The sequence below is a fragment of the Cryptomeria japonica genome, chromosome 4 (genome assembly GCF_030272615.1).
Source record: "Cryptomeria japonica chromosome 4, Sugi_1.0, whole genome shotgun sequence".
Lineage (NCBI taxonomy): Eukaryota > Viridiplantae > Streptophyta > Pinopsida > Cupressales > Cupressaceae > Cryptomeria > Cryptomeria japonica.
This window is the reverse complement of record NC_081408.1, coordinates 153,828,634-153,900,722: the sequence shown is the minus strand read 5'-3', so window position 1 is coordinate 153,900,722 and position 72,089 is coordinate 153,828,634. Positions and strand designations below refer to the sequence as shown.

Genomic DNA, 72,089 nt, shown 5'->3' with positions numbered 1-72,089 from the left:
TTCAACAATATGGCATAAGGATCAAGATTGTTTTTGGAGATATCAAGAGAACTGGTGGAAAAATAGATGATGTCATCATTGTCAGTAAAGTTTTGAGATCATTGTTACCGGTCTTTGCAATCAGAGTTGCTACTATTCAGGAACTAAGGTCTATTGACAAAACCAAGGTATCCTTAGACTCTATCATTGCTAAATTGACTGCATATGAGTTGAATAGCTGTGATGGCAGTGTTCAGAAGACTGAGTCAGCTTTTAGAGCATCTGTTGCACCAACTAGAAAAGGAAAAGAAGTAAGTACTAGTTATGAATCCATGCAATGTAGAGGCATGGATCATGAAGAGATTATGATGGATTTTGAATCTCTTCTTGCCAAGAGACTTCCAAAAGGCACTGGAAAATATAGAGGTAAGATTACTTTAAAATTTTTTTCCTCCAATAAGATAGGACATATAGTTGTTAATTGTCCTAACAATGACAATAAGGATAAACCAGAGAGGTTTAGAAAGTATAAAGGAGGAACTAGAAGAAATTGTCTTGTTGTAGTGGATGAAGATTTTACTAATGAAGAATCTGAGGACATAGTATTTTTAGCTGTAAAGGAAGAAGTGTCTAACAAGAAAGAACTTGTCTCTCTCATTGACAACTCTAATGAGTCGATTATTGATAGTGGTTGTTCTCACCACATGACTAGTGATCAAGGAAATTTTTTGTCTCTAGAAGAATATGATACAGGTGTTGTCAGATTTGGAAATGATGCACCTTGCTTGGTAAAAGGAAAAGGATCCATCTCACTGAATGGAAAGAGTAGTGTGGATGATGTATACTAGGTAGAAGGTCTTAAGAATAACCTATTGAGTGTTTCTCAGCTAAATGATAAAGGACTTGTTCTGGAGTTCAAAGGTGGATTCTATAGTATAATTAGAAAGAGTGGTGAACTTATTGCCACCAGTAAGAAAACAAGAGGTAACTTGTTTCAATTGAATGCCAAAATAAGTCGATGTCTAATGGCAAAGTTTAATGATAGTTGGATATGGCATAGTAGACTTTGTCATATGAACTTTGATAATATTGTAAAGGCTAGTAAGATCAAGGCAGTAAGAGGATTGCCTTTACTGAACAAATCAAAGAATTCTTTGTGGAGAGAATGTCAACTTGGGAAGATGTCTTCCTCAACTTTCAAAAGTAAGTCCTTTTCAACAAAAAACTTACTTGATCTTGTGCATACTAGTTTATGTGGTCCTATGAAAACTAGAAGTATTAAGGGAGATAGGTATTTCATGATTCTTACTGATGACTTCTCAAGAATGATGTGGGTCACATTCTTCAAAGACAAGTCTGAGGCATTTAGAAAGGTCAGTCTTTAGAGCATTAGTAGAGAAGTAAAGTGGTCAAAAGATAAAATGCTTAAGAACTGGTCAAGGAGGTGAATTCACTTCTGATGAATTCAACAAGTACTATGAAGATAGCGGTATCAAGAGGCAGTTGTCTGCCCCAAGGACACCACAATAGAATGGCATAGTAAAAAGGAATAACAAGACTGTAGTTGAAGTGTCTAGAACAATGATGATCCAAGGAAAGATTGCTCACACTTTTTGGAGAGAAGCGGTGAGCACTATAGTCTATACTATAAACCGGGTACTTATCAAGAAAGGTAGAGTTAAAACTCCTTATGAGTATTGGACCAAGAAGACTCCCATTGTGAGTTATTTTAAAGTATTTGGTAGTAAGTGTTACATCAAGAGAGGTGAGCATCTGAGCAAGTTTGATGCTAAATGTGATGAAGGAATATTTTTGGGATATTCCACTAAGAGAAAATCTCTCAAGTGATACAACAATAGAGCACAAAAAATTGTTGAGAGTATCAATGTCATGGTTGACCCCTAAGGAACCTGAGGAAACCTGCAGCAAGGAAGTGGAAGATGAACCAGCTATAGCCTTCTGGGAACCAGTTAAGAAAGAAACAAGCAAAGATCTCAGTGTTCTTGTACTGATAGACGCTACAGTAGGTGAAGAAGAAGAAGTAAGTGAAGAAGAAGAGGAAAAGCTATTAAAACTAGCTAGAGTCATTCCTAGATATGTGAAACTACATCATGATCTGAAGTAGATCATAGAGATAAAGATGTGGGGATACTCACAAAAAGAAAGGTGGAAGAAAACTCTTGCATGATTTCTTCATTGGAACCCAAGACTTCCAGAGCATCACTTACAAATGAAGATTGGATTAAGGGAATGGAAAAGGAGCTAGACTAGATAGAAAAGAATGCAACATGGTCCTTGGTATCCAGACTAGAACATAAGAATGTCATACATACCAAATGGGTCTTCAGGAATAAGCTAAATGAAGAAGGAATAGTTCTGAGGAATAAGGTAAGACTTGTATACAAAGGATATGCTTAGAAAGAGGGAGAAGACTATGGAGAAACCTTTGCTCATGTGGCTAGACTGGAAGGTATCTAAATGCTACTTGCATTTGCAGCATTCAAGGGATTTAAGGTTTATTAGATGGATGTAAAGTTTACATTCTTGAATGGAATCCTAGAAGAGGAAGTGTATATTGAGCAACCAGATGGGTTTGCCTTATCAAAAGATAGTAACATGGTGTGTAGGTTACACAAAGCTCTGTATGGATTGAAACAAGCACCTAGGGCATGGTATGAATGGTTACACTCTCATCTTGTGAAGATAGGATTTCAAAGAACAAGTGAGGATAGAAAAATCTACCTAAAATCTGAAGGTGATCATATTCTGATCTGTGAAGTATTTGTAGATGACAAAATCTTTGGAGGAGATGATGAAATGAGCCATGCTTTTGCAAATGAAATGAAGAAAGAGTTTGAGATGTCTCTGATTGGAGAGATAAAGTTCTTCATTGGTTTACAGATTCAACAAATGAAAGAGGGTATCTTTATTACCCTGTCCAAGTATGTCAAAGAGGTATTTAAGACCTTTAGCATGGAGGAGAGAAAACTGGTTGGTACACCGATGGTGACCAGCTATAAACTGACTAAGGAAGATGATTCAACATTGGTGAATGAGAAGGAGTAGCAGTCAATGATCGGTAAGTTGCACTATGTGGTGCACAACAAACCAGATATTGCTCATGTAGTGGGCATAGTAGCTCATTTTTAGAAAAGTCCAAGAGGATCCCACTTGGTAGCAGTCAAGAGGATTCTTAGATACCTGAAAGGGACTATTAATTATGGATTGTGGTATCCATACAATGGTGATTTTAATCTCAAGGTATTTATTGATGCAGATTGGGTAGGTAATGTGGACGATCGAAAGAGCACAACCAGTGGAGCGTTCTTTCTTGGTGGAAGATTAGTCTCCTAGACAAGCAAGAAGCAAAGCTCTATTTCTCAGTCTACAGCTAAAGCGAAGTATGTGGCTACATTTATGAACTGCACTTAGGCAATCTGGATGAAACATATATTGGATGGTTTCAAAGTACCTATATTTGAACTGGTGAGTATATTTTGTGACAATGCTAGTGCAATTAATATTTCCAAGAATCTGGTATTGCATGCTAGACCTAAGCACATTGAGCTCAAGTATCATTTCTTGAGAGAGAAGGTTCAAAATAGAGAGTTTGTATTACAACATGTTTCCAGTAAGGAGCAGCTAGCAGACATATTCACTAAGCCTTTACCGAAGACTACATTTACCTATTTGAGAGGTGAATTAGGGGTTTTTCCCCTTCATGAAGTAAACTAAAGATGTGTTCTCCACATCAGTTAGGTATTGTAGTGTCAAATCTTTTAGGATTGATGTTGTTGAAGGATGCTACTCCATAGGGGGAGAAACACAGTGGAGTATGGAAGCTTATGCCTCCACTTTAGCATTGTTGTCAAAGAGGGAGAAGATATAAGATGAAGATATTTTAGATGCATTGGTCTATGATGTTTTTAGTTGCAATGCTACACTAGGTATTGCCATCAATGCCAAATAGGGAGATTGTTGGCATTTGATGAACCGGTACGATGATATAATGATAATGTATGTTGTCATTGATGTCAATAAGTGCAAGTGAATTGATATGAATATTGGAAGAAATTGGTGAACCGATATGAAGAGATGTAGTGAACCAATGTCAGGGTTTCACTAAGTGTGACTACCGGTTGGTAGTCTTAGATCTAGGGTTTTCGGTTTGGCAATACAACTTGTACGATGCAACTGGTGACATTATGTGATGAGTTAGATAAGAGATGAGGAAGAGATCGAGATGCCACATCATTTTTCTGTACATGAAGGATTTCCTTGAGGATCTTGCATATGAAGATTGACTGCATTAAATGTCTACCTCAAGAATGAACATTCTTCTTAGTGGTATGAGAAGAAAGTGTGATGGGTTACTGATTTCTATGTGTGGTGAAGAATGGATGATGCAGAATGACTTGTGATCTTTTTAAGATTGTTTCATTCTATGAAAAGTGTTTGGATGGTCAGGATTGGACCTCTTGTAATAGTAAACCTAAAATGCTTAGGGTTTAGGGTTTATGTTACTGACCTAATTGTTGTCTATAAGGTCAATGAGTTCTAATATTGTTGTTGTTGGTAAAAGTTGTGTGTGTATCTGAGTGATGAGATACTTGCTAGACTAGTGAGTGAAAACTGCAGAGTGTGACTATAGAGTAGAGGAACTGAAAAGGATCTGCCTTAACATATAGTGTTGTTATCAGATCAGAGTTTTACATGTTGTCTTCTAACCATTTCAACAAAAGGAAAATCCCTTTGTCGGGTAACTTTAACAGGCTTACTGTAAATCCTCTAACCAAGTGACTCAAGTTCATTGAGTTCTTTAAATCCTCTGGCAATGTAACCTTTAACAAGGTATATAGCCATCCCTTAACCGGGTGAACTTTAACAAGATCAGTTCCTAGCAGAACCCTATTGTAAAGTCTTTAACCAGACTAGGCTCCTAATAGAGTGAGCTTCAAAAGAGTTCAAAACAAGCTTGTGGGTATTCATCCCCACCATGTTTTTTCCCATTTGGGTTTCTATGTGAAAAATATGTGTGTCATGAGTTGTGCATTTTTCATGTGATGGTTAAGTATTCTTTGTTTGAGTGATTGTGCATGTAGAGCTAATGGTTATGGGATTGATGATATACCACATGCATATGTTTATGGGTGAAGTAGTTATCAAGTATTGAATGCATTTGAAGTACTCAGTTTTACTGGTTTATGTTGTCTGAAGTCTTATTGTGTTTAACCAGTATTGCCATGGTTAAGTTCAGTAATGAAGATAACTGGTTATCATCATTTTAACTTGATAAGTTGTAGAGAAGTTTTTGTATGTACTAATTCACACCCCCTCTCCGTAATAGTTAGGGTATTTTTTGTTCATCATTACTCATCAATGTTTAAACTATTGTTCATAGATTCATTTAACCTCACAAATTACTCTAGAAGCTCTCAAGCTCAAATTTGTTGTTCTCTATATGAATTATGGGGTTTAAAATCTATTTAGTATGATTGTGTAATATCCCTTGTCCAATGATGACTAAAAAACAAGGAATATTTGCTGTCAAATCTGTGTGTTATCTTGTTCGCTATTGTTGTGTGTTATGTGGACTACTGTCTCAGAAGTTTTCATTTTGGTATAGAGGTGAACCATCACATATTTCTCATAAACGTACAAGTACAATTGACTGCAAGTGAAAGAATGATAGCCAAGAATGCATATACATTCAAATTATGATGATCTAACACCAAATTAGACTCAAAATCAAAATTTTTAGCTTGCTGACATTATGTCAAATAATTGGCAAGAGTCCTCAGAAAATGGGCATATGATGATGATGCAACCTCAAATTCCTCATATTTCATATCTAAAAATGATGAAAATCGTTTGTATCTTAAATAATGAGATCAACAACTAATAATGGAAAAAAAATATCCTCATTACGACTACCTAATTAGTATAAGATACTATTTCCAATATTATACTAAGGATAAATATTGAAAAAGTATAATAATTACACTAAAACATATATCACTCTCATGCCTTCCTTAATTTTAAATAAGGTCCCTCTATCCAAATATGAAGTCTCAAGAGAGTTGTATATGTCAATTATTCAAGCTTCTTCTAAATCTATTCCAACCACTTCTTCCAACACATGTCTTGATGATGGTTGAGGATCTTTAAACTTTGAAAATATGAATGAACACACTACTCTAGACATGATTTAAATACCACATTTAATTATAAACATGGATGCAATGGACATGATTTAGGATGTGTGCAATCAAGTGTGGAGGTTCATGAGAAATGTACATTACATTTTTCTGAGGAAGATTTAGGTTTCTATTCTACTCCTTTGTTGACATCCCCTCCCCCATTGTCTAATATATCTATGATTTTTCCAACAACTTTTAATCACAATAAGAGATAATTTTGTATGAGTTTCTTAAACCCAACTTTATTACTCTCCCCTTGAAAAATTGAATAAGAAACCACAAACAAAATTAGGACAATCCTTTTTCCAAGCATCATCAACTATTTCACTAATGAATGTCATATTTTGGAGATTAAAATTCAACAACTTATTGTAGTTATAGTATCATTTAAATAATAGGTGACAATGAGTTATACACTCATCATATCCCTTCTAAATGACATTTATAACCTATTATGTTTTTATCTTTCTATATGACATCGGTAGCCTAATTACCTATCAGGGGCTCATTGTCATTCATTGTACTATGTACGATTTCACATGCAATCATACTTGGGAGGCAATGTAATAGCCTAGTTCTTCTTATCTCTACATTGTGGAGCAAGAATAATAGTTCTCAATTGTTCCTCTTTTTTAAGGATCTGTAGCGTCCTAAAATTGCGACACTTGCAATTTCGACCGCATTTGGGTCTTCACGATGGCGACGCAACGTTGAACCTGAATGGAGACCCTGAAACTTGTTTACGACATCAAAAACTGCATATTTTTGTACCTTGGCCTGATCCTTCCTTGCACCCTGCTGTCCCGGGAGGTGGGACCATGGCGCCCAGCGCCCTGGTCCCTGGCCCTATTTTGGGCCCGGTCTCTTTTTGGGCATCGGGTCTTCAAGTTTGCAATTTGAAAAATAATGTCTCTAGGTCAGCCCAAGGTCGGAAAAATTAGTCTTTTAACCCTAATTGACAAGTATATAAACTACATTTCCTCTCCCATTTTGAGGAGGAAGGACATATGTGTACAAGAGGCGGAAGCGCTAGGCAAACATTCAAACATTCAAGCATTCAAGCATCCCATCAAGCAATTGAGCATTCTAAGTCTCCATTCAAGGCTAAGTGTTGAATTAAAGACAAGGATTCAACCATTGAAGAGGAGATCACTTACAACATACAACATTATTACACCTTCGCATGTAAGAATACAAACATTCTTACAACAAGGTATCAGTACTTGTTTACATTACAAACATTTACATTTACAGCATTCTCATTTCTTGGTTAATTCCAAAACTGGGGTTTGACCTAAAGGCAAACCCCTAATCCCTAACCCCCCAATCATCCTCTCTTTTCTATGTGTAGGTTGCAGGTACACGGCTGTAATTGAAGATCTGGAATCCTTGTGCAGAGACGAACAGATCCCCCTTCGTTTCGCTGATTTTTTGGAGGACCGTGTGCACATCGAGCACCATCGTCCCGTCAACTTTCGCTCAAACTTGTAGGACAGCATCATCTCGACATTTTACTGCTAATTCCAGGTCTGCAGCTTCATCCCATGTTTCTATTTTTGTCTGCAAGCGAATCTCTCTTACTTTCACCTACACTCCTAATTCAATCCTTCTATCTACATTCTTTACAAAAGAGGGTATCCTTGGTATCTCAACCCTTGAAACTCATTTAGAATTCAATCTTGCATTGTGTGGGATTGGATCTTGTGAGCTTCAACCCCTCTTTTGAATGTAAAGTCTCTCCTAAGTGAAAACTATCAATCCTAGTGACCTCCTTTCTCCTTGGAGTGGGGGGGGAACACCTAGGGTTCGATTTTCCACTTTACATTTTGGTGAACCTGATGTGAACATCCTAATTCTGATTATTCATGGTTAGATCTGAAAACTTTTCTTCCTTAATTACATTTCCATGTTTGATCTTTTGCAAATTTTAGAGGTTAATTGCATAAAAACCCTAAATTTTCTTTTTAGTAATTGAGATTGTGAAATGTTAATGGTTAATGCTTGTTTCAGATCTACCCTTCTATTGCAAATTGTCAATTCATATTTGTGTTTTAATTCTGAAAATTAAGTGGTTAAGTGTCAAAACCCTAATTTTTAAAACCCTCTTGATTCAACCTTTGACTAATGATTTCACTGATCAAAACACCTCCAAATAGGCTGTAACTTTCGATTCCGCAACAAAATCATAATATCTTTCATCTCTAAAAATTTGGAAAAAAGTTGCGAGGACCGTGTGCACCCCGAGCGCCATTGTCCTCGACATTTTTTTCGAAATTTCGGGAGCCAGATCTTACTGTATTTTTCTACTAAAATCCAGAATCTTGGCTAATTTCATTAATTCTAACACTTTCAAAATTAAAGTCAAAGTTGGTCTAGTGATTGCTTGGATTAAGGCTTCTAATCATTCAAAAATTGTTGAAATTGAAATTTTGTGTCAAAATTATGTTTCTTACTATCCTAAATCTGAAAAGTGTGTTGGCATTCATTTAAAGTTTCAGTGGTTTATTCAAATTTTTGCAATTTGTGACTTTTGAAATTAAGTGTTTGATTGCAACAACTTTGATTTCCGCTTTCAAAATTGAATTTTGCACGAAATTGAGTCAACTTTTAAATTTCAAAGCTTGCATTTCTCTTAGTATTCCCTCTAAAATCATAAAATTCAAAATTTCAGTTTCCCTCTCTTTTTCAAAATTCAAATTTTGCATTTTTCAACAATCTTGGTAGGGTTCAATTTTGAGATTGCAACTTCAATTTGGCCTATCTACAGATCGTAAAATCGCTCAATTTTTTCAGATTAGCTTTAAAATCATCATAAATTTCATCCCTGAAAATTTCAAAAAAAGTTGTGAGGACTGTGTGCACTCCGTTCGCCACGGTCCCTAACATCTTTTCCGAAATTTCAGGAGATTGTCGTAATTGCATTTAACAGCTTAAATCTAGGAGATTGGCTGATTTTATTGAAATTTTCTACCTCTAAATTCAAAAATAAACTCAAACTCTTCTCTCTCTCTCTAGTGCATGAGTTTTACAACAATAAGCCCTACTTGCACTATTCCCGTTAGATGAAGCCTTAGAATTAAGTCTTTCCAAGGTTTAATTACCGAGGAGATGGAACCTAATTTGAATGGCCTTTTTAACGAGGACACAGGTAATTCCTCTAATCCTTCTAATGATGAAGAAGCTCTCCATGAGGTCTTTGTAGAACAACTTTTGAAATTGGATAACCAATTTGATGATTTTCAGCAATGGATGTCTCAAGAATACCCTGATAGTCAAGCTCTTTCATTAATTGAGGGTCTAAAACATATGGTTCAAAGTGATAAGAATGGAATTGATATTTTGTGTAGTATTGCACACATCGTGGATTCGAATGTGATGCCTATGAAGAGTTGTGCCGAAACTTTAGGTTATACACAACCTCCTACTCAAGTCAATCATTCTATTCCTTTGACAACTTCTATTGCTAGTATACCTACTTTTACATCAAACATAATGACTACTTCAATACAAGACATTCCGCCTATGATCACCAGTCATGGGGGAAATCCTTCCTCTTCAATCAACCCTCTTCCTTCATTCAATCTGACTTCTTCATTCATTCCTTCAATGAGTGTCCCTATCACATCTCCACAAATGAACATGACGCAAGGGGGTAATTCATTCAACCATTCCATTCCTCCTTGTAGTGCTCCTCTTTTCCAATCATCTCCTATGACTAACCATCATAGTGTCCTACCACCTTACTCTCAACTCTTTGACTGAAGTGACCATGAACTCTTTGACTGAAGTGACCATTAACAATCTTGCATAAACTGTCTCTTCTTTACATCAACAAATTGCCTCTATGAATCAATCTAAGTTTAGTGTGCCCACATTTGATGTTGCGAGCCCACTTTCTCTTGACATTGTTCGAGCTATCCCTCCTAAGCATGTTGAAATCCCACAGTTGGAGCTTTATAATGGTAAAGGTGATCCTCTAACACATGTTAAGACCTTTCAAACAATATGTACCAATTTTTCTCATGACCAAAAGTTGCTTGCAAAACTATTTACTAGAACATTAAGAGATAAGGCTCTGCAATGGTATTGCTTGTTGCCTTCCTATTCTATTACTTCTTTCCAACAACTTGCAAATGCTTTTATTCAACAATTTCAAAACAATATAGGTCCTAAAGTTACTTTGATTGATTTAATGCATTGTAAACAAGGTATTAAAGAAAAAGTGACTGATTTCATTGGTAGATATAAGCATTTGTATGCTCAAATTTCTTTTCCAGTGCCTGACAATGATATTCAAAGAATCTTTATTTCTAATTTACAAAAAGATATTAGAGAAAAACTTTTGTTTCCTGAGTTTACTTCTTTCCAACAGTTGTGTGCAACTCTTCACAATTATCAACTGACTGTGAGTCAAATGGAACAAGCAAATCCTATGGCTTCGAGTGATAAGGGTGATAGTAGTCAAAAACCATTTGGGAAGTTTAAACCAAATAGAGAGTCCATTAAGTTCAATGAAAACATCATCAACAACAATGTGAATGCAGCATCAGGTGTGCCTCCTATTTCTAAGTTTTTCAAGAAAGAAAGAAAGTTTACTCCTTTGAATGAATCATTGCATAGTATTATGAATAAGTTATTGGAACAAAATGTGCTTACCCTCCCTCCTATAAAGCAAATAGATCCTGCAAAGATTAATTCACCCTATTTTGATAACAAATCTTTTTGTCAATTTCATAATCAACCTGGGCATGATACTGAAAAATGTTTTTCTTTAAAGGGTAAAATTCGTGTTTCAGGTGTGAATGATAAAGGCAACACATCTGTAGCTCCTCCTAACCAAAATCTTAAGATTTTTACTGATCCATTACCTTCTCATACCTCTAATGTGATTGAGACTAATGATTCCTCTTTCTCACCTGATGGTCTTGTGTCTATGACTCCGAATGGATTAACTTTATAGAGCAGCAGAAAATCCCTAAAGAACCTTCCATCACATTTGATTCTAGTCAAACTATCAAGGCACCTGATGGTCCTTTATATATAGTTGCAAAAGTCAAGAATACACCTTGCCGTGGAGTGCTTATTGACCCTTCTTAAATGGTTAATGTTATTACTGAAGAATTTCTTTTTACTTTGGAATTGAATCAAGTGATCTATGACAAAACAAATGTGGTTGTGAAACTATTTGATGCATTTTCTTCTCCTACAATTGGTTCTATTACATTACCTATTGAGGTCCATAACAAATCCCTTGATTTGAGCTTTGCTATTATTCCATCATCCGAACAATTTCGTGTGAAGCTAGGCTATCCTTGGCTATCTTCCATGAAAGCTATTACTTCTCCTATTCACCAGTGTTTGAAATTTCCCCATAATGGTGAAGTTGTTACTGTAAATCATAGTCTCTTTAAACCAGCTGAAAGAACTTCTAGTGTTCCTATTGATTATTTTTGGCCTAAACAATTCCAATCTCTTCCACCGCGAAGTGATCATCTTTTCAAATCTTATCAAAAGTGGAAAAAAGATATGATCCTATCTCTAAGTGAACCTAGAACACCCAAACTTGATATTCCTATCATTCTTGAGAAGGAAGTTCTTCCTTTGAAAGATAAAACTAATGTCTTTCCTCAAGAAGATTCCCAACCCATTCCTATGGATGTGACTACGTCTATCTCTAATAAACTTTTTAAAAGTAGGCCTATACCTCCTCGTCATGATGGACTTGGTCTCCATCCTAAACCAAATTTTCCTCCTTTATATGGAGCAATTCCTCCTCCTTCCTTTTATAGAGAGAAGAGACCTTCCTCTTCTCCTATCATCCAACCTAAGAAACCACAACCTAAACACCCAAGTGATAAGGATGAGAACATTCCTCCTCCTCAATCTTCTCAACTTCCTACTAAGACTAGATGAAATCTTTATGTGCGTGAACGCTGACGAAAGCGTCGTCTTAGAGCTTGTGCAGCTACTTCTCAAACTTTGCAATCTCCAAAAACACCTTCAGCTAGTATTATTCCATTTTCTCCTTAGCCGAAAATTGAGCCAAAATCTCCTAAACATAAGATGCATGATGGTCTTGATCCTGTGCAGGTTAAAGATCCTATTTTTATAAATCTTGATGATGATATAGATGAAAATGTTACTCCTCTTTCTTCTGATAGTGAATATGAATTTGTTGATATTGATAACCATTTATCTAACGAATTTTCTAAAGCACTTATTCTAGCTCCTAGACAAGAACAACGTGGCTTGGAACATGAACATAGCCCTTGTTTGGATCTTGTGATAGCTCCATCTGCTGTGTTGGATTTTCCTCCTCTAGTGTCTTTCCTGCCTTCCCGAAATATTGATCAGCAAGATCGAGGGGTGGATGACGTGCTAGACTAGTTTCATTAGCATAGAAGACTCTCTCCTCCTCTCTTGATATCTTTTGTTACTTCTTCTATGTGTTATTCTCATTCTTCTATTTGTTGTCCTTAATGTTGTCTACTTGAGGACGATGCAAAGCATTGAGATCTCTTTTAGTCTCTCTCATGTTGACTCAAAAGACACATGTGTTCCCTTCTTCTAGGTGACCTTCCTTGATTGGGGAATGAAGAACAATTATGCATACATACATATGATATACATGAATTATCATACAGCATACTGACCCCAAGGAAAGTGAAGTCACTTCGTGTTTTGTGTTTTGTGTCTATTATTCTTGGGTTTATCTCACACTTGGGGGATAAATCTTTGTGATAACGTGCTCCTTTCCCTTCTCATTTCTTATGTGTATCACTACCTTAAAGCAATCACCCCCATTGAGGTGTGTGCGATCACTTTAACGTAGGGGGGCATACACCCCGTCCATATCTCTTCAGGATACTTGAAAATTTCTTGACAAACTTAGCTTTGCCTTGAAAATTTTTGGTATTTACTTGCATGACTCATAGTGAGGGAACCTTACTACTAATAGTCATGGTTCTCCCTCATGATTTTCCCTTTTACTTTGTCAATCGAAGTCATAAGATCCTTAGTCCACTGGGGGCTTGGTGTATCTTGCCTCCTTGATGTGGTGAAAGTCTTTCAATGTTGTTTCCTTGTACTTTACCAGAAGTATGGGCGTACGCTTATACTCCCGCTAAAGTGGGGGCTAAATGTAGCATCCTAAAATTGTGACACTTGCAATTTCGACTACATTTGGGTCTTCATGATGGCGGCACAACGTTGAACCTGAATGGAGACCCCAAAACTTGTTTACGACATCAAAAACTGCATATTTCTGCACCTTGGCCTGATCCTTCCTTGCACCCTGCTATCCCGGGAGGTGGGACCATGGCGTCCAGCGCCCTAGTCCCTGGCCCTATTTTGGGCCCGGTCTCTTTTTGGGCATCGAGTCTTCAAGTTTGCAATTTGAAAAATAATGTCTCTAGGTCGGCCCAAGGTCAAAAAAATCAGTCTTTTAACCCTAATTGACAAGTATATAAACTACATTTCCTCTCCCATTTTGAGGAGGAAGGACATATGTGTACAAGAGGTGGAAGCGCTAGGCAAACATTCAAACATTCAAGCATTCAAGCATCCCATCAAGCAATTGAGCATTCTAAGTCTCCATTCAAGGATAAGTGTTGCATTGAAGACAAGGATTCAACCATTGAAGAGGAGATCACTTACAACATACAACATTATTACACCTTCGCATGTAAGAATACAAACATTCTTACAACAAGGTATCAGTACTTGTTTACATTACAAACATTTACATTTACAACATTCTCATTTCTTGGTTAATTCCAAAACTGGGGTTTGACCTAAAGGCAACCCCTAATCCCTAACCCCCCAATCGTCCTCTCTTTTTTGTGTGTAGGTTACAGGTACGTGGCTGTAATTGAAGATCTGGAATCCTTGTGTAGAGACAAACAGATCCCCCTTCATTTTGTGGATTTTTTGGAGGACCGTGTGCACGTCGGGCACCATCGTCCTGTCAACTTTCACTCAAAATTGCAGGACAGCATCGTCTTGACATTTTACTGCTAATTCCAGGTCTGCAGCTTCATCCCATGTTTCTATTTTTGTCTACAAGCGAATCTCTCTTACTTTCACCTACACTCCTAATTTAATCCTTCTATCTACATTCTTTACAAAAGAGGGTAGCCTTGCTGTCTCAACCCTTGAAACTCATTTAGAATTCAATCTTGCATTGTGTGGGATTGGATCTTGTGAGCTTCAACCCCTCTTTTGAATGTAAAGTCTCTCCTAAGTGAAAACCGTCAATCCTAGTGACCTCCTTTCTCCTTGGAGTTGGGGGGGAACACCTAGGGTTCGATTTTCCGCTTTACAGGATCCACTTTACCTTTGTTGATTTTTATCTTTTATAACTTGATATCCTTCCTTGCATAGAATTTTCCTCAATCAAAATTCTCTCCTTGCTTGGACATGTGTGTTCCTTGATTAGGACCTCTTTCTTTCTTGAAACGGTATGTATTTTATGAATGATCTCTCCTTAGTGATAGAAAGTGTGCAATCCTTCATCAAGGATACCATTTCCTGGAAATATAGAAGGTTTATATTCTTAATCTCCTACCCATTTCTTAATTTAAAAGATGATATCTTTATTAAATATCTCCTCTATTTTTGGAGGTAGACATCTTTAGGAAAAGATCTCTTCCTCCCTCTTTAAAATTACCCCTTTACACTTGTTGAAAAATATCTCTTTTACAACTATCTCTTCCTTTCTTATAGCAATGAGGCATGTACAAGGATCTTTATTCCTAGCTTGGAATGAATGTATGTTTATTAAGGATATCTTCTTGGTGTTGAAGGTGCTTATCCTTGATCGCTATCTACCTTAAGATATAAACCTAGATGTATGTTGACATATTAAGGGGAGGCATATGAGCTTTGCTTTTTTTCTCGTGTTAATTCATTTATGTTATATCCTCAAACTAGAAGTGTTGTTTTACATAGTGCGCCCTAGGGCATGGTTATCATTTTTTTGAGATTCGTTAAAGGTTACTTGGAATAGAGTGGATTGCTAGTGTGATCATTGTTGTTGTTTAAACCTTTGCAAGTGTTGGTTATTATTGTTGTTTGTGTTTTGTGTCACTATAACAACCATTTTGTAGTATAGTTTCTGGATTGCCTTGCAAACAAATGGTTTTGTTTGTTAATATTCTCTATCATGGATCACCTAGCATAACACAACTTGCTAGCCAATGAAATCCATGATGTAGCATGAATCACCCAACATTACACAAATTGTTAGCTAGTAGTATTCATGTTTCTTCTCTTTTCTCTTATCATATGACTAATAATAAGCATCTCCTTAGTAGACCTAGAAGTCATATCTCTTGTCCTATGATAGAGTGTTCAAGTAGAATTGTTAGGACTAGGAGGTGCGGATCGACCAGATCATCCACCTATCAGATGTAGACAAAATGAATGCTTTTTGGATTAGGATGGTACATAGAATCTACTATCAAAAGGTTGTCAAAAATTCTTGGGACTAGGAGGTGTGAACTGACCTAGTCTTTTTCTTTTCATGCCATCAAAATTTTAGTTTGATTGTCATCATTTACTTTGCCAAATTCTTCACACGTAACTCTCGAATCAATTTCCTACACAAAAAATGATGAAAAATAGGTTTTTTGATGGGGGCTTTCCTAGGTCAAACCTCAGGTTTTGAATTAACCTTGAAGTATAATGTTTTCCATTTGAGGCAAAGGATAGATATAATCTAAAAATAATTGAAATTGAACATGATACCTTGATGAATCTTTCTTGAATCCTCACACAAGGTTTTAGGATGTCATGCAGAATGTTGATCATGAATGTTGTGCTTTAACTTGAATTCTCCTTCAATGCTTGATGAATGCTTGATTTCTTGTTCACTTGTAATTGAATTGATTTTATAATTAAGAGACCACTTGAATTGTAGGTAGACCCCTTCAAATGTTTTAATTTTTGGAGCCGACTGACATGAAGCTAAAAAAAAATTCGCACACATGAGGTGAGAAATGAGGGGTCCTATTTTGGGTCCCAATCATGAGTACTAGGGCACCTAAGGCATCATAATCTTGTCAATGAGGACTTAAAATTGAACAAAGGTTGAGGAAGGAGTTGAAAATATAGATTTCAAGGCGATGTGAGTAGAATCAAAGTGGGCACGAAGAAAAACATGCCTAAGGGATATTTAGGATGGGACATGCTAAAGTGGGCATCAATGTCTCAAGATCAGATGGACCTTAAGTGATTGTCTCCCTTGCATATGATTTGTTTAGGTGATATACATTACCATTCTACTCACAAGAATTTTATTAAGTCTCAAATATAGGACTCATAATTTAGTAATGATGCAGTGAAAGTCCTTCATGAAGGACTTCTAGAAGTATTTTTGGATGAGTTTTTGTCAAGTGAAAATAAAATACAATTAATGCTTAATGGATTTAACAAACGTGCTTTCAAATTGGAAGCCAAAGTTTTGAAGGATGTAGAGAAAAAGGTGAAAGAGAAAACACTAGAAGTTTTGGTGATTAGATGTGCATGGTGAGACTGTTTGAAGACTCTTAGAAGCTTGATTTGGTGGTTAAGGTTTCAGATAACTGTAGGGAGGCAAAGGATATTATTTTGAATATTTAAAGTCAATATAATATTTTGGCCTCTACGTAAGAAGATTGGAAGATCTCTTGGTATCAACTCAAGTTCGTTCACAAGGGCATCATGCCTCCTGCCATGCAAGCTACTTAGTTTTTCTAGGTAAGAATTTTTTTGTTTTTGTACAAATAGATGTAGATGAGTAGAAGATTTTTGGAGCACAATTTTGGTTCTCAATTTTGTTCATACACTAAGGGGGAGATGATGAAGATAGGGGAAGAATTTTTTTAGAGATTGATGGAGTTTGTACAATGATGAAGAGACATCCTTATCTTTGATGTCAAAGGGGGAGAGATATATTGGTGTGTTGGTGCTTTCATAAGTGTTTCCATCAATGACAAAGGGGGAGATATTTTAAATATGATTTTGTGTTATGATTTTTTCATACTCATCGAGATAACATAAGTCTATGACCTCTCTTCTTGTTAATCGATGCGAGTAATCCCACTAGTCTCATTGAGCATCGAGATATCTTAAAATGTCTTCAGATGATGGACATAGAGGTTGAATACCTAGTGGATTGTAATGTGGTATAGTCAATTCAAGGTTTTGAAATTATTGAGTTTTTATTTATCCCTTTCTATTTATGATTTTTTGGTTATGGTTGTGGTGTTTGTAGGGAGAAATTTACAAATTTATATCTATTTTCACTATTTTATGGTTTATGCATTTGTAATGGTAATTTTATGTTCTTTCATATTTTTGTATAGATACTTTATAATAGCCTATTATGGTGATTTGTTCTATTATGGATAATGTTGTGGGTTAGATGGCTTGGTCATCGGTGCATGAAAGCATTGCATGAGTTCTACGTTTAAAAATTACATGAAACATTTTTAATTTATTTGATTCGGTGTTATTTGAAAAAAATATTATCAATGATGTTTCCTTTCTCCAAGAATTGGATCTAGGATCTTTCCGTCAGATAATATGTAACATCCAATGACTAAATCTTTTCTTTACAAATGCTTATTTTATTTAATTATCATCTAAGCGTGAATTATAATTTATATCTATGCAGCAGAAGAAGATACAAGCTGAAGACTCATGTGCAATTAAATTTCATAAAAGAAAGCAAGCAAGCATTATCTTGAATGACATGGAAACAAGCTCATCAGCTGCCTAGAAGAGAGAAATTGGAGAAAAGTAGAGGAAAGTGTTAAAGGGTGATAAATACATAGAGAGTATGCAATACAAACAAACAATGTCTGGAGTGTGTGATGTGACATCTCTAATTTATGTTCGAAGGGACTAACTGGTTTTCAAATTCCTGGGAAACCTATTGGGCCACACTTGGAGGAAATCAATGTGTTCATGCAAGGGCCACCTTTTTTTTATTAGGAGAATGATGCTTTTGCACCAAAGGATATTTGGAAGACAATATCCAAAAATTTCTATAGTGTGGAATGAGAGTTGGTGGACTCGAAGTAATTTTCGGCTTCCAGAAGACCAAGAGGTTATGTACACAATCTCCCAATAGAAGAGCGATTTCAAGTATTACCTCTCGCCCCCATGACTATTCAGGAAGAACTTCCTCAAATGAAGGACTATTGGCCTCCATGGGATCAAATAAAACAAATGAATTACATAGACTCTAGACGATGTGGTGGTGTCCTTCGTGAAGAACTCTGCACTATAATTGAAAATTCACGAGGGAAACTGCAAAATAATGAACAAAAATACATTCTTGAAAAGCGCAAAGAATGGAACTTGGTTTGGGTGGGGCCAGGTCAGGTGGCTCCTCTAGAGGTTGACAAGATATAAATTATATTAGGATTTGAAAAATATCACACTCGTGGAACTTTGTGTGTGATTGATTGACTACACTGTTTGGGTAATGCATTCCAAATAGATACAGTTGCATACCATTTATCTGTCTTGAAAGCATTTTATCCTGATGGCATTAAATTAAAGTACTTTCTCTATTTTTTGGTATTGGTGGAGTAGAGGTTGCAATTCATCAACCTGGGATACATATTTCCGTAGATACAACACAACTTAAATGTATCCCAAGTTGATGCAAAGCAACCTCTTCTCCAGACATCACTAGAAAATAGAGAAAGAACTTTAATTTAATGCCATCAAGATAAAATGCTTTCAAGACAGATAAATGGTATGCAACTGTATCTATTTGGAATGCATTGCCCAAAAAGTGCAATCAATCAGTCGCACACAAGCTTCCACAAGTGTGATCTTTTTCAAATCCTAATATAATTTCTATCTTGTCAAACTCTAGAGGAGCCACCTGACCTGGCCCCACCCACACTAAGTTCCATTCTTCGCACTTTTCAAGAATGTATTTTTGCTCACTATCTTGCAGTTTCCCTCATGAATTTTCAATTAAGTACAGAGTTCTTCATGAAGGTCACCACCACATCATCTAGAGTCTATGCTTCAATTTTTTTCTTTGATCCCATGGAGGCCAATAGTCATTTATCTAAGGAAGTGCTTCCATTATACTCATGGGGGGAGAGGTAATGATTGAAATCCCCCTTCTATTGGGAGATTGTGTAGATAACCTCTTGGTCTTCTAGAAGCTGAAAAGTACTTCAAGTCCACCAACTCTGGTTCCACACTATACAAATTTTTGGATATGGCCTTCCAAATATCTTTTGGTGCAAAAGAATCATTCCCATTATAGAAAAAAGGTGGTCCTTGCATGAACACATTGATTTCCTCCAAGTGTGGCCCAATAGGTTTCCTAGGAACTCCAAAATCAGTTAGTCCCTCCGGACATAAATTAGAGATGTCCCATCACACACTCCAGACATTGTTTGTTTGTATTGCATACTCTCTATGTATTTATCACCCTTTAACACTTTCCTCTACTTTTCTCCAATTTCTCTCTTCTAGGCAGCTGATGAGCTTGTTTCCATGTCATTCAATATAATGACTACTTGCTTTCTTTTACGAAATTTACTCGCATATGAGTCTTCATCTTGTATCTTCTGATTCCGCACAGATATAAATTATAATTCACACTCAGATGATAATTAAATAAAATAAGTATTTGTAAAGAAAATATTTAGTCATTGGATGTTACATATTATCTGACGGAAAGATCCTAGACAATTCTTGGAGAAAGGAAACATCATTGATAATCTTTTTTTGCAAATAGCACTGAATCAAATAAATTTAAAATATTCTATGCAATTTTTAAAACTAGAACTCGTTTAATGCTTTCATGCACCGACGACCAAGCCGGAACATCTAATATCATCGAAATTTTGACAACAACTAAAGAAACATCTGAAAAGGATGATGTATGTCCGACGTCACTTCCTTGTCAGATAGTCGTCGATTCATGGTAGTGGGGGAGCACCGAAATTCCAACTGTAATCCGATGATATTTTGGTCGATGGAGCAAACATAGCAACCGTTAGAAGAGTTCATAACATCGTCGTACTACTGAAACAAATGGCATCATTGGTAAGATCAATAATGAGTTTTCGACGGTTACATTTGTTGGAATTCTAACAATGAGCCATCGCAAATTAGGCCTGAATGTACTAGTGTGAGATTATTTAGGATCAGCTTGAAATCTAGCAACAAGACCAACATCATTCATAATATCATGTCTAGTTTGATTCAAATACAGTAGTCCACCAATCATAGATTTGTATCTAGTCTGATTTACTTTCAAAGAATCATCATCTTATTTTACATCTGGTTACCATAGGAGTACCAATAGGCTTAGCATCATCAAGACAAAACTTTTTCAACAATTCCTTCACATACTTAGACTGAGATATAAAAATACCTTTACTTGACTATGAAATTTGCAATCCCAAGAAAAAATCCATCTCACCAATCATTGATATTTAAAATTCATTGTACTATCATCAACAAACTTCTTGCACAAACCATCATTTCCACCAAAAAAAATATCATCAACAAATGCTTCAATAATTAAGATGTTATCATTATCAGTCTTGAAATATAGATTACTGTAAGTAGTACCTTTATTGAATTCAAGCTTCATCAAATAATTGTCCAATCTTGCAAGGTAGGCTCTGTGGGCTTTCTTTAATCTATGCATTTCTTTATTCAATCTGCAAACCATGTCCTTTTCCTCTATCAACTAAAATCCATCTGGTTTCTCAATGTAAACTTCTTCTTCCAACTCGCCATTAAGAAAGGATGACTTGACATCCATCTAATACACTTTAAAATCTTTATAAGAAGCATAAGTAAGAAATAATAGCTTTCATTCTAGCTATCGGAGCAAAATTCTCCTCAAAATCAACACCTTCCATGTGTGAATAACCCTTACAAATAAGTCTAACTTTATTCCTAACAACCTCACCTTGTTTATTCAATTTATTCTAAAATACCCACTTAGTTCCAATTACAATTTTATCTTTAGGTCTAGGAACTAAAATCCATGTATTCTTCTTTTCAATCTAATTTAGCTCTTCTTCCAATGCTTTGACCCAATTTTCATCTTTACATGCTTCATCAACATCCTCAGGTTCAATCCTAGAAATCTAATTCTTCAACAATTCTTTTCCTAGTCATTACACCTCTGTTCTTATCTCCTATGATCTGATTTTTTGAATGATTTAACTTTACACACTTGGGATTCTTAATATTATCTCTATTTTTAGACTCTTAAACTCTCTCTTCTGCATAGCTTCTACACCTTCATTCTTAACCTTTTCTAGAATATTATGAATTTGATTCTAGATTTGTACTTGCTTTCCTTTATCTATACCGACGTCCTGATCATCTGAATCATATATGCAAGGTCTAGGCTGATAAAGCTTTCCTTCATCAACTTTCACATTAACACTTTCAACTATCTTCCTTAATATTTTTCTATAAGTAGGCCTTAATCTTAGTAGAATAACCAAGAAAAAATCCTTTGTCACATCTAGCATCAAATTTTTCCAAGTCTTCATCTCTTTTGATACAAGATTTACTACCAAAAATTCTGAAGTATCTAATAGTAGGAGCATGACCAAACCATAATCGATAAGGAGTCTTACCAATATAACCCTTGATATGAACTCAGTTCAAGGTATATACTATAGTACTCACAAATTCTCTCCAATAGATTTGTGGTACATTTTCTTCAATCATCATCGTTCTAGCAGCTTCCTGAATTATTCTATTCTTTCTCTCCACAATGCCATTTTGTTGGGGAGTCCATAGAGAAGATAATTGTCTCTTCACCCCATGCTCTTCACAAAAGGAATTGAACTCACCGGAGGTAAACTCTCCACCTCTGCTAGATATCAAACACTTTAGCTTCAATCTAGTCTTTTTCTCTACCATATCCTTGAAAATCTTGAACTTCCCCAACACTTTAGATTTCTCCCTTAATAAGGTAACCGACATCATCCTTGAATGGTCATCACTCAACAACATGAAGCACCTATCACCTTGTAAGTTTCTCACTCTAAAAGGATCACACAGATTAGTATGCACAAGATCCAATATTCCATTAGAATTATATTGTTTTCTTTTGAAAGAAACTCTTATCTAATTCCCTAACTGACATTCTTCACATAACGGATTATAAGGATTTACTATCTTTGGCAAATCTCTCACAACTTGAGTGAAACTTATCTTAACCATGCAATCAAAATTAACATGACACATCCTTCTATGCCGCAAGCAATTTTAATCAATTTGAGAAATTAAGAAACTTTTACCAACAAAATTCAAATGAAAGATGTTACCTTTAGTCGGTGTACCTGATGCAATCTCAATTCCTGGGCTACTCAAGATCTTACATTTTCCATTCTTGAATTGCAAGTCATATCCCTTATCAAACATCTATCCAATACTCAAAATATTATTGTTTAGACCTTTAACATACAAAACATCATTAGTGTTATGCTTACCATCAAGAGAAATCGAACCTCTAACATAGATTATACTAGCTTTATCATCTCCAAATCTCACTACACCACCATCATACTTTTTCATTCTCACAAATTTACTTTTATCACCTATAATGTGATGAGAGCATCTACTGTCAATAACCCATTCATCTTTGTCTTCAACTTTAGCATCCAAAGTTTTCTCTTCAACAATGAAGAGCTAGTAGAGTCAATAGTCACTAGATCTTCTTCCTTAATAGCAATGAACATCCATTCATCTCTTGAATTTCCCTTCTCAAACACATCACCATTGACACCTTCATCAACATCATAATAACACTTCTTCTAATATTTAGGCTTGTAAGACTTCAATGGATTCTTAGGATTTCTCTCTCTTTCCGAGAATCTAGAAGAAAAATGTCGAATCCTATTAATTGAAAAGCACTTAGGAGGTAACTTATCTTCATACTTACCAGAAAACTTAGGTGATCTTCTAGCAATCAGGGTTTCAAGCTCTTCAAGCTCTCTCTCTTCTTCTTCAAAATCTTTCATCTCCTTCTCATATCTGGATACTCTTGCAGAACTTTCTCCCATATCATACTTCTACTTAACGAATATAGTAGCTTTGAATGCAGATTCAAATTTAGGAGGGACTTCACCAAATTCACCCAACTCAAAGCTACCAAGCTTTCCAATCAGCATGTCTCTAGTCACATCTGTCATAGTTTGAATCTCTTCAATAGAAGTAGCCTTGTGCTTGTTGGCAGAAGGTGGAGATCTCAACACTAAATAGCTACAATCTCATATTCTTTTAATACTCCACTGACACATCTGATATTCAATACAAGCTCATTCACCCTCTTTAGAAAGGAGGTAATGTATTTATCTTCACCCATCTTCAGCATCTCATACTTACCCTTCAGGATCTACGGCTTAGCAAATTTCACTTAATTGTTACCTTCATATACTATCTCTATCTTCTTGATCTCATAAGTGGTCTACAATTCCATTACATTAGTCATCTCAGAATCTATTAAGGCACTCAGCAATTCTTCCTTTGCTCTAATATTGAGTTCAACCTCCTTAACTTCATCTAGAGTAGTAGGACCATTCAGAGGAACATTATGCACTTTCTTAGTGATCTTCCAATAGTATTCACCAATGCATCTCAAATGACATTCCACCTAGTTATTCCAGAGAGTATAATTCGTTCCTTCAAATCTCAGACTATCATTTTTAAAAGAAAAGTTTGCCATCCCGAATCTCCTCAAGCGACCAAGCTTCTTCTGAAGGATCTAGCTCTGACACTAATTGTTGGCAATAATGCGGAAAACAAAGAGGAGGGGGTGAATCAGTTTTCTCAAAAACTCTACACAACTCAAACTTAAAATAAGATTCGATAATTAACAGTTAAACCACATATTAGCACCACATCAATATCACACATAACACAAATATTTTTGATGTGGAGAACCTAGTTAAGGGAAAAACCATAGTGGGAACCTACCCACAATGAGATAATACCTTGTTAGGAGTAAGTGAAACATTAAAATGGGGAATGGATATGTATTTAGGCTGACTACTCAAATACAATAAGGGATACATCCCTGGGCAAGAGACAATCTTAAAAAAGATTCAGACAATAATTTGGATTACATGAACTGAGAAAATAGCATCTCATAATGCCTGACTATAGTTTTGATTAAGCACATATACTCAAACTTTTCTCTTATACTTCTACACGGTCTTTCACACCTCCTCACTCTTCTCTTCTGGTACTAAGTGATCAATACAATATTTTCACATGCAAATGCCTCTCACAAATGAATATTACATAAATATATACAAATCAGCAACCTATTTTTTAAGGTCGGCTAAACCCTTAATAAAAATTACAAGATAATAACCTCATATGATACAACATATGCAAACCAAAACAATGTTGGCTAAGACATAGTCTAGACCCAAATCAACAATGCAATTATGAAACACCTCCAAGAATTATGCCTTGAACATATACAACACACTACAACTCAATAAATGTTGTATAACATGAAGAACACCTTCGGATCAAGAAAATGATCAACAATGTGCACAATGATCAATGTAGACCAACAACACAGATAAAACATGATCTAGGAATATTCCTAAGTAACATGAGTTGCACCACAACAACCACAACAACTCAGATTACTAGAGTCATCATCATCTCTTTATTGGAGCTCAAGAACACCAACACAATTGACTATCAACCTAAAAGATTCACTTGTGGATTTCCAAATCATGAAGCACTAGAATTGAGGACACAACTGAACATCCCAAATACTCTACCAAATCTGCAAACCAAGATATTGCAATTTCAAAGCAATGCAGAGCACAAACTAGAACATCGAATAATATGAATAACTAAAAAAAAACTCAATACTAGACCTCATAGATTGATCAAATCGTCATGTGGACCATTGAAACTTAAATGCTAAATCAACTAGAGATAACCATCTCTAAACCTATTAAACCATAATAGTTCAATGACAACATACTGATCAAAACAACTCATTTAATTTGACTACAACACTAGAATGTACACAAAAGAATGTGTTGATATCAGTGAAAAAACATTGTTCCAACAAATATCTCAACAAGACACAATATGGTGTTATAAGGGGTCATATGGTGTCCCAAGGGGTCATATGGTATCCTAAGGGATCATATGGTGTCCTATAACCCCTTTTAACATTCTACTACATGACATGACCCTTTGTGACACCATATGACCCCTTAGGACACCATATGGTGTCATTAGGGGTCATATGATGTTCTATGATCTGTTAGGACACCATATGACCCCTTTTAACATCCTAGTACACAACATGACCCCTTATGACATAATATGAGCCCTTAGGATACCAAATGGTGTTGTTAGGGGTCATATGGTGTCCTAAGGTGTCATATAGTGTTCTATGACCCTTAGGACACCATATGACTTCTTTTAACATCCTAGTACATGGCATGACCCCTTGTGACACCATATGACTGCTTAGGACAACATATGGTGTCATTAGAGGTCATATGGTGTCCTAAGGTGTCATATGGGGTCACAAGGGGTCATATGGTATTCTATGACCCCTTAGGACACCATATGACCCCTTTTAACATCCTTGTACACAACATGATCCTTTGTAACACCATATAACCCCTTTTAACATCCTAGTACATGACATGACTCCCTATGCCATGATATGACCCTTTAGGACACCATATGAAGTTGTTAGGGGTCATATGGTGTTCTTTGACACCTTTTAATATCCTAGTAAATGACAAGATCCCTTGTAACACCATATGACACCTTAGGAAACCATATGGAGTCATTAGGGGTCATATGGTGTCCTAGTTGACAACTCTAACCTAGATTATAGAGATGGGTCTATAATCATCTTGTTGTGATAAACTTGATGCACATCATGTTTTTTTATCATATTAGTATTTAGAATGTTAAAATATGAAGACTCCCTTTCACTAAATTAAATATGATGTAGTTTTCTTGATTAAGATGAGGTGGGTTTTTTTCTATGGCCCAAACCCTACTACAAAAAAATGAAGTTACCAAAGGGGTAACTAGCAACTAAAAAAAATTAATTGTGGATCAAAACAACACTAACACCAACATATAGGGCAAAAATTCTATATCAAAAACCAAACAACCAACTACAACTAGGAAAACATATACATAAACAATAGGTCATTCAAAGAATTCAATTAAATCTAATTTGGAAACCAAATTCATCCCCAAAGGAACTACCTAAAACGGGGAGGCCTTTAATAGTTTCTTCTCTTCTTATGTTGAAAAGAATTGTTTTATTTTTTGAGGAGGATGACCTTGAATATGTCCCTAATTCAATGGACCCTATTTTTGATCTGAAGAGGAAAAGGGTGGCCACAGTTTCTCTATCGAGCGCTAAGGGAAAAAAACAAAATCTCTAGGCCCCCTCTGTCAATGTCAACAAGAATTCTTCTAAGTGGTTGAATACCTCTCAGATTGATTTGGACAGGCCTATGGAGGATCAGGGTGTCAATGTTTTTATGCTTACTGATGGTGGCGGGTTTACCCCTAGGAGACGGTTTCCTCAATCGCTGAGAATATGATTATGAATATTAACATGAGGAATTTATAGGATAACCAAAAGGCCCTGTTCACTTGGATTTTTCAGGAGATTAATAATCTCAAGGAGAAGGCCAATCCTCCCAATGGCCCAAACCTGGACAATATTCTTGTGAATATGCATACCCTGGCTAATGGGATTAAAGACCTTAAGTAGGATCACAATGAACACATTACAGCTCTAGAAAATGACATAAACTTTAGCAGAGTTTGAGTGCAGTGGTGGAGGTGAGTATGTCTACCATGGACAATACCAGCGATGGTATCCATAGACTCAATGAATAGGCTGAAGTTCATCATGCTATTTCTTAGGGCAAGTCCCCTATTGATAGGACCAAGATGGTCAAGAAAGCTAAGCTTGTAGATGTTGGTACTTGTAAGAAATAGAGGCCTCCATCGGAGGATGTGGATGTGGTTATAGATGCAAATTAGAAGCCCAGGCTACCTGATCTAGCGACGAGGCTTCATAGCAAGGATAAGGGTATGACTCTTGTTGACAACATCATTAAGAAAGGTAAGAATATCAATGAGGTTGTCATTCAAAATAATTGGTCAAAATGCTATAGTTTTATTGTTTAGAAGTTTGGTTTTGTTTTCGGTTGTTGTTATGTGGCGCTACTATGCCTTGGGATTTTATGGGTTGGTTTATTTTTGTTTTTCAGTTGGGTCTAGGATGGTTGTTGTTTAAGATAGTTCTTGGTTCATTTCTGATGACTTTGGGTTTATGGTCCCTGTAATACTAGTTTTCCCTTGTAATCAAAGTTATCAAGGGAGCCATAACATGAAAAGATAAAATTTTGGGAGAAAGGGAGGAGACTGTGAGTGCAAAGGGCAAAACAAAAACAACATATTTGTTTAATTATTGATGATTTTACAATTCTGCATATTGGCTATTATAAAGCCATGATTTTCCATTAAACTAAGCTACAGGAATATAACTTCCCACAACTAACCTACTAACTAATTTGTTTTGTTTAGCAATTCAAAACCTAAAACTAAATTTAAACATATATGCCTAATGTAATATGCCAACATTCACCCCCTTATTACATTGATCCTAAAACTTGCCCTAGGGACTCCCCCTTAAGGCTTACACAACAAAACTTGCTAATTACATTATATGAATACATATTTTTTAGAAGAAGAAAATCCTAAACTAAATGGGGATTCGTCAAGTTGTTTCTTGGCACTCAAAAAAGTGTATCTTTGAGCTATATTCTTAAGCTCTTAGTCCTGAACAAGCTTGAATCACAAAGCCTTGAATTATTCAACAATGATCCCTAAGAGATACGACAGATCTCTATCATTTTCTAATGACTACGAAAGGGTATAATTCTCAATCATATACTCTAAAGCTTGCTCAACAATAATCCATATTGATCTCCACACCAAATCTCAAACCCGTCTCCAAAATATAACCTTCACAACACCTGTATTCTTCAAATCTGACATCCAAAGGAAAACTAAAAGCAAGAAATACTAAAACCAAAAACGTTTCTCAAGCAAAACATCTTCTCAAAGTGAGAAGCTAACTTGAGATGGTAAAACTCGTACATCCTCCAGTGCCACCAGCCTCCAAGATGACATCATTAAGCTCCCAATTCACAGCTAGATTGAGGCTTTGGTTCAACAAGTAGAATGGTATTGGCAGCTAGATCTTACTTAATATGATTTGGAAATTTTTGTCCCAACTAGGGTAGTTTCACAATGCTTCATTATCTTAGCAATATCACTAACATGATTTGGTCTTACATCTTCATAGTAGTTGTAAGAAAATCCTTCTGAGCCCTTTGTGTAACCAGCGACAACAATCATAAGAAAATTTACACAACATCCCATACACTCCATATTACCTACTCATAACATACCTCCAAGATGACATCATTAAGCTCCCAATTCACAGCTAGATTGAGGCTTTGGTTCAACAAGTAGAATGGTATTGGCAGCTAGATCTGACTTAATATGATTTGGAAATTTTTGTCCCAACTAGGGTAGTTTCACAATGCTTCATTATCTCAGCAATATCACTAACATGATTTGGTCTTACATCTTCATAGTAGTTGTAAGAAAATCCTTCTGAGCCCTTTGTGTAACCAGCGACAACAATCATAAGAAAATTTACACAACATCCCATACACTCCATATTACCTACTCATAACATACCTATTTTGGTACCTCATTTCTCTTTGCACCAAAGTGTTTCAAAAGTGCTACCTCACTATCACATGATCCCCAAATCATACAAGAGCTAGCACTGCAAACTAAAAGATGATATTTACCATTTTTTTCTCTATTAAACATTAAGTAAAATGTGGCAACTTCACAAACACAAATTGGATCCATTCCAAGGATCTCAACTATCTTCATATCTTTCTTTGCATTCAAACTCCTATGCAACCTTTCGAATTAAGTCATGTATATGCCCTTTGCCAAGATCTTCAGATGCCTCCTTTAAAGACACCACGTTATTTCAGGAAATAATAACTTCATTTGAATATTAAAAATTCTTCGCTGAAAGCTAGAAACGCTCAAATAACTCTTACGGAACAAGAAGCATGCAAAATGAACAATGGTCTATTCTTACGATTCAAAGAGTTGAATAATTCCACGAAATGCATCTTCCAGACACTCAGCATAACACCTATCGCTGTTGTCTTTTTATGCCATTACAAGCACATAGGCACGGAAATATTCATACTCAACAAATCATATAGCTCAGCGATCGGTTTTCACTTTATCGAAGGCAGTCTGACCTTTTCTACGATTGCATCCTTCCTTCAAAACACGTGAAATAAAGTGAAGAAAATATTGCTCGTAGGGGCTAAAAACTCTCCTCACGCCTTCTCTTTATACTCAGCATTCAACATATTTAGTTTCCACCACAAGAAACTCAAAAAGATCTTAAGAACTTAAGAAAATGTGCCTTTCACATTACCGCATCACCAATGAATTGCAGTATTAAAATCTAGATGCCACCCTCTGCAACGCCAAATGCAATCTATTAACCAGAATGTTCAGATGCCATGAAGGTCGCTGAAACACATTAAGATGAACTAAGAGAGGTAATTCTGCAACCTTGCTTCTATTATCTACTAAAACCTTGTCCACGAATCAGTTGTGTAACAAAATTTCACAACGTTGGCCTATCATTAAAACTGGAGCGCTATCCACACTCCATATACGTCTTCCAGTATGCCATTCTCCATAGTAAATTCAACAGTCTGAAATACCTTATTCACAGCCACAGGATTATCAATTTCTCTGATACCATATTTGAGCGCAAAGGGCAAAACCAAAACAGCACATTTGATTCATTCGTGATAATTTTACAATGATGCACATTGGCTATTATAAAGCCATGATTTCCCATTAAACTAACTTAGGGAATATAACTTCCGACAACTAACCTACTAACTAATTTATTTTATTTAACAATTTAAACCTAAAACTAAATTTAAACCTATATGCCTAATGTAATACGCCAACAGAGACACCATCAAAATTAACTTAAGAGATTTCACTCACACAAGAACTATGATAAGACGGAGAGACCTCTTGCAACTAATACTGATTATTAGGAAAAATAGAAGGAAGAGGAGGACGGGATAAGCCACAATGCAACAAAATAGGAAACAACATTGAGGGCATCCAAACCAATCGAAGCAGTAGGAGAATAAGGTGTCGAATGAGCCTAATCATCTCAAGCATCATCTAAGTTACTAGGGAATATCGTGAGATGGCTTGAAAAAGAATTCTTCCACCAAGTGGAGGAAGATCTTAAGTGAGACCCACGAGGACAGGCATAGGCCAAATTCTCAGTAGTAATTTTTTTTGTAAAAATAAAGGAACTCCCTCATAATCAATCGATTGAGACTAATGGTACTCAATCATAGAAGAATAATCTCTCCTAGTAAAGCCTTCAAAAGATCCATATCGACAACGATATGGGTAAAGGAAGTATAATGCGAAATTACTAATATTAGGTCCAACTTTAGGAAATGACCGAGAGCATTTTAAATAGCCTCATAAGGTAATTTAAACCAGAACTAATGGGGTAGATAAGGAAGTCTTACCTAGATAGCGTAAATATCAATAGACTCTTTTAATGAGTTTAAAGAGTGAATCCATAGATAAAGAGAGAGCGCATCTGAATCCCATTTCCAATCCAGCGCATCCTTAATAGCTTCATGATCTTCAAGAGTAGAAAAATAAGCAACAAAAACCCATAATAACAAGGGTAAATTTTTATCTTATCCTGAACTATAAGAGTTCACTACACAACGACTGACTTACACAAGACTAGAAGCATCATATCTACCAAGAAGCCATGGAATCCTAAGTTTAAGAATAGTAATTAATTAATAGTTCTTCTTAAGTATGCTTCACTATATTACTCTGAATTATTCTCTTTGAGATTAAATGAGGAGTAAGTAGAATAGCTAAGAATTACGACCAAGTTGATTTTCCACATCTTTTTTGAACTATGTGCGTACGTGTTACCACATGAATAATCCTACACATTCCTTACGATTGATGTAAAATAGACCTCAATTTCTACCTTTAGCACATTCTTTTTCCATATTAAAATAAAATAATTTAAGAAGGGTACATACCTCCTCCATACAAATCTTGCTTCAACCCACTCGATTTCCTCAAATCGAAGCTCAAATTACACTCACTCACAATCATTAATATAGCATAGTAACTATACGCAAAGTCACAAGATTGCTCATATTCAACATATCACTTACGATTCTAAACGTTACCTAGGATAAATAGCAATGTAACCTATAAACGCATCAATCAAAACATGAAAGGACACATGAGTTGTTTATATCCTTCAACTAATGTAACTCAAATTACATCTATCAAAATTAACATCATTATGTTGTAAACATAATAATATGTTAAAAGGGTTCTCAATAAGCAATTACACATCTTAACTATAGTAATTGATTAGATATGCATAAAAAATGAGAATGCTATCATTACATAATTTATAAAAAGACTATAATTCATGAGCTTCATCATAATAAAATGGATGACTAACACTTCTAACTCATCACAGAACACATCAATACATAGAAAGTCACAAGAGATGGATGAAATACATTAAGATATGCTCACTAACCACACCATAGAAGAACTCTAGAAGTGAATATAGGGAGTGGATTAGGTGACCTTATAAGGCTCTTTGAATAAGTAAGCAGAATTTTTAAGCTAAGATAGCAGGATGACATTAAGTTGAAATGTATTTTTTCATAAATGATGAAAAATATATATAAGTTGTGCATGTTAAAGATAGGACTAAAATAGAAGATTTAACACATGGTACTGAATTGAATTGAGATTGAATATAATCTAGTATGTTTTACGTGATAAATAATAATCTAAGAGTTCCTACTTCAGAATTTTGTTGATAAGCATGGATTATTGTCTATAAACTCGTATATTTTTCATATCCTATTTCAATCTTGTTTTATTTCTTAAATGAGAATGATATTTTTTTTAGATAATTTCTATGATGGTGACATTGATAACATTGAAATAATTTAGAAGACATTTTTTTTCTCAATTATAATATAACATTTAAAAGCATAACGAAATGGAAATCCATTTTTCATTTTAAAATGGAAAAGCTCTTAACTAAAGAAGAGATTCATTTTATTTATGTTTGTTTAAGCATATTTAAAATTTAGGTGGAGTAAAATGTGTATAAAAACAATACTAATGACAAATGAAACATATAATCTAAATTATAATTGCCAAAACTAGATTATCAGGCTTTTTTGGATTCACAGTTTGCATGCCCTTATATAATATAATGGTGAATTTGTTCACACATAAAGCTTCTGTTTTTCATTGAAGTAATGATTTGATAAAAACAGAGGAGAAGAGATAGGAGAGAAACCCATAAATGGGCTCTATTGAACTTTTCGGTTTTTAACCAGTTTACTCATAACCATTTGGGTTTTCCCCAATTGATACAATCAATTTGAATTTCACATTACTTTGGTTTTTTTCACCCAAACAAGTGGTTTTGGCATACCACAAACCATCACAAGAGACTCAGCACTAACATGGTTCCAATGACCATCATGATGGGGAAACTTTCATCACTTCAGAATTTTTTTCTAAAATTATTGAGTCCATATAAAAAGCAAACCATCTACTGAGACACATAGTTAACCAGCCACTGTGCTTGCCAGTTCTATAAGAGTGCTTTTTAGATACATACATGGTTCATCAATAATGTATACCACAAACTCTAGAGTGTTGTGTACCACCAATCATGCACCGCCTTGCATCAAAACACTAATTTTGTCACCTCCAACCAAAAACATTTCAAACATGATCAGACTTGCTGGAAACTCCTTATGAAAACAGAACACAAACAGAACAGAGAATTCCACATATAGATACAGGCTTTCCTCATCTCTGGACATAGCAAGCCCTACAGGTATTCATAGAGGGCCACTGGGGATCAAGACAACGACAACATTATAAGTCAACAGTGCAACCATTATCCACGTAGTCCACTCAGAAAGCATGGTAAACCAATATGCAACAAGCATGCCTATCAAAGCCAAGTACCCCTGCGTGAAAATAATGAGGACATTGCCCATAAATACGGAGAGTAACCCCATTACAGAGAAATTAAACTGACTGCCCCAAATGTGATTCAGTCAATGGAAATTGACAACAATGATGAATATGCAGATGACATAGGCAACACTATTCTCACAATTTCTTCTCCAAATCCATCCAAGATGCCCACAGATTAAAACTCAAGAAACTCTACGCAATCAGCATGAAATAAAATGATTAAATCTGCACAGAGATGCATCTGACATGTAACTGATTCGACAACTCCCAGCCATACAAAACACAGAGTCATAACACGACACACTAGCTGCAAACTGGAGCACAAACACAGAGAAACAAACCAGATCATGGGAAAACCATTGATCTATCCTTTTGTATTGACTAACTCTGGTACACTCGACATCCAAGATCTTCACCATCGGCTCTGATACCATGATAAAAACAGAAATACACACAGAAATGCATAGGGGAAGAGACAGGAGAGAAACCCATAAATGGGCTCTACTGAATACAGGCCCTTGCAATTGAACTTATAAGAAGATACATAGAAGACTCTGGATAAGAATTAGTTACAAAATGAATGATGGACTGTTGAAAGAATGCAACACAAGAATCATGTGGACTGAAGCCTCTAGAAGTCACTCGATGCGTAGTCGGCTGGAGACACTGTTTTGTTAGTAGGTGACGGCATGGGCAATAGTATTAGAGGATAATAAATTACTTAGCTCTTGCTTTCGGACTTGCACTAATAATTTTTGAGGTTCTAATAACTCTGATTCATCTTCCACTTAACAAGAAATACAACATTTCTTAGAGAGATTCCAAGTTGGAGATGCTGCTGATTGACTCTATGGCATTTGGAGGAAGCCGAAGGGGATATCCAATGTCACAATGTAGTCGAAACTTTTCAAAAGATTGAATGCTCTCCATGGTGACATCATATTTGAATAAAATCTGAATTAGGAACTGCCATTTATGCCTTTCCTCAGGTTCTACATTTCTGTCAACATAATGCTCAACAATAGTTTTGAATGAGGGGTTCTCATCATTTACAGTGTCATCCTTTATAGACACAAGCTTCTTCCAATCCTGCGAGATACACAAGGCATATAAAGAGTTCAGTAAGAGTTAAGAATCCATTATATCAAACATGAAGAAAAGACAAGAAAGAAAGCTACCTTCATAATACAGTTGACATTGTCTTTCCATTGCCAGCAACAGAAGGTCCATACAAGTAACTGAACCTGCCATCCTGATAAGTTTTTCCCTTGCTTGCTTATAAGAAAAATGTTCCACGCTAGACGGTGGTATAGAAGGAATCTTTTCCATTCCCGAGGAAGCTGTGGGTCATCTGTTGTTTGTGTGCTCAAGAAAGCTATCGCTCGCCGTTCTTCATGGCTATATCTTCGCATGATCAACTGGCGACTATTTACTATTGTGCTTTTCAGTTTCGACCTCCTCATATCCCGATCTGATGAAACGTCAAAACAAGAATGTGAGTCAATTTTGAGTGTTTTTAAATCTAAAAATTCAAAACTAAATGTGTGATTTAAGCCGTCTATTAAAACCTCTCTAATGATTATTTAATCATATCGATATAATTATAATTATTATGTGAAACTCTCGGAGAAATTTCTTGTAACGGTAATACCTGACTTATTCCATCCACAAAGCCTACTCCTCAATGCTCTAAAACAGTTGAGTAATATTGTAATTTGAGAACCTGATAAAGACCCTGGGGCGCTTTGTGGATGGTTTTGTAGAAGGTTTTCATGAGGGTTTTCTACATCACTGGGTTGAGCATCTGCATCTATCAGAAAATGATTTCATTTATTCAAATCAAAGCAAATGAATTGAAATAGCCTTGTCCTTTAAGGGATAGATTATAAATTGACAACCTAGTACAGAATCTGGGCCGGTTTGTGGATAGTTTTGTGGAAGGTTTTCTTGATCACTGAACTGACCATCTGCATCAACCAGAAAATGTAGGTTTTCTGGATCATTCAGTTGAGCACCTGCATCAATGACATTTTGTTTTACTTTTGTAAAGTAACATAATTGAAATGAATCATATTGTTTTTTCAAGGATGGATTGTAATTTTTCGCAACCTGGTGAAGGTCGTGAGCTCCCCTCTGTCACGTCGTTGCCAATTTCCTTGATCTCCACACCCAACTGCTGATTTAGAAACTCTTTTCTTTCATCATTGCCAAGATCTGGCAAGGCCAAGGTTAGCTGAATTATCTTGCGTAAATATTTCTCCGCCAAATTATCCGCATCAACCTCATTTGAATTATTATTGTCTTGATATTGGTTTTGATAATTATTTGCTATTGCTCTAGAGATCATTTTTTTGTCCATTCCAAGAATCACGTTGATGTCGCAAACCGCTAAGACCAAATTAACTGCAGAGAGTACCTGGTAATACGATTTACCAAAAGCTTATAATTATAGTGATGTCCAGCGTTTACCGCCATATTAAAGGGTTCAAGAATAAAGCTGATTCAAATTATAAATACCTTTAAAATGACGGTGTCTTCGCACCTATCTAAATCGTCAACAAAGACAATCATGCGAAGATCATTTTTGGAAGGCGGATGTGACTTCGGAATGGACGTGCCTTCGACAGTGTCACCCCATAGCCAATTGCCAGCAAGGAATTTCCAAAGCAAAGAAGGTTTTTCACAAATTTGTTCTTTTAAGAATTTGATGTCAGATATGACTTGATGCTGATAACCGAGATTTGTGCTATGGTCAGGCAGATGAATATATTTCATAACTTGAACAGTGACAGGTTTAAAAACAGAAAGCAACTGTCTCATTACAGTCCAAAAAATTACTACTAGAGTTATAGCTATCGATCCATATTTTAAGCCTTCGAGATCACTGTGCTTTGATCTTCTTAACAACATCCAGACTGTCCAAGTAGCCGAACCCGAAAGAAAAAGAGCAAGGATGCACGGCAAAAGAAACTGTAGAAGTATTTCGCCTCCTCGTTCATTCTTTGTGTATCGCCAGCGAGACCTAATTCTCTGGGACTCTGTCATTGATTCTTCCATCGCCTTTGTTATTGTAACAGCCAAGCCTGCCCATGCTTCTAACTCATTCCGGTAATGCCATGCGTTATAGCGAACAGTTAGAACATTAGGAATCTTGTGCAGGTTGGCACTTGAATCTAACGTTTTATCCTTCAAACCAAATTGAGACATGTGAAACAATGAGGCCTGAAATTATTAAGTTACTTGTAAGGAAACCCACTAAGCTAGGAAAAACTCACCATCTCACCGCGTTCCATGAGTGCTAATGATTGATAAACTTGGCGGTATTTGTCTTGATAATTGTCAAGAAAATAGACAAGTGGATCACCAACAATCTGTTGGACAGGTGCAGAAGCTTTAGAGGATTCATGATGGTTAATGCTCTATTATTACTCTTTCACCAGTGTTGATTTAATGTATTGCTTCATATCATGTACTCACGTTATCTGTTCTAGCGGCTGCCAATAAAGCTTTCACGCCATCCCTAACTTTATTGTATTTTTTTCGATCTTTCCGAGTTAGCTTGAGCTGTTGTGGAAAATCCTCGATTGGCAGAATATTTGGAAACGCTTGCTGAGCTGCCGCTTGTATCAAAATCATTTCAGTCTGTCATTTGTGTAAATTGTTAATGTTTCATGAATTTCAGCAACATTATATGAAGAGAAAATATGTGAAAGCACTTAGAAAAAAGGTATACAAAAGGTACCTGCAACATTAAACTGGACTTGCCAATTCCCCATTCACCTGAGATGCCCACAGTCACAGGTGGCTTAACATATGGATTTAGAAAAAGTGCAGCCAGGCCCTCTGCAAAAACTCTTCTTCCTGGCACAGTGCAAATCACATTTACGATGAGGTATATAAGTTTTAAGGAAATATCTTTACTCTTATTATTGCGCAGAAGAACCATTTTACTATAGGCCAAAAGTATCTTTCAATTAATAGGGAATTTTAACAACCTAAAAACTGGATTTTGAAGCGGGGGAGGATCTCACTAAAATTAATAGGTAAGTTGACTAAAAGGTTGGCTCTCTACATCTTGAAAGGAGTTCTACCTCGATCACAAGATTGCTTTTCTAACATTTGGAACCGAGCTCCACTTACATCTTGAACTGAGAGATTGAATTTACATTGATGCAATAGTTACATACCGACGCTATCGTGGATAGTTGGTTGGTCGGGGTCCCCTTCTATTACATTCTTTACAGGCACACCTCGAAGCTTAAAAGCTGTCAGAACTGTCACGTTTCAAAAGTAGACCATTAGTGTACGCGCATGTGACAGCTAATGAGGCAGCTTTGAATGAACAACAAACGGTAAGCTTTGTTTTGTTCCATTTTTACAGATAACAGCTAATGAGGGCATATGTGTTTTAATTTTAATTTTTAATATATTTGTTGGTGTTTATATTCTCTATTAACAACATGTAATCATGAAGAAAAATAATTTCACACAATTTTGTTCAATAATAGATTTTCTAATTATTCAAATGAATTATAAAACTTCTTTATCTCAAGATCAAGGATCAACTGATTATAGAGATCATATAAACTCATTGACAAATTGCGTCAATATAGAGGTCTTCAATGATTCAAGGAGCAGCTTAAAATAGAAAAACACACATGCAAACTCATGCACAACTACAATTAACTACAACTACAATTAACTACTTCATGCAAATTCTTTTCTTAGATTTCTTATTTTTAGCTCTGCCAACTCAATTCTTCCTATACAAGTGAGAGAAATTACAATTCCAACAAATCATCTTAGTTTTTTATTGCAATACAATATAATGAAAGTGTTAAAACTATTATATTATTGAAACCCTATGTGGTCAGTAGCTCCTTAATAATAAACTGTCGTCATGTTAGAAAAATGGACAAGGTCTACAATATCTCCCTATTGGGTTCGAAGGTCTACAAGGAGACTTGGCTCTTCGCAATATGTCGATAAAAACAACACCTGATCTAAGGTTCTTCAAACCAACATTGACCTCTTCTTTGAACAAGGCAAGGTTGCAAATGATCCAAACGTACTCGCTTGTCTTTATATTGATGGAATTAAAACATAGGAAAATTCTTCGAAAGAAGCAAATAAGATTGAAATCAAACTGTCCAGCAGGTAAAAAAGAAGCTGGAACCATCACATAACCAATAAAACAAAGAAATCAAAGATCTCATAAAAAATGAGAACCCCATTTCTTTCTTTATTACTTTTAATGCATAAATACCTAAGAATTTATTAAATTTGGTAAAATAGGCATTTTCCAGAACCCTATCACATCAGATATTATCGACTGAAAAAGATTCCAAACAGACAGTGAAACTAGTTTAATGATCATGAAACAATTTTTTTCGCAGGATCCATAAATAAAAAGCCTATAAGCTGATTAATAGTTTCGCAACAGAAATATCTGTCATAAGAAACATATAAACTACGGGAAACAGTAAATCTACAACAAAGAAATGGATTTGCAGATGGAAAAGATAAGGGTTTGAAGAAAGCATACACTTATTGAATCGCTCTCGCTCAACATCCGATAAATCACGGTTGGCGAGGTTGTCTATCTGACTAGTGTTTGCACCTCTATCGATAAATTCCCATGCTAATGCCTCATACCCTAGTTTAATCGCGCTAAATAGCAAGTCCCTTGAGCTTCCAGCGGTGAGTTCTCTTTGCTGCATGAGAAAACTTTGAAGTTCTGGTGAGGATTCTGCACTTTGTTCTGCTGTACCCATGCCTATAGCCGACGCCCAAAGCAGAAGCAACCTCTCTTCGCGAGATGTATAATGATTCAACAGTATCTCAGCCATCTGAATCGCCGCTTGTTTGTCTGTGATCTGCACAGAATAGTGAAGTGCAGTTTTCCCTTCAGAGTTTCGTTCAAAGAGAGGCCTAGATCCCTTATCTAACAGGTACCGTACGGCTTCACAGTGAGCCCCCCTAACTGCTTCGAGGAGAGCCGTTTGGCCGAAGAAATCGGGCTGACGAATACTTTTTCTCGTCCTTTCTTCGTGCTCTGTGAAAATAGTAAAAGTTTATTACAATCCATTATCCTGCAAACATGCAGCTAAGAATAGCTATCTAATACTAATTCAAATGCAACTACATTTAAAAACTAGTTATCTACAAATAAAACAGCCCATGGCAATGAACGCAACATTCATAAGTGAATTGCATGGTCTTATCAACAGTTTGAAGTAAAAAATCGGGGTGAGGAATACCTTTCACAATTTCTTTCACGATCTGTTTCACGATTTCTTTGTCCATCAAGAGTTTTTCCACAATTTCTTTTTCACTCTCGTCCAGAGAAGGTTCCCTCTTCTTCTTGAGCGTGTCAAGAAGAGTGTCCACGAGAGAGTCCACAAGAGATACTCTCTTGTCCACGAGAGTGTCCAGAAGAGCAACCAATACATACACTCTCTCATCCAATAGAGTATTCTTCTCTTCCAGGAGAGTGTCCCTCTGGTCTAAGAGAGAAACCCTTTCCAGCAGAGTCCACATAGTATCTACATCACCGATGGCAGCTGCTTTATGCAATGGCGTCTTACCGTTAGCATCCTCCAAATAGAACAGATTCCTCACAGCAGTCGATTCCAACAATATGTATACTATGTGTGCTTGACCTCTGTTTACAACAAAATGGAGTAGATTTTCTCCATTTCGATCCTTTTCTTTGGCTTTCAACTCGCAGTTGTTCATTAGAAAAGTGCAGAGATTGATATGGCCATGGAGAGCTGCATAGTGGAGAGCAGTCCTCCCGTGCTTATCAGCACCTTTAATAATCTCTTTTCCATATTCAAAATTTCTTGAAATCAATTCTGCAAGGTACTCGGCATGTTTTTCGTTGTTTGGCTGATCAGCTGCATAGTGAAATACCGTTCTACCGTGACTGAAATTTTTCATCATGCTTTCCATGAGGCGATCTAACTCTGCTTGACGTTCACCATTTTCCTCAAATCTATCGACGATATTCTTTAAAACGAAGCACATGACTTCAGTAATTTTATCGTCACAGGAGAGCAAAAGAGCGGCCTCTCTTCCTTCACTGTTCAAGTCCACTCCAGCGTACATCTCCTCACTGAATGAACCATCTGCAGAAATTTGATTTGGCAATTGCCTATGTTAAATTCCAAAAGCTAAAAAGGAATAGCAATGACGTTGTCTAACTGTATAGAGCAATCAACTTACCAGATCGCCTTGATATTGGTGTTTTAACTAGTAACATGTGTTCCAAGTTTGATCTGTACTTGTTCTCAATAGGATATCTGTGGCCAGGCCCGGCCATCCATCCATCCAAGAGGCGTGCATTATCCCAAGAATCAAGGATTTTGTCATTCTTAATCGTTTCCATATTATTTCGCACTTCATCCACAGAAGCCAAGCGCCACATACGCATGGGTAATATCTCCGCAGTTCTTTTCCACTTTCTGAATTCCATTGGAACAGTTCTGCAAAAATATTGAGACGGGATCTGAAACATAAACAGAACTCAATGCAGCGCTGTGTATCTTGCCATTACTTTGAATGAATAAACTTCGTAACAATTACGGCAAAATGAAAAACAATTTCCGTTTGCCGTAATGAATTAGGAAATTCATCGGCCGCACAGTTGGCAATACAGTGGGTTTGCGTACTTGCGTACGTTGGAAACTTTCTCAGTAGAGACGTGATGAGAACGACATGGAACAACACAGATACAAACAAAGAAAATAATGCAACATCAATGCAGCAGTGTCCCACCCAAAAGAGTTATGAAAACCAAACAAAGCTAACAGTCCAGAAGCAACAGCAAGTCTAAAAATAGATCACCGATTTTGAAAGGAATGTGCAAAGATGCACTTTGATTGTATTAAAAACTTCGTAAATAAATTCCATCTGGTAGGTCATATTTTGTCCTTTTTAATACTTAAATTCATCTTGATTTTAATTACTTACTTTAATTATAATAAAAATATAAGATTGCATCGCAGGATTATAATAAAAGATACTATACGCTAGAGAGATGATTGTTTGCCCGTGATGAACTCAAGTTTATGGATTTATCGTTGGAGGCAAGTGCATCACCATAGTTTGTTTGGCACTAGATGTCTTCTCATATGGATGGATGTAGACCATCTTTGACAGCAATAAATTAGTGCGCGTTTTAAATTAATATTTTATACTTTTGGAAAAGAAAAAGAATGATTATTAGGTTTGTTTATGTAGGTTTTTTGTTTTTTCTCATTTAACTTTTTTTTATAATTTTAGTTAAATTTATTGAGGTTAATAGAAAGGTAATAATATGATCCTGATTGGTACATCCTCAAGGACTGGTCTCATTTCTACTCATCCAAACTAGATATTAGGCAACCAAAAAAAGAAGGTATGAATGAAAGGAGTAGTTGACATCTTTCATAAGTATTAGTCTTTTATATTTTGAATATTTTATAATTCTACATTTATTAGTTGTATCTATCACAACCTTATTTTCACATCTATTTTATTTATATTCACTCGCATAGATTGTATTTACATGATATTGAGGCTCTTATAATGCTATATTTTATTTTTTTTATTTAAATTGAGATTTAGATCATGAGCATAGTAGCCGAGCAAGGGTACAAAGCCTACGAGCACACCATCCTAGCAGGGGCCTTCACAAAGTAGTTTTAGCTACTTGATACAAAAGCAGAAGCCTATAGGCTGAAATCTCTTCAGCTAAGAGATCCTAACCTCACCCCTTATGATGTTGGAGCATTATAGCCAACAAGACTTGATCCTTTTTGGGTTCATTTGGAGCCATTCAACTTCACTAACAAACTATTTTTTATTATTTATTTATATTTTTCTTGTGAGAAGTAACTCTATTATGGTATTTTTAGTTTCATATCTTTTCTAGAATAGTTTAATTTGACCTATTCTTTATTGGTTCTTTGATAGCTTTAGTTTATTACTAAATTTAGCATGATATTAAGTTTTATTCTTTTAACATAAATATTTCAATTTCTAGTTTTTAAAATTTGGTGGTCGTAATTTTTATATGTAGATTTATTCAAAATCTAGTATGCTCTTATTTTACATCTTCATATAATTTGGAGACTCAAATAAATTTGAAAAAGAATATTTATTAATTTTAATACTTACCTTTGTATATGCTATATATTTGTATATTTTGGGTGATTTGAGTAGCATTATATTCCTCGTGTACCTCTTTATACTTTAGAGTTTATATCCACTTATTCTGAAAAATTTAATGATTCTTTGTAATAAAATTATGTCTTTATAATTTATCTCACTATGACACATTCCTACTAGATATCTCCTATCCTTTTGTAGAGTACAACATTCATATAGGAATGATATCATTGAGAACATTTCCTCTTGTGGGAAGTTCATCTATAAAATATTACTTCAACATAATTAAGAGTTGCTTACTTAGAATATTTTAATAATTTTATATAGAAATATTATTCATATATATATATATATAGGATCCACTTTATTGGATGGTTTTCTTATAAAATATTTTATATTTTTCATGGAATTCTCTTTTCTAGATCTTGAAGGTCCTTTTCAAGATTTCATCTTCCTCTTTATTGATAATGGTTCCATGACTACATCTTTGTATTGAACTTAGTTGTCCCTATTCTTCATTAGTTTACATGTGGTTTTCATAGACCACTCCTAATTTGGTTATTTCCCTTCTCACCATATGCATGATAGAATCATAATCTAATCTACACTAGCACTGTCACCAAACACAAGTTATAAAGGTTATGTCAATAGTAAAATATACATTAAATAATATATTGGAGGGTAAAAAATCACACAGAGAAATTATAATTACTTCATTAACCAAAGTACAAACAATAATTTAGTAGAATGTCACAATACGAAAAAGAAATAAAATAGCCAACCAATCAATGCTCAATGACTAGATTTATGGGAAAAGTACTACTAACATAAGGCACAACTTTACACTTAGTTCAATTCCCTCCCAGATTGTCTCAGTGAGCTTACCAAAGCTATTGGTAATGCAGAGGAGACTACCAATGCTAATAGAAATACATTTCTTAGCCCGACAAACAAAGAATGGGGCACTAAAAAAAGACTTGATGGATTTGAGAATACACTCAAAACAATAGGCGAGAAAAGTCATAAGATTCTTAAGGCTGCCTCACCTAGTATGAAGGCTCTTATTAGTAAGCTGGAGAATGACCATGGGGATAAGGTTGCGACGGGCGTTATTGATGTAAAGGACGATACCCCGGATGATAAGGAAATAGGGCTTGGGAGAAGAACATGAGAGAGCACTAAAAAGATGCAAAGCCACGGAAAGGAAATTGAGGATATCAAGCAGGCAACTAATAATATGGAATAGGTGGAGCTCGAAGCTGCTGAAATGCTTCAGAACTTAACCTAAATCTGGGCTTTTGTCGGTCCTTTTTGGTTTTTGATTTGTTGCCTCTTGTTTACTAGCATTTTGTTCATCAGCTGTCTTTTCTTGGTGTGTTGTCTTTTGTGTTTTGTTGCACTTTGATGTAAATATTTTGATCTTTTGGCTATAATGGGTTTTAGGGGCCCATCAAAACCCATTTTCCCATATTCAAAAACTTTACACTTAGTAAAATAAAAAAGTCATTTAAATTTCTAAAAAGAAACTAGAATATTAGAAAATCGAGAGTTTAAAAATACCCAATATTATTGAGGTTATGGATCTAGACGCACTTCCATTTGCAAGTAAGAATACTTGTAAAATTAAACAAATATTATATCAATTTTAACACACAATATATATTAAGCAAAATTACTAGTTGAATCTTTCAATTTCATAGTGCCTAGATGACAAGAAGGAGGATGTTTGTAAAGGTTGTACAATTTTGGTATAGGAAGGAGGATGCTTGTAAAGGTTGTACATTTCGAGTTCACACATGCTAATTGCATTTTCTTGAATGTTTCTAAAGCCTTTTCATTGAATGAGGATTGTAACATTAAATAAATTCTTACTATAATTAAATCCCAACCCTTATATTATTTAAAAAACAAACCTAATCATAACTCTTCCACTAGTAAGTTGACTAACTCTATCATTCACTTATTATTGAAACATCAATCACATGATACTATTTAGTGTTACTCAAATTATTACTATATAAGTAATTCTATTACCTCTCATATTGAATAAGATGGTACTCAAGAATATCAATATATTAATAACTAAAGAAATAACAACATTCATTTTGAAATAAATAACCACTTGGTACAATTGATTATCAAATAAATTTCTAGGCAATAACAAGTCATCTGGTATTGCATGTTAATAATTATATACAAATTAAACATTTATATGGAAAATTAATAAAATAAATAAGTTTGATTCACAAAAACAACTAAAATACAGTATAAGATCACATATAGACTCTAAAAATCCCCACCCATGTAATGCATATTCATAACAACAACAACATAATCAATTTACATGAACTACCAAAAAACCAAAATACATACACAACAAAGTAAGAAGATAACCATTGTATCATTTGTGCATAAGTATTGGATCAGTTCTACAAAAATTTTGGTGGTCAAAGTGAATGCTTAAGGGGGAAATAGAGAATATGTATTGGATCTCACCTAGAAATGATCACTTTTTTACTCTTGCACTCATAATGAATCCTCTTGCATTCATCATAGCTTAGAAGCTGAAAAAATAGGTCACATATGAAGAAAACAAAAAATAATCATCAAATCTTACTTAGCTTTCTAGGCTACTATCTTAAAGATTAAGGATGGTTAATTTGGTTTACCTATTGCAGTTCAAGATACAATTGTCATCATTAATGCATTGTTACCTTGAATATTTTAAGGGTCATTTTTTTTGTTCAAAAGATTACGAATGAGGAAACATAATTAATTATATTTATCTTAGATATAATATTTTCATAGTTTATGATGCTATAATATGAGATGTTTTTACGATTTGATGTTGTTTCTTTCATTGATTATCAATAATATTCAACCAGTAAATGTTATGGATAATAAGAACAATTATCGATTGTTGGTAATAATAATTATATATTAATTAATTTAGAAAGATATATTTGTTATTAGGCAAGAGATCTTATACAATGGTTTAAAAGATTTTAATGGTATGTTGTACGTAAAACCAAAATATGACTAAAATATATTTAATAATTAAATTATAAAATAAAAATTTCAAACTAAAATATACTTACTTTCAAAAAATATATCTAACAAGGGGGAGAGCTCATTTTCAATAATTCTTTTCATCTTATATGTAAAAAATGCCTATTTAATTAACAAAGTCTTAAGACCTAAAATAGTGTGAGAGGCAGGAATAGCGGGAACGACTGGAGCGACTGGTTTGAATTCGAATGGAGCAGAAATGGGAATATTGGGTGATTAAGGTTCTAGAGGCTCCCATGCAATTTCCACCACATGAGAAATAGAATCTAAAACTTCTGGTGGAAGTCTCAATGAAATTTGGGATGGGGGCACCTTGTTGGTACCACCAAAAGAAAAAGATGACTTTACTATTTTACCTTGTGGTGGGGAGGGTCCCAGGAAGTCTATGGAGAATCTTAAGAAACTGAGATCTTTGGACTGCAACAAAAAATGGTCTACTTTGTTTGGGGCAAACCTCAAAGGAAAGGCTATTGCATCTGTTCCTCATAAAGTGGACCCAGATTCTGGTTGTTGTTCCATTTCTATTCCAGATTGTATTGTGGAAAGGAATATGGCTAATCTAGCCTCTATCCTGGTTGGCAAGTTTATTGGCTCTCGACCTAATATTGAAGCTGTTAGGGATTGGGTGTCCTGAAAAATGGAAGGGAAAGGGTCAGATTGATGTGGTATCCATGTCTAATGGTTTTTTCTCCTTCACCTTTGCCTGTGAGGATGACCTTTGATCTGTCTTAGCGAGTGGTCCCTGGATGTTAGACAAATAATCATTGGCTCTCAAGAAATGTGAACCGAGCTTTAACTCGAAGGAATGGGAATGTAATGAGGCCCATATCTAGGTGTGGCTACCAAAGTTTTCCTATGGAGTTCTAGGGCAAAGAAATATTTGCTGGCATTACTGCATGCTTTGGTGAGCTCCTTATAGTTGACCCAATGACCTCTACGAAGAGGGATCTGGTGTATCCCAAAATCTATGTGAATGTTAAACAATATGCTAATTTTCTGAATGAGATTGACCTCTTCTCTAAACAGGGTAGATGGGTTAAGAAAGTTGAGTATGAATCTATTCCCTTTGCTTGCTTCCATTGTAAAAAAGCTTGGTCATTGGGCCAGCGAATGCCTGTCTATGCCTATGCCTAAGAGGACCTAGAACAAGAAAAATAAAAAAAAGGGAGTAGATTTGGTGCAGTCACTATCCTTGGATCCTAGTCCATGTATGGATGGAGTGAAAAATATCCCATATGTTTAGGATGGTTGAGACCAAAATATTTTAAACCTAGATCCTTTGAATGAGGCAGGATGCAGGGGAAGTTTGAAGCCTAAGGAGACCTCTAATGGGGATGAGTCTATGATGGAGGTTCATAGGGTAATGAATCCTTCCAACCACCTTGTTGTTTAAGTTGGGAATTTATCGGATTCAAACATTACCGATGATGTGACCTAGGATGATGATAATCCAAATCCGTTTATTGAGGTTAAAGCTAAGCATAGAAAAAGGAACTCCCCAAATGGTCATTTATTAACATCGGTATCTAGTTGTGTTAAGAATAGAAATAAACGAAAGGCGGATTATGGATCTGATTTGAGAGCAGTGGGGAGGCCTCCCAATGCGATTAACAAAGACAAGAATAGTCGAGCTTCCATTGTTGATGGAGTGCAAATAACACTACAGGACATGGGGATTGGCTCCCCCCATCTAGTCAAATGACAGTCATTTCATAAAATATTAGGGGATTGAATCATCCCCACAAACATGATCTTTTATCCAACCTAGTTAGAGATCACAAGTTGAATATATTTCTTGTTCAAGATACCAAAATGTCTGGTTGTAGAGTGGAAAATATCAAAGTGGCAGTTTTCGAAGAGTGTGGAACTCATTATGTTGATGTTGATGGGGCTTCTAGTGGTATTGTCAGTTTGTGGAATCCTAGATGGATTTTGGGTAAGGTAGTCTTTACCTCTCCTCATCACATTTCCACTAGATTTACTAGTCTCTCTGATGAATCGTCTTGGATCATTTCTAATATCTATACCCCAAATGGGAAAAATACTCAAAAAATGTTCTGGTCCTCTATCATTAATGCTAGAATGGCTTTCCCAAATAAGAAATGGATACTGTTGGGGTATTTTAATACCCTATTATCTAGTATGGAAAAGTCTGGTGGGATGCATGTTTCAGATGAAAGTAGGCAGGACTTGGTGGATATGATTAATTCTCTGGGTTTGTTAAACCTTGATCTTCTTTGGGCTAAATTCACTTGGTCCAACATAAGAAGTGGGGGGGACCTCATCTAAGTCAGACTAGATAGAGGTATTATTTCTCTTGAGTGGATTCCTAATGCTTCTTGTAGATTGAATGCGTTATCTAGAATTGGGTCTGATCATTTCTCAATTTATCTGAGTATATCCCCTTTGACCGAGAGGAAGGCCTTTCCCTTCAGGTTTGAGAAGATGAGGCTTTTAGCTCTAGATATTCATGACAATATTTCTAAATGGTTGAATGTTGACATTGAGAGAACTATGATGTTTAGAGTGGCTAAGAAACTAGCCAATATTAAGTCCAATATCCAACTCTGGAATAATGTTTCCCTCAGTAATATTTTTTAGATAAAAGAGAAGCTTAAGAAAGATTTGGATGATGTCCAATCTTAGATTAAAGATGTGGGGTGTGATTCTGTGGTTATGGACAAATAAGTTGAGTTACTTACGAAGATTCATGATATCATCTCTAACGAGGAGGAATTCTGCAAGCAGATATCCAGAGCTTTATGGCTCAAATTTGGTGACAAAAACACAAAGGTTTTTCATATGACTACCTTAAAACATAGGGCTTCAAATAGAATCAATAAAATTTTAGTGGATTTGTTGGGACTCATTAAATTTGAGTAATTTGAGAGGCCCATTTCAAAAAAAAATAATTTCATTTTCAGAAAGGCACTTAATCTCATTCAGGTGGCCTAGTTAGAAAGAGGGTAAAATGGAGCCAGTTGATTTTCAAAGGGTAAGGCTTGGTAAATGTGTCATATACCTTTCATTTGACCTATGAAGTGTTTTTCACCTTTCAAAATTCAGTTTGGATCAATTTATAAGGTACCCACTTCAAGGGGTGAGCTGAAAGCGTATCATAGGTGCAAATGCAGATTTTATTAAGTATCCTACTTTGAGCTCCTATAAATTTTGACCAAGTGATCATCATGATAAAATTAAAAGTAGATTGAATTCTATGCATAAAAGTGTGCCTCCATACAAAATTTCAAGTCTTTATGAATCCATCTGTTTAGTTTAGCAAGCTCAATCCGTTTGCAGTTTATGGTTTGCACAAGTCCCTGTTTCATCCCTAGTTGGGGCCTCGCTTTGCACATTTGTAAAAGATTCCCCGGTGAATGTCATGTTAGAATGTTTTTTCCAGGATATTTTTGATATAAAAGACAGGTTATGTTTCAAATTTCAATCTCCTGTCGATCCGTTTGATCAGTTTTCAAAAGGGTTTCTTTAGTCTCCTTTTTCAGTGTTTCCTACTTTCATTGCTGCATTAGTTAAAGTAGCTATTTTCATGAGTGCACCATTTGCACCCAGTCATCCTTTTGGTCAAATTGAGAATTCTAAGATTTGATATGTATGTCAAGGTACCTATGTCTCAGATTTGAGGGTCTAGGGAGATCGTTTGATATTTTTAAGAAAGGCATCATGAGTTGCCTATGCATTGACTTCATCAGGTCTACAGTGCTGACAAAGCCAATTGGACATCTTTGACCTTTAATATTTCTTCACTCGGGATTCTTCTTTAGAAACCACTTGGTAGAATTCATTCTTGTATATCATAGTGCACACCTGTTAGTTTACGAAGTTAGAAAGGTGTTTTGATCAGTTTGAAAATTACATCATCGCGATTAAATGCGAAAATGTGGCCCAGGCACCTGAAAGTTGTGAAACTTAGTTTAATGATCCAAAAATGGTGTCGATTGATTCTAGAGGTATCTTTAAGGTTCGTGAGGCATTTTTAAGGTCAGTTGCATGAAAACAATTTTTTTTTTTAGCCGGACCCACTTTGGGGCCTGACCTGGATAAATGTCGGTGTATTAATTTTATGGTGAAATGGTCTTAATTCATGGCGATGCATATCAATACCACAAAATGTAGTTGGCCACTTGGCTTCGTGAGAGGAGATTTCATTTTACTTATCATCTATGGATTGATGGACATATATTTGAAATGAAAATGTATAAGCCATAAAAATAAAGTGTTTGATGAACTAGATGTTGCTGGCCATATTTCCAATGAGATGCCACATTGCTCAATAATGCATGGACTAATTTGGGCACCCATTAAAAAATTTCAGCAAATTCAATTGGTAGGCTTGAAGCCAACCTCCTTCACACCACGTGTGAGCAGCACCAAGGGAACTTCAGCAAATTCAATTGGCAGCCAAAGCCAATGTCCTCCTCACACAGGCATGTAAAAAGGGAAATAAACACCAAATGCATTTTGGTAGCAACAAACTAATTTTTTCCCCCTTTCCACATGAAATGTTGAAGAGGCAATTAAAATAAAACTCAAAGCAAATGTTATTGGTAGGCAATGAAGCTCCAGGGAATCTCCATTGGCAGGTGCTTGACTAAGTGCGCCTATGTAGTTTTGGTAGCCATTAAAAATAAACCTTTCAGCAAATATCATTGCCAAATGACCTTGGCAGCTCCTCCTTACTTGTGCGTGGTAATGGAGTGGTTAAAGGCCATGTTAGAAACTTCAACAAATGCAATCAACCATTAAAACTCTTCAGAAAGTGCAGTCCCAGGCAAAACCATTAATCCCATATTGGTTGGGTGATATGATTTTTCAGTATTTAAATATAAGGCTCCACATAAGTATAATGTCAAAGCTTAAAGGCTTTTGACGGATGGTGTTGGTTGGGCACCCAGTGGACCCCACGCATGCGGGTGCATTTCTTGAGACAACCAAGGAGCCCAAGTGGCAACCAGGTAGACCCCACCTTGTGCATGATTCCCGAGGCAAATTTTGTAGAGAACAGACAGATTAAAGATCATGTAGGTTCATTGCGATCAGACGACTGTCGTTGTTTTGCTATCCGAAGATGCTTGAAAGATAGCCTTCGCAAAATGACAAAATGGTAAAGATCGCGCAGGTTGAAAAAGATCCGACGCTTGGCATTGTTTCGTAAGATGAAGTTGCTTGCCAATTAACCATCCAAAATGGCGAAAGATGAGGTGGAAGGTCTAGTGGTAGGTGAGCTCGTGGGTCCCACTTAGGTGGCGATGACGGGGCAGATAGGTGGCGGTCCACAAGGCATTCCAGTAGTAGACAAGTGGCAGACAAAATTACTAAGGTGGCGATGAGGTGTCATCCTAATGGAGCACAGGCGAATCACAAGTTGCCACGTGGTAGGGCACTGGCCAAAATTCAGGCAAAAAATTAAAATTAAATGTAAAGTCTTGACTATAGCGAAAATTTGAAAAATTTAAATGACAAAGGTGCATGAGTGATTAATTCGCTTAGGGGTTAAAGTTTGTCCAAATATAGAAGTATTATACACTACTGGAAAGCTCTCAGAACAAGGAATGTAGTTATGGAATTAGTTTCAACAAAAGAAAAAGATATTTTGAGAGTAGTTTCCACGGGAATAAGAGGAGATATTCTTGCAATTATGGAAAAAGGACACTTGGCAAATTTTGATGAAATCTGATCTTTTCCCCTCTTCTTCACATTCTCAATTCTTCTCAATTGTAAGGGTTCCCAGTTTTTTTTGGAATTTTTCTCCAAGGGAGAAATCTGAAATTGCAGGTTCCAGTTTTATGCATTTTGATTTTCTTAGTTGTAATGGTTGATGTTCCTATTCTGTTGTCATGGAGTAGATATATTTTGCAGGTTGTATCTTAGTTTCAGGTCACATATATGTAAGGAATATATGAAGTGTAGTAGATTGTCTTCAAACATTTCTTCAAATTCAATAAATTAAATCTTCAAGGAAGTTTGGGTTTATCTTCTCAAAGTGAGAGTGTAATTCCTATTCTTAGGCATCCTTTACAGAAGGGATTTAAATTCTATGAGTAGAAATTGGGGATTCGGGGTAGTGTTTGGATTATGTATAATCCTCTGATGAATTTAGAATGTGTTAATGTCAAACATTAATATAGGGAAATCTTTTCAATAAATTTGATATGCAGCTTGGATTTCCATCTGTAGTTATTTGTATTCATTCTTTGCCCAGGATGAGGCACTGATATGTTACAACTAGAGGTCAAATGCATCATTTTAAAATCAAATCAGAATTTAATATCTTTTCTTTCTATTTTGTGGTAATGTCCCACCTATCTCAAACTCCAATGTAGTTGAGAGTCAATGTGAAAGTAGCTAGTTTGGAGTACTTTCCTTATTGTTGAGCTATGTTTGATAATTCTGCTTTAATGGTGATGTTGTGTTTGATTTTAGACTATATTTGAAGTGCATCATAGGTAAACCCGCCTAGGCTTTGTAGAGCCTGAAGAGAAGAAGGATTAAATATCCTTGTTAAGTTGGTCCAGTTAGTCCTTTGAAATCATAGTTGAGGTTGGCTATATTTGAAAATTTGGTTGTAGATTATACTGGTTGTTGATTTTGTTGTTCAGCATAAAAAAGAGCCAACAGGATCATTGCTAGATTGATAAGTAGGAGGATTTGAACCAGGAAGTCATTAGATATTTTTCCACTCTTCTTTCGGATGATGGCCCTCTTGATGTTAATGGTCAAGATGAGATCTTGTAGTAGTTTAGTTGTACTATTTCCTAGGACATGAATAAGGAGCTAACCAAAATCCCATCTCATGATGAGGTTAGAGCTGTGGTCTTTTCCTTTGAAGGTAATAAAGGTCCTGGCCCTGATGGCTTCCCAATGTTCTTTTGTCAAACCTTTTGGTAGATTATTGGATCAGATGTTGTGGATGCTGCTAGAGAGTTCTTTGGTTCCAGATCACTTCTTAAGGAACTGATTGCCACCTTTTTTGTCTTGATCCCTAAGAAACCCCATGCTAGTTCCTTTTAGGAGTTTAGACCCATTAGTTAATGTAAATAGATCTATAAAATCTTTACCAAGATCATTGTGTTTAGGCTTAAATATTTGCTGCCCTCTTTGATGCTTTGGTTTTGTTCTTGGTAGACAGATTTTGGATCCTAGTATTGTTATCCATGCAAATGTCCATTGTTTATCTGTCAGCAAGAAGTCGGGCTTCTTATTGAAGTTGGATCTCCTCAAAGTTTATGCCTGGGTCAATTGAATTTTTTTGTTTAAAGTGCTTCAATCCTTTGGTTTTCGTAACCATTTTATCCAACTTGTTAATCGTGTGTTACCACTCCCAAATTTTTGGTTCTGGTCAATGGTTTGGCATCTAGTTTCTTCTCGACATCAAGGGGTATTAGATTGTACATAGAAGATAGATCTTTCGATTCAAGGTCTCGATTATGACCTATTCTACCAGGCTTGTGTGTCATTATGTTGTAACCCAATTGTTACTGGTTGGATGCAATCAGATTTAATACCATAAAACTGATTGTTTTGCATTACATCCATCATAACTTTGTGTTTTTGTTGTGTTTTCTCTTGCTGATCGGTCTGGATTGATCTCTTTTAGGTCCCTTCTCACTGCTGATTGCTTCAAGTTGTATCAGAGTGAAGTTTCATTCTGAAGATTGCATGTCTTGAAATTTGGGTTGTAGGGTGGTAGACTGCAGATCCGACCTGCAATTATAGAGGACTAGCATGAATTGATGATGCAAAGAGGAACTAGGAATGGTAGAGCATGTGGGAATGCAGACCCTACTATGATGGAGATATTGTGAGGAATATCAGCCCAGTTAGAAGCCATGGAGACAACCCAGAGAAGAGTTTGATATAATGAAGATGTAAGTGAAGATGAAGGAGAGGAAGCACCGACGGATCAAGTAAACCTACCGGTGGTTGATCCAAATGAAGAATTTTTTTTAAGGGTTTTGAGTAGGGTGAACACTAAACCTCATTTTACCCCACCTGAATATGATGGGAAGTTAGAATCAGATGAATTGATAGATTGGATATCAGAGATGGAGAAGTATTTCAATTTTGAAAATACTATAGAAGAGAGGAAGGTGAAATATGCATGTACCTGGTTGAAAGATCATGCATCTGTTTGGTGGGAGCATTTACAAGTTGACAGATAGAGAAGAGGTAAACAAAAGATTAAGACATGGGATCAGATGATTGCTAATTTGAAATCAAAGTTTGTGCTGGTGAATTATAAGGTGGATTTGTTCTGGAAGTTGCAGAGTCTGAAACAGTTGGAATCTAGTCTAAAGGAGGTCACTAAAGTATTTTACAAGTTGAACATCAGATCCAGACATCTTCATGATGAAGTTGAACAAATTGAAAAATATTTGAATGGATTACAGATGTCTATACAAGATTAACTTAGTATGATCAAATTGGAGAGTGTTAAAGAGGCTTAGTAGTATGCCCTAAAGGATGAAGAGAAATTGAACAAAAGACATGAGCAGAGACAGAGAGGTAGAGGTGGAAGGTTTATCGAAGGAATATGTCAAGGAGGAAGAGGATATACCCGAGGAAGAGGAACTAGTACAGATTAGAACAAAGACAAGGAAGTGGGAAAAGAAGGTAATTCATATCGGAAGGATGATAAACATAACAATTGGAGGAGAGAATTGGATGGTTACTGAAATGAGAACTTTGGAAGACAAGACAAGAGGACATTTAGAGGAACTTTCTTTAAGTATGAAGGAGAAGAACACCGTATATTTGAGTGTAAGAAGAAAAAGGCTACCAGAAGCACAACAATGGTGGAAGAAAATCCCATCGGATCAAACAATAAACTGGAAGATGGAGAACTATTGATGATGAGGAGAGCTTTGTGTCATACTGGAGGAGATGAAGAGCCCTTACAGAGAAAGAATATTTTCAAGACCAGATGTAAGGTATTTTGATAAGTCTTGTTTTAGAAGAGATGGTTCTTAAGTTGAAATTGGAGAGTTTGAGACACCCTAAGCCTTATTAGATAGCATGGATTCAAAATGAACATAAGTTGTTAGTAAGTGAACAATGTTTGGTGAAATTGAAAATTGGGAATTATCATGATGAAGTTTTGTGTGATATTATGCCTATGTATATTTGTCATCTTTTGTTGGGCAGACCTTGGGAGTTTGATAGATAGGCAATACATGATGAGAGGAAGAATACATACACTATTGTGGCCAATGGGATGAAGAAAACCTTATTACCTTTGGAGAAACCTTTGAATAATAAAGTTTTTATGAATGCTAGAATTTGTTTAGTAGATGGAAGGAAATTCATGGATGGACAGAGACATGAGAATGTGTGTTTTGCCTTAATTCCTGAGAAGACTGAGAGACCGAAACCAGAAGGAGAGAACCCATAAGAGGTAAGAGATTTGTTGACAAAATATGAGGACATCATTTTAGATAATGTACCTGATGGATTGCCACCTGTAAGAAGTATTAGTCATTATATGGACTTGGTTCCTAGAGCTAGTTTTCCTAACAAAACTGCACATTGGTTGACACCGATAGAGAATTAAGAAATGAATAGACAAGTGCAAGAGTTGTTGAAGAAAGGTTTGATCAGGGAGAGTCTGAGCCCTTGTGTAGTACCAATAGTATTAGCACCTAAGAATAATGGAGAGCAGAGAATGTGTATCGATTCAAGAGAAATAAATAAGATCACAGTGAAATATTGGTTTCCTTTGCCTAGGATGGATGACATAATAGACCATTTGAGTGGAGAAAAATACTTTACAAAGATAAATTTAAAGAGTAGATATCATCAAATCAGGATCAGAGAAGGTGATGAGTGGAAGACAACATTTAAGACAAATGAAGAACTATATGAATGGTTGGTGATGCCTTTTGGATTGACTAATACACCAAGTACTTTCATGAGGCTGATGAATGAGGTATTGAAGAAAATTTTGGGTAAGTTTGTTATTGTGTATTTGGATGACATTCTGATTTTCAATAAAACAAAAGAAGAGCATTTGTTGCAGTTAAGACAAGTTTTGCAGAGGTTGAGAGAAGAAAAATTGTTGATCAATATCAAGAAGTGTACTTTTATGAAGGATGAGTTAGTCTATTTAGGATTTTTGATATTTGAGGATGGTTTGAAGATGGACCATGAGAAAGTGAAATATATTATTGAGTGCCCTACACTATAAAGCATTGAGGAGGTAAGTTCATTTCATGGATTGGCTAGTTTTTACTGGAAGTTTATCAGAAATTTCAGTTCAGTTTGTAACCCTATAACTGAGACCATGAGAGGAGATCGGAAGGAATTCAAGTGGACCACCTAAGAAAATAAAAGTTTTGGATTGTTGAAGTAGAAAGTGACTAAGTAGCCTATTTTATCTTTACCAGATTTTAATAAAAAATTTCAAGCAGATTGTGATGCAAGTGGAACAGTAATAGGAGCAATCTTGAGTGAAGAAGGGAGAGAAGTAGCCTATTTCAATGATAAATTGAATGATGTCTAGAAGAGATATTCAATGTAAGATCAAGAATTTTATGCCATTGTTCAAGCCTTAAAGAAATAGAGACACTACTTGTTGCCTAAGGAGTTTGTGTTGGATACAGATCATCAAGCCTTGCAGTATTTGAGCAGTTAGAGTAAGTTGAATCAAAGACATATGAGATGGGCAGAATTATTGTAGAGCTACACCTTTGTGCTAAAGCATAGAAGTGTAAAATCTAACAAAGTTCATGATGCATTGAGTAGGAGAAGGAATTTGCTAATAGAGATGAGAGTGACAGTATTAGGTTTTGAAGATTTGAAGACCTTGTATGATGAAAACCCAGATTTCGCAGAACCTTGGATACCATGTCGAGAATCAGTTATAGTTGATAGGAGAAAATGGTTGGATTACTTCATCTAGGATAGAATGTTATTCAGGGGAGTTCAATTGTGCATACCTAAGAGTTCCATGAGAGAGAGCCTAATAAAAGAGAAACATAGTGGAGGACTAGTTGGACATTTTAGCATTGACAAAAAAATTGCATTGGTGAGTGAGTAGTACTTTTGGCCCTAGATTCATGAGGATGTTAAGAGATATGTGCAGAGTTGTAGGCTTTGTCAAGTTACAAAGGGTAGTAGTCAGAATGTGGGATTGTATAAACCTTTGATAGTACTGATAAGACCTTGGGAGGATATAAGCATGGATTTTGTACTTGGATTTCCTAAGACAACAAGAGGGAATGATTATATATTTTTGGTAGTGGATAGATTTTCAAAGATGGCTCATTTCATATCTTGTAAGAAGACATCAAATGCATTGCATGTAGTAGACCTATTTTTTAACGAAGTGGTGAGATTGCATGGATTAGCTAAGAGCATAGTTTTAGATAGAGACACTAAGTTTGTTGGCTATTTTTGGAGAACACTTTGGAAGAAGATGAAGACAGATTTGAAGTTCATTTCTACTTTTCATCCACAGAATGATGGATAGACAGAAGTTGTTAACTGGATTTTGGGAAATTTGTTGAGATGCTCAGTGGAAGATAAAACTGAAAGTTGCTATTTGATCCTTGCATAAGAAGAGTTTGCCTACAACAATTCAGTGAATAGGAGTACCAGAAAAAAAACTTTTAAGATTATTACAAAAGTGCACCCTAGAGGAATATCAACATTGAGAGACATTAGCAATGAAGACCAGAAGAGTTCAGAAGTAGAAGATTTTACAGATCACATGGCAGCAATGCATTTTCAACTTAAACAACATTTAGAAGACATGAACAACAAATATAAGGAGAAGGTAGATGGGAAGAGGAGACATAAAGAATTCGAAGTTGGCAAAGAAGTGATGGTATATCTGAGATAAGAGAGATTCCTAGTTGGAACTTATAATAAGTTGCAGATGAAAAAGTTTGGTCCCTGTCAGATTTTGAGGAAGTTTAGTTCTGGAAATGCATATGAAGTGGATCTACCGAATAGTCTAAGTATTTCACTTATATTCAACATTGCATGTTTTCATGAGTACCATGAAATAGAATTTAGTGAGGACAGTGTTGCATACATGGAAAAGAAATTTCCCTAGAAGGAACCAGATCAGCTTGAAGAGATTTTGGATAGTAGGATTGGGCGTAGTACCTGAAACAATCAGTATAAGGAATATCTTGTTAAGTGGAAGGGAAGACCAGTTGAAGATTCATCTTAGATTTCTCAAGAAAAGGTAGACCACCTTGGTTTTCCTCTGACCCCAACAAAGTGAGAGGCTCACTTTTCATTAACCTTAGATGTCTGATGCAGGAGCCTCCCTAGTTCACAACAATCTTGCATCAACCAAAAATATTTTCCTTTCTATTTTGTTTTTTGTTTGCAGTTTCACTTTTCCTTTCTTTGTGTCCCAGTTTTGGCTCACCAAATCTTGTGGAGTTGGATTCTACTTGAAGACTTGATCATATTTCTTTCTTTCAGAACACATCTCATTTGAATCATTTTCCAGCAAGATATCACTACCAGTTGTTCCTTTGTTACCGGTTATCTAAGACCTATTCTGGTGATCTACCAGAACCCATTCTGAAGCTTGCAGAGCCTTGGGCATTGATTTTATTGTTCCTTGGAGTGTGGCTAGCCTTCTACGTTTCACCCTTTGTATTTTCCATAGGAATCTCTTGGTGGAGGCCAACCTTTGTTATTTTCATGTTAGGTCATGTTCTTCAGGTTTTGATCCCTTTTGGGCTGATTGGATCCTTTGGATCGATATATATTTATAATTATGTTTTAGAATGCAATAAATTAGAATTAATTAGAGATTTAGATAGATAGATTATACATAGAAGTTAGATCTTTCGATTTAAGGTCTCGGTTGTGACCTATTCTACCAGGCCTGTGTGCCGGTATGTTGTAACCCAGTTGTTACCAGTTGGATGTAATCATATTTCATGCCATAAAACCAAATTTTCTACATTGCCTCCATTATATCTTTGTGTTTCTATTGTCTTTACTCTTGCTGACTAGTTCAGATTGATCTCTTTGAGGTCCCTCCTCATCGGCGACTGGTTCAAAATATACGATTTTGGGATGATTGGTGGACATGAGAGGGACCTTTGTCTAATTCGGTGTGGGCTTCACAATTCAAAGAGAAATGCATTAATTTGATTGGAACTTTGGTTGCGGATTATATTAGTAATGGAGTTTGGGTGGACCTCAGAACCTTGGATGTTTCTTTGGCTTCTTTGTATTCTTGGTTGAACCTAATCATCATTCCGTCTTCTCTGATGGAAGATGTGGTAATAATGAATGGTTCTACCTATGGGCATTTTTTTATTGGAGATGCTTTCAAAAGCATCACCAGGTCTTTTTCTCCTCCCTCCCTTTGGGCTAGAGTTTGGAATAAACTCTTAATTCCTAAAGTTAATATCTTCTTCTGGTTATTCATGCAAAACAAGATCTCTACCATTGATAATCTCTATAAACATGGGATCCCCATCACTAATAGATGGTTTTTATGTAAAGAAGAAGCTGAAAATATTGATCATCTGCTCTTACATTGCTCCTATGCTAGGGATATTTGAGTCTTCTTTCTCAACCCATAAAATATCATTTGGGTCCCCCTGATTCTATTTAGAAATTCTGGTACCAATAGAAGTTCCCTTATGACAACCATGTGATTGGTATTTTATGGAACTTATCCCTAGCTCACATTGCTTGGGTTTTGTGGAAGGAAAGAAATAATAGGGTTTTTGGAGGTATGGACTTCAGTTCTCTTGTTGTGGATATCAGAATAAGGAATACTATTTAGGAAAAATTTATTAATTATTGTTCTGGTAGGAAAAATGATCCTCCACTCGAGTCTAGCTAGGAGGAATGGGATACTATCAAGTGGTGTCAGATATGCTAGAATAAACCTATCACTGTTTATAAAATTAAACATACTAGAGAGAATGTTTCTTGGAATCTGCCCCTTTTGGGGTTGATCAAAATTAATATCAACGAGGTGGCCAAAGGAAATCCTAGGTTGGCTGGCTGTGGGGGAGTAGCGAGGAACCATTTGGGTTTGTTGGTCTCTGTGATGGCGCTCCCTTTGGGCACCCAAACTAACCATTTTGCGAAGGCTAGCACCGCCTACATAGGCCTACACATGGCGAGCAAGGAGGGGTTCAGACGGGTCTAGATGGAAAGTGGCTCACTTAGCATTGTAAAATGCATTAAGGGATGTACGGTGCCTAGATGGACTATTTCAAACTTAATCAAGGATTGCCATGAAATGATAGCTAGCCTAGAGGATTTCAAGATCTCGTGCATTTTCTAGGAAGGAAACAAATTGGCAGATCATTTGGCAAACTTGGCAGTGGATAACGTGGCAGTTAAATGGTGGAGAGGTAGGGAAACTTTCCCAAAAACTCTATGCGAGTTGGTAAGAAATGATGTCGATATCTTCGGCCTTTCCAATAAAATTAATAATGAAAGATTATGATAGAATGGGAGCCATTGGGGTGGTATTTTGAATTATTACAACTTGGAGAAGTTTGAGAACTTTCAGTTTGCCCTATATTTGGTTTGGTTTCCTCCTAGTTTTTCTGGGGTCTTGTTGTCTGATTTTCTCAAGCTACAGAATGGGAGGTGAAAAGAATATGTTTGAAAGCACAACCTATGATAAGTGGCAGAATAATAAGGAGGTTTGGGAGGAAATTTATGACAGTGGGATGGTTCCCTTTTTGGAGAGACTACATGGTCATTTTGCCATTGTTACATAAAGCTTTGTTAAAGGTTAGAATAAGGTTGTGCCGACTGCCTTTGGTGTGGAGTTTCAAGTCGATGAAACCCTAGTTGCCACTATTACTAATCTAGATATGAAAGGAAAGAAATTCTATAGAGACAGGAAGTCAGGTGAGGAGGCTATTGCTACCTTTTATGATAAGGAAAAGGAATGACAAAGGGTTACGAAAATGGTGGACGGTGGCTATAATAGGAAAGAGATGATTTTGCTCTAGTCTGATATGGCAGAATTCATCATGAGGTACATCATGATGGATGGTAGATATGCTAGCATTTTCTTGCATCATTTTACTATATTAAATAATTTTAGGCATGGTAGAATTATTTAAATCCCCTTCTATTTGGTTTCATCTTTGGAGAATAGTTTAGTTAAATATTTTGAAAACCAAGATAACCCTGTGATTCATGAAGGGCTTATCTTGTTGGTTATGGAATACGCCCAAGCTCATGAAGTGAAACCCTCCCCCAACAATAAAATCCACATTTCCTCCTCTAACCTTGATGTTCATTTTGTTTCTGACGTGGAGATGGATAAGGATGAAAGTGGTACTGCCATGGATTGGTGTGACATCAAGGATATAGAGAACCCTGAGTATAGACCAAAGAAAGAAGGAGAGCTTATGGTGACTCCAAGAACTAACAATAGAAGGAAAATCAATCCTCCAAGGTGGGCGTCAAGTAAGTTCAAATCTAGCAGCATGAAAAGGCAAGACCTGAAGCCCCCCACCAAAAAGAAAATGAAATAAACCAAGTCTAGTTGGTCCAAAGTCCTGGACCACAAGATCAAGTTGGAATCCCCATCAATGTGGATGATGAGAAATAGGGGTTTGTGAATAAGGAAAATAAAGATGAGAAAAAGGAGAGGGTGCTAGGAAATCTGCTTTTGGAGGCTACTAGAAGTCAAGAGAATTGCCGGAAGTGGGTGGATAAGGAAATTGGGTCCTTGAAAGATGGGATTAAGGGAATTATTGAAACTTTCACCGAATCCCCTAGGCCCAGTATAACTGAGAAGATCATTAGCATGATCCAAAAGATTTTTCAAGATGTTGAAACTATGAAGGTTGTCCATGATTGTAGAATTGAGAAGCTGGAAGAGTATGTGAGTGAGATTAAAGAAAACTTGAACAATCTAGTGGAAATCAGTAGGCAAGCGATGAACAATAGTGTTGATGGTTTGGAAAAAAATAATTCCATGATAATGGAATATAGAACCAGGACCATCGCCACTGACTCTCCCTTGGGGAAAAGTAGAAACAAATTGTCTCAAAGGGTAGACAGAGTGTTGGTTGTAGGAAGACTAGCTCGGGTCCTTGCACTAGAACCAAGAGCCGGAGCCAGGACCAGGGAACCTCCAGATTCGTCATGGAGGATTTGGAGAAAACTAATAAGAGGATTATTCAGAAAAATACTGAATTGGTGCACTCTCTTAGTTGAGTGCTTTGCCTTGTTTTTTGGCTCTGTTGTTTTGGTTTTTTGGCTTTTGGTCTGGGTGGGGTTTTTCCCCTCTTTTTCTTAGTTTTATTGTCTGGTTGGCTGTTGGCCTTGGTTTGTAATACTCTAGGTTTTAGGTCGTTATAAAACCTATTAATCTTTATCAAAAATAAATGCCTATTTAATTTATATATCACAAATATTTATTCAACTATATATATCATAAATTGTAAAAGATAGACAGTTGGAGAATATTATATTCAACTTATATATTGAAAATGAATATATAGAACTTTTAGCAGCCTTAATAAAAATATAATATAAATTACACTTTAACATTACAATAATTTTTTAAAAAAAATTATTAGTTAATATTGGTCTATTTTAATTCAAATTTTGAATGCAACTATCGAGATTAACCATAGTTAAGGATAATTTGGAGTTTCCTTTCCTTGTCAACAACAAGAAAAAAAATCTTATGGACTAAAGTTGGTCAACAAATCGACTCTCAGAGAGAGCGATGTCTAAATTGAATCATTTGAGAGATTTTGAAAAAGAACAAAATGATGAGGTTAATAGTAGTACGTGGAAACATGATTTAAGAGATTTCATGTAAAAGCTCATTAAAATGAGTAAAGATCATAAATTTTGAAGTACTAGCTGAAAAAAATTGAAAGATTTTTTTGTAAGAACCAAAGACAATGAGAAATTAGTAGATTTTAAGTAGAAACCCCAAAAGATGAGATATATCCGAGAAAACAAGAAACATGAATTGATGGATTTTGTTTTATAAGTAGAAGTTGAAGAAAAGGAAGAAAAAAATTGAGAAATTTGTGTGATTTAAAGGTCTTGTTGGTGCATGAATTGATTCTAGGCAACATAGTAAAGTTGGTGTTGAATTCAAAGAAAAAGGGAAAAACCTTGAGGAGTTCGAAGAGATTCAAAGGTGTGGTCAGGCCAAAAGATATCTTTGATTAAAGGGGCGTTAAATGTACAAGTTTACGAAGTTCACAAATTTCTTTACAAAATTTGTAGGCATTCTTTCTACAAGGAGAAAATGGACTTAATCTCCAGACAGATCACTAAAAAGCTCAGAATTTTTTAAGTAGATATTGATTTTTCTAGATATTGCGTTGTAGAGGAAACGATATAAAAATTTAACAAAAAAAAAAAATCATTACAAGAGATTGTAAGTGATATTAAGGTCTCAAAGTTCTTGAAAATGGTGGTGAATTTATTGGAATATAGTAAATATTTTGAAAGGTTTCAAGCAGACAAACAAATCTTTACTGCTACCGATTTTTATAACCAAATTTTGGTGATGCCAAAAAACAACAACGTAAGACATGACGAGAAACCTGTGGCTATCCCCAACAAGTAAAACCTATCAACTAATTTTTTTTTAGATATCTATATATTAAATATTCTTCCTTTTTTTTTCCCTTTCTTAAATGGAAAGATGGCTTGCATGTAGAAATTTTCGTTTTATTCTTAATAGGTATAGAAATATTTGTAGATAATCCTAGATCACCCTTTTAATATTAATCATCCACCATTTTTGTAGGATATCATATTTTGGTGGACTACACAATCTTTTTCCACTCTTCTCTATCTTTTAGTGGCCTTTTCTCTTTAGTTTGAAGAGATATAAGGGTACTTCTCCTTGGGGGCAATTATTATGTAGATGGGAATTAGGAATTTTAAATATTATATATGTAAATTATATATATATATATATATATAATAAATAAAAGATCATATATTATGAAGGAATCATATCACTATCCGATTTTGAATGTCATATGTATGGTGATATTATTAAGATGGAAAGGTAGTGAATTAAATTCATTTCTCTATAAGATAAATAATTTGGGGAAATGTCATTTCACTTGTGCAAAGGAGATTGATAACCATAATAATATCAGCCCTAGTCATTGTTAGTTTTTATTTTGTGGGGTCTATTACAATTTTTGAGGGTCTACTCTATGTTGTTTCTAGATGCATTGTCATACTACCATGGAACCAACTTGTGAAATGGGGGCTACTAAAAAGGTTGAAGCCTTAGGTCTGTAAAGAGATTTAGAAGAATGAGGATATGTAGGACTTGTTCCATAAGGCATGGATGACTCTCTTCTTTTTCTTCTATGAAGGATACAATTGGGCCCTTTAGTCAAGAATTTGCAATTCTTGGCAAAAAGGGGAAGTTACCATTAGCAACACTACCCTCGTCGTCACCCTTGATCTCATTTCAAAGATGACAAGTTTCAATAATGATGGGAAGAAGGTCAAAAAGAAGAGCTTTGGAGATTAAAAAAGCTATCTAAAAATAATCTTTGACAAGGGAGAAAATCTAGTGGTCATGCAAAACAGCTATCACCACTTTATTCTACTTACACCCTATGTAATGGTAAGTTACTATGTGATGAAATATTTCACTCTTGAAGGGCATTATGCCTCTATGCATGAGTTCCATTTTCCAATCCTTAATCATTAGAGGCATGGTGAAAAAAATAATTTACCCTACTATTTGTTTACCTCTTTGTCTATGAGTATTTCAAAAGGGGCAGCACCCTCGCTTCATCAATGGCTAATCTAGTCCCTTAACTAGTAACTCTTTGACCATTTTCTTCATCATAGTCACTTTCTTACCCTTCTTGGGAACCCTATGATGATGAAACATGCCCCTTGCTCATCTATCGATATTGAGTTAACTGAGAGAAACCCTTTATCGACATATGAGCCCATTCTCACTACTAAGAAGAAGAGCAAAACACCCAAAGAGGAGCCTGCCACTAAAATGTTTGAGGTAGAACTTTTAAGAACTACCCCTGAAAAACACAAAGCAGTCACCCCTAAAAATAGCAAGACTAAAGCTAGAAAAAATGTAAAAGATTCCAATAAAAAGAAAATTACCATAGACTTGTATATGCAAGAATCCAAAGAACAGGATGATACTAAGTAGTACCATGATAAACAAGATGCTAGTTCGAGGGAGAAATGTTCTACTTGCCTTATACCAAAGGAAAAGAAAGGTAAATCTAAAATGAAGGAGGCATCCACTGAATTAGCCAAGCATTTTATACCTAATGATAATGATGATTCCTCTACTAAAGACTTAGAGGATGAATATTTCTATGAGATAGAAGAGGAATATGAAGCCAACAATGGGAATGATTTTGAGGGGACAAGAGAGACTAAGGATGAAAAATAAAATTATGAAAAAAGGTCCCTTCCCTATTTGACTATGAGAATTATGGGATTGTGTCATGCTCTCAAAATTGTCCAATAGAAAAGGATGATACCAGTGTTGCCCATTTAAAATACCATATTACTGACCTCCAAGTTAAAATTGTTAATCTCAAATCCAAAGTGGAGGACTACAGATAGGGTTATAGAAATATGGGTGATTCCTTGAAATCTCTTTGTCTAATCATTGATGAAATTATGTGTAAGGGGTCTATGCTTTGTTTTAGGCCAAAGTAAATTGATCAAAAAAGCCAGAAAGCAACAGGGCAAGGACAATGTGCAAGACAGTGAGTAGAATGAGGAAGGGTGGGGTCAAGAGGCCTAGTAGGAGCATATGAAAAGATTGGCTACAAACTAGGACATCCTTAACAACAATTAGGCTACTTCCAAGGTGGTGTGACTATGTTAGTTATGATAGTTCTAGTAGTGTTTATTTATTACGTATGGTGCAACATGTTAATCTTAATCATTTTGGGTCAAATTTTTTGGACTATGTGGCTTACAGCACCTAAGATCCCCCTAAGAGTGTTGTTAATTTTGGTTTGGAGGACTCTTGTTATGACTCTTAACTACTATAAGTTAATTGCTAGTTTGGTTAGTTTATATATTAAACTTTCTAGTAGGATTATTATGGGATGTTGTTTAGGTCTGTATTTTTTTTATTACTTTTGAAGGCTAGCTTCTATGTTTAGTTTTGGGTGCCTAATTGTGTGATGCTAGTCTTGTTTTGTTGCTCTCTATTTTTCTATTTTGTGAGGTTTTAGTGTCCTTCCCCTGCTAAAGTAATAAAAAACATAGACAAAAATAGATAAGTAGTAGATATTCACAAGATTTACATAAGATACAATGATTTACGTGGAATTTTTTTCAACATTACACCAACCACAAAAATATTTTTTACTATTTAAAATTAAAATAAGTAAATCTAATATATAGGCTTGGAATCTCTTACAAAGTCTCATTCTATAGCGTACACTTTTATAATCATCTAGATATAAAACACCAACAATTTTTAATAAAAAAATATTTTTTTGGTGTACAAAATTGAGTGAGTAATATTGACACATTTGTACATCATTATATATATAGACATGTTCATGGGAATATAAACCATGTAATTATTGAAATAACCCATGGAATATTAACATTCATGCAACTATAATCTAACCTTGCATGATGCCAACATATTGCATTAAACACTATGTTGAGCTTATAAAATCTCTTTCTTAGTTGGTTTTAGCTAGTATTTTTGTTTCCAGTGTGTTTTTTGTGGTTTGACTCTCTGGGGTGCATCCCCTATTTTTGTTGTTGTTTAGAAGCTGGTTAGACTCTGGTTAACTCTATTTATTTATTGGATGGATTTTGCTTTCGGGTCCCTGTAAAATCTATTTATCTTAATAAAAAACATATTGCATTAAACACCAACTTTTATTTCTTCATATGAATAGCTACCTAATGCATTATACCACTCTTGCACACAATGAATCAATAGTTAAATCCTTATCACAATAATTATATTATTATATTTATAACATAGCCACCACTACCCTCCCCTTACTTGTGGTACCTTGCACCAACATAGTATTACTTCTAACTTATTGTGGTATCTATTTCCATCTTCCAAAGAATAATAGACCATGTTTTTTATTAAGTAAAAACAAGGTTTAAAAGGGGCTCCTACAACCCACCACATGAGATATTAAATCAAGTTCACAAAACGGAACAAAACAAAGAAAGGGTAGAGACCCCAAAGGGAAAAACCGTATGAAAAGAAAAACCCAACTGTAGGCAAACCATAACAAACAACGCGCAGTAGAGAGAAAAAAGAAAAGAAAGTTCCAGCTGCCCATAGGGGTAAAGACAACCCCTCTAACTTAGGATTTCCCTATGGAACCCTTCTTGTGGGATCAAAGGGTCATGTCAAAAGAAGGCAAGGACTGCTTACAATATTTTTGTTTGACCTTAATCCAACCCTCTTCAAATACTCTACCATGTTATATATGCTATTGTGTCACTATTCATCTTCTAAAATTCACTAGTTGCATATAGTATTGTGAATTATTCTTCAAATAACTTGTAATTATTATCATAACATAAATATACGTGAATTAAAATATATGATCTATTATCAAACATACAACATCGTCATCATCATATAAAAATGAATCTACATTCTATACTTCAAATAACTTGCACTTATTATCATAACATGAATATACATGAATTAAAATATATGGTCTATTATTAGACATACAACATCACCATATAAAAATGAATCTACATTCTATACCATTACATTTATAACTTCATTTCATATAACCAAAACTAATTTTCTAGCTAAATTCTTCACACTATAAATCTCTATAGCCTTATATAACCCAAAACCATACTTGATAGTAACCATGTGAGATTTTGATATCTAGTCCAAGAAAATGACATCATTCTTGAGAATGGGATAAGTCCATGTATTACCTAGACCAGAAAACTTCATAGTAATAGATTATATCAAATAATTTTTAGTGTTTATGGAAGTATCTATTATTTTCATCTATACATTTTAGTTCTCTTAAACTGTCACCCTTATAAAATATTATTTCACATCAATATTCTTAGTTCTATCATGGTAAAAAAGATTCTTGTACAAACAAATTGTACTTTGTGAATCACACTTAACCACTATATAACACTTAAATCAATAATAGTTGTTAGCCTCTTCAACCATATGAATTTCTTACATACATGTATTAAAACCATATATTATGATGTAGTATTGGGTAGTGAAACCATTTAAAGTATCTTGATCATCCAACTCACTACTCATAAACCTTAAATAATCCAAATATCTAGAAAAATTAAATCAATGAATTCCTATACATTTATAATTTTTCCCACATCATTAGGAATGTGATAAATAAAGAAAAACAATAGAGTTTCATTAAATTACATAAAAATCTCTTCACATGTCTAGTCTTCTATACCTAGGTTTGCCATGAACATACATAGAATTCTAACTATTTGGAAAATATCTAGACTTGTGTAGATGATAAAATACACAAGACTTCTTGAAAATATTTAATAGTTTTAAGATATTATTTATGATAAAGATAAATGGGTTTTACATGGACCCGAAACCAAAAGTTTTACAAAAAGCCGGCCATGAGCCAAACAGACATAATCCAATAGCAAAACAGGGGAGCACCCCAAAACAGTCACAAAAGCAAAAGAGACACAAACAGAAAAACAAAACAAAGGAAAAGCACTCAATTAAGAGAGTGCACCAACTCCTTGTTCTTTTGGATGGTAATCTTATTGATTTCCTCCAGCTCCTCCATAATGACTCTGGAGTTCCCTTATTGTTGCTCCTACTTTTGGTCTTGGAACTAGGGCATGTGGTTTTGTTGTCTCCAACAACCATGTCTTCACCTCCAAGATTTTTCTCAGGTTCACTGTGAAAGAATCTATATTCTACAACCATGACAATGATCTTTTCGAGCCCCTCTATACTATTATTCATGGCCTCCTTGCTTATGTCGACCAACTTCTTGAGGTTTTTCTTTATCTCTGCCATAGACTGTTCCACCTTTTCAATTCTTTATTCATGGTTATATTTCATAACCTCAACATCTTGGGAGAGCTTCTGGGTTATAATCATGAGCTACTCAGATTTGCTAGGCTTTGGCGAAGCTGTGAAGATATAAATTATCTCCTTTACCCCCCCTTTGAGGTTATCAATTTCTCTCTCCACCCACTTCTAGCAGCTCTCTTGGCTTTTGGCCACTTTCATCACCAATTTCATTAGAGTACTATTCCTCTATAACCCACTGTCCTCATCTTTAGGCATGGTCCCCTACTTTTCCTTCAAGACGTCAATTGGAATGTCTAGTTTAATTTCGTCGTCCGAAGTCTTCGGACCATAGTCCTTAGTCACAAGCTTCTTCTTTTTAGAAAGGGGCTCGGCCTTATAAATCAGTTTGCTAGTAGATTTATATTTCTTGGCCACCCATCTGGGGGGAATCTTACTGCTAAACTTCCCAGGGGTGACCATCATCTCACCTTCTTCCATTGGCTTATAATCAGGTTCATCAAAAGGAATAGCACCCCCATTATCCTCAAAATCCATTTTTGAGTCAGAGACATCTTGAATATTAGTGTGTTGGCCTTTCTCAGATAGAGAGGGCACAACTTCAAGGGTCTTAGAGAACTCCATGATGAGCACAATAAGCCCTTCATGAAGAACATGATTATTTTGATTCTCCATATGTTTTTCAAGACTATTCTCTAAAGAGGAGGCCAGATAGAAAAGAATAGAAATGATTTTACCATGCCTAAAATGGTTCAAAATGGTAAAATGGTAGGAAAAGATACTAGAATATTTGCCATCAAGCATAATATATCTCATGATGAACTTAGCCATGTCTGCCTAGGGAGCCACAAGATCTTTCCCATTGTAGCCACCATCAACCATTTTGTTAACTCTTCAGCGCTCCTTGTCTTTGTTGAAAAAATTCACAAAGTCCTCCTCCCCTATTTTCCTATCTCTATAGAACCTTCTACCATTCATCGCGAGAGAAATAACCATTTCCACCAGGGTTTCATCTAGCTTGTAATAAACACCATAAGCCCTCAAAACCCCTTTCTTCCACCCAATCACAAAGGTGTTTGTGAGCAAAGGAGAAGGGCCATGAAGTCTTTCCAAGAAAGGAACAACTCTCCCATCAATAATTTCTTGCCACACCTCCTTGTTTTTCTTCCATTTCTCACAAGTAGATGTTGCTTGCCTATTCTTGTCCCCACCCATAATGATCCAACTTGCCAAAAAGAAGGAAATGGGCCACACCAGAGAAGTCTTTGAATAGTAGCAGGAAATGGGCCACACCATTAAAGTCTCTGAACAATAGTAGAAAGTGGGCCACACAATTAGACAGAAAATCCAGGCATAAGGGAAGTTTCTAGATCCTTGCTTAGGGAAAACAAAAAGGAGTCATTTCCCTAACAACTCAATCAAATCATGATTAAAGTTCATTGATTATTGCAAGTGGGTGAAATCATCACAAGCTAGATCGCATAGGTTGTTTGGGAATGAATCCCTACTACTTCACCATTTAGCCACCATGTAGCCCACCACCATATTGGCTAGTAGATCCACTGCTTTGTGCCTTCTTGAAATACATGCAAAATTTTGAATTATTCCAACTCATTTATTATATCCCGGCAACCCTTGATCAGATTAGAAATCATCTAGCTAGGATTCATGCACCCATTCAAACAATTGATAGTGTTTAGTGATTCAGACTCCAACCGGACCTTTCTAAAGCCTTCTCTTTTAGCCATGTGTAACCTAATGTGGGCAGCGCTGGCCTCTGCAAAGTGGTTAGACTGGGTGCCTAGAGGGAGCGCAACCGCAAAAACCAGCAGACCCATATGATTCCTAGCCACTCCCCTACACCCGGATGACCTAGGATTCCCTTTACCCTGTAGTTTTAAGATATTGTTCCATAATAACATTTGTGTTAATTAATAGACATGAAGTTATTTATTTGCTATCTTGTATTCCAAACCTTTATAAAACCATCCCAAGATATTTCCTATGGTGTAACCATAAGTTATTATTGATCCTTATCTTTATATCTCCATATTGAAAATATATGTAATAACTCGTAAATTTGTCATGTTAAACGTACTAAACAACTAAACTTCAACATTTTAAATTAATAATTAATTATTTTGGATGATAATCATATCATCATATAAAATGGTAATTGAAGCTTGACCATTTACTTTTTATTTTATTTTTTATTTTAATAAACATAAAATGATAAACACGAGTTATTCCACCACTTATTCCACATCCTAATTCTAGCACACCTATTAAAATTTTGGTTCCAACTTTGTGGGGAATTATCGACGTATATAGATATATATTAAGCTTCGACACTGGTTTCTGCCTACCTTCCATCTCGTGTCATTTAGGATGTTGCATGTAAATTTTATCATATATGTCTCCCTTCAAGAAAATTGAAAATTTTCTACACTTATTCTATTGATTTTTACATCAAGTGCTATAACATAGATAATAATGCCCTAATGAAACTCTATTTAATAATGATGAAAAATATCTCAAAGAATATCCCTTTTCCACAAATTGTACCATATACTTTTCAAGTGATCTATATAGTTTTAAAACATTGAACACTCACCTATTGCACCTTCTAGTGCTAATTTCAAATTACTTCGGGAAGCATTGTTTTCCAAAACAAATTAGCCCACAGATACTTTTTTTCAGCTTTAATTATTCATGTCGTCTAAGAGAATGTAAATAACATGTGTATTAATATCAGCATCTATTTAATGCAACGATGGTTTACTGTTTACGTCACTCAAATGAATCATATTCCTTATTGCTATCGATTCTCACAATATGTATACTGTGTGTACTTTATAAATTTTTACAACAAAATGCATTAGGTTCTCTCCATTTCGATCCTTTTCATGGGCTTTCAAACAACACTCATTCATTAGTAAACAGCAAATATTGAAAAAATTCATGAGGCTTTCCGTCATGTGGTCTAACTTTGGTTGACATGTGTGTAGATCCTCCAAGCTCTCAATGATAACATTTAAAATGAAGCACATGACTTAAGTAATTTTATCATTAAAGGAGAGCAATAGAGCGTCTTTGCTTCCTTCCCATTTCTACTCCACTCCAAAGTACGTTTCTTCATCAAATGAACCATCTGCAGAAAGTGAATTTGATAGTTAGCCTTGTTCAATTCCATAAGTTAAAAAAGAATACTGATAATGTCGTCTAATTGTTTAGAGCAATCAACTTAATGAATCATCTTAATACTTTCTTTTTAACTAGTAGTATGTGTCCAATGTTTGGTTTGTACACATTACTTAACTAAATACCCCTTGTAAGGGCCATTTATCCATATGTTGGAGATAATATATGTCCAAAAAATATATCTGGAACATTATATATTCTACCCTGTGGAACATTCTAATGTATGGAAACTTCTATCTTTT

General features: G+C 35.5%; 1 protein-coding gene across 3 annotated transcripts; it reads right to left on the bottom strand.

The window, feature by feature from the left end:
- Nucleotides 1-32,709: 32,709 nt before the first annotated feature.
- Nucleotides 32,710-40,529, bottom strand: LOC131041439 (uncharacterized). 3 transcript variants are annotated; one of them, XM_057974552.2, is made up of 6 exons: nucleotides 35,925-36,816; nucleotides 35,517-35,823; nucleotides 35,306-35,422; nucleotides 35,059-35,211; nucleotides 34,586-34,878; nucleotides 32,710-34,496 (listed from the first exon to the last, which is right to left on the bottom strand). In XM_057974552.2, the coding sequence occupies exons 1-6, from the start codon at nucleotides 36,612-36,614 to the stop codon at nucleotides 34,218-34,220; spliced, it is 1,839 nt and encodes a 612-aa protein (XP_057830535.1). In that variant the 5' UTR covers nucleotides 36,615-36,816; the 3' UTR covers nucleotides 32,710-34,217. The 3 variants fall into 3 exon arrangements, with proteins under 3 accessions (XP_057830535.1, XP_059075641.1, XP_057838606.2); XM_057982623.2 differs by lacking the exons at nucleotides 32,710-34,496; nucleotides 34,586-34,878; nucleotides 35,059-35,211; nucleotides 35,306-35,422; nucleotides 35,517-35,823 and adding exons at nucleotides 37,150-37,268; nucleotides 37,595-37,681; nucleotides 38,953-39,462; nucleotides 39,668-40,529 and having other exon boundaries at nucleotides 36,611-37,049; XM_059219658.1 differs by lacking the exons at nucleotides 35,059-35,211; nucleotides 35,306-35,422; nucleotides 35,517-35,823; nucleotides 35,925-36,816 and adding exons at nucleotides 38,953-39,462; nucleotides 39,668-40,529.
- Between the last annotated feature and the right edge of the window lie 31,560 nt (nucleotides 40,530-72,089).

Coding starts and splice junctions, on each gene's coding strand:
- LOC131041439 (XM_059219658.1), bottom strand. CDS start 40,517: ATGTACGCTGGAGTGGACTTGAACAGTGAAGGAAGAGAGGCCGCTCTT. Junction 39,463..39,667: donor CGTGAAAGAAATTGTGAAAG/GTATTCCTCACC, acceptor CTATTTTCACAG/AGCACGAAGAAAGGACGAGA. Junction 34,879..38,952: donor GCGAGAGCGATTCAATAAGT/GTATGCTTTCTT, acceptor ACGTTTCATCAG/ATCGGGATATGAGGAGGTCG.